Source organism: Primulina eburnea, chromosome 8, assembly GCF_022965805.1.
Source record: "Primulina eburnea isolate SZY01 chromosome 8, ASM2296580v1, whole genome shotgun sequence".
Lineage (NCBI taxonomy): Eukaryota > Viridiplantae > Streptophyta > Magnoliopsida > Lamiales > Gesneriaceae > Primulina > Primulina eburnea.
The window spans coordinates 6,561,368-6,633,456 of NC_133108.1; the positions used below are offsets into that span (position 1 = coordinate 6,561,368).

At 33.8% G+C, this 72,089-nt stretch overlaps 4 protein-coding genes and 1 pseudogene across 7 annotated transcripts; 2 read left to right on the forward strand and 3 right to left on the reverse strand.

Annotated features, from left to right (window-relative positions):
* Positions 1-1,203: 1,203 nt before the first annotated feature.
* Positions 1,204-2,651, reverse strand: LOC140837745 (protein DELAY OF GERMINATION 1-like). The gene has a single exon (XM_073203855.1). It carries the CDS (start codon positions 2,613-2,615, stop codon positions 1,872-1,874), a length of 744 nt encoding a protein of 247 aa, XP_073059956.1. The 5' UTR covers positions 2,616-2,651; the 3' UTR covers positions 1,204-1,871.
* A 10,440-nt stretch (positions 2,652-13,091) lies between these two features.
* Positions 13,092-14,722, reverse strand: LOC140837746 (uncharacterized). The gene is made up of 2 exons (XM_073203856.1): positions 14,582-14,722; positions 13,092-14,186 (listed from the first exon to the last, which is right to left on the reverse strand). Exon 2 carries the CDS (start codon positions 14,162-14,164, stop codon positions 13,340-13,342), a length of 825 nt encoding a protein of 274 aa, XP_073059957.1. The 5' UTR covers positions 14,165-14,186; positions 14,582-14,722; the 3' UTR covers positions 13,092-13,339.
* Positions 14,723-24,363: 9,641 nt separating this feature from the next.
* Positions 24,364-26,215, forward strand: LOC140838750 (protein DOG1-like 4; annotated as a pseudogene).
* Positions 25,882-31,693, reverse strand: LOC140838749 (protein MALE DISCOVERER 2-like). 2 transcript variants are annotated; one of them, XM_073205277.1, is made up of 14 exons: positions 31,524-31,693; positions 30,366-30,830; positions 30,137-30,269; positions 29,925-29,996; positions 29,520-29,663; positions 29,286-29,426; positions 28,965-29,060; positions 28,819-28,877; positions 28,271-28,738; positions 27,938-28,131; positions 27,682-27,814; positions 27,456-27,610; positions 27,145-27,336; positions 25,882-26,356 (listed from the first exon to the last, which is right to left on the reverse strand). In XM_073205277.1, exons 2-14 carry the CDS (start codon positions 30,463-30,465, stop codon positions 26,096-26,098), a joined length of 2,148 nt encoding a protein of 715 aa, XP_073061378.1. In that variant the 5' UTR covers positions 30,466-30,830; positions 31,524-31,693; the 3' UTR covers positions 25,882-26,095. The 2 variants fall into 2 exon arrangements, with proteins under 2 accessions (XP_073061378.1, XP_073061377.1); XM_073205276.1 differs by lacking the exon at positions 31,524-31,693 and adding an exon at positions 31,070-31,469.
* Positions 31,694-51,465: 19,772 nt separating this feature from the next.
* On the forward strand, positions 51,466-55,243 carry LOC140838751 (uncharacterized). Of its 3 annotated transcripts, XM_073205279.1 has the most exons (8): positions 51,466-51,721; positions 52,111-52,183; positions 53,096-53,452; positions 53,595-53,671; positions 53,792-53,828; positions 53,919-54,135; positions 54,236-54,608; positions 54,971-55,243. In XM_073205279.1, exons 3-8 carry the CDS (start codon positions 53,125-53,127, stop codon positions 55,136-55,138), a joined length of 1,200 nt encoding a protein of 399 aa, XP_073061380.1. In that variant the 5' UTR covers positions 51,466-51,721; positions 52,111-52,183; positions 53,096-53,124; the 3' UTR covers positions 55,139-55,243. The 3 variants fall into 3 exon arrangements, with proteins under 3 accessions (XP_073061380.1, XP_073061379.1, XP_073061381.1); XM_073205278.1 differs by lacking the exon at positions 52,111-52,183 and having other exon boundaries at positions 51,467-51,721; XM_073205280.1 differs by lacking the exon at positions 51,466-51,721 and having other exon boundaries at positions 51,761-52,183.
* Positions 55,244-72,089: the final 16,846 nt, after the last annotated feature.

Consider the following 72,089-nt stretch of genomic DNA (forward strand, 5'->3'; position numbering starts at 1 on the left):
CTTATAATAATTATCTCACATGCGATAAATCACCATCTTAATCATAATAAAATTATTGGTAAAAATTTGTGTGAGACGGTCTCACTGGTCGTATTTTGTGATATGGATCTCTTAGTTGGTCATCCATGAAAAAGTATTACTTTTTATGCTAAAAATATTACTTTTTATTATGAATATCGGTAGAGTTGACATGTCTGAGAGATAAACATTCGTGAGACCGTGATACAAGAGACTTATTCTAAATTATTTTATAAACTATAATAAAATAATCTAAAAACTTATCACCATATTAAAATGTCTTTGAGGCAGAGAGCTAGTCACAGGTTACGACGATCGATGCAATTATCAGGATATAAATTAAACAATAGCTTGTAAGTAATTAATGATCGGGAAATAAAAGAATTGTTGAGGAAAATATCCCAGAAAAAACAAAAAGAATAATTTAACATATCGTAAACATCCAATTTAGCTCACCACTTCGATTGCCTCAGAAACTGTACCTATTTAATTTCATCGGTAAATAAATCCCTTGTTTATTTTACTTTTTGTCCTTATAGAAACGGTTTTTATTTTGTAAAAATGCCAAACATCAATATCATCTCATTATTTTTTTTGAGTATCTAGGTTTCTTGTGAGACAGTCTCACGAATATTTATTTGTGAGACGAGTCAATCCTATCGATATTCACAATAAAAAAGTAATACTCTTAGCATAAAAAGTAATATTTTTCATGGATGACCCAAATAAAATATATGTCTCACAAAATACAACCTATGAGACCGTCTCACATAAGTTTTTGTCTCTTTTTTTTAAATATAAAAATCCAGAAAATGGTTTAAGAAAGAAAAAGGATGTTTTTGAATATGTCTTTTGTGAGATGATCTTACGAATCTTTCTATGTAATACATGTCAACTCTATCGATATTCACAATAAAAAATAATCTTAGCATAAAATTATATTTTTTCATAGATAACCCAAATAAGAGATCGACTCACACAAATTTTTGACTATTTTTCTTCTTCTTTTAAAACTTGTATTTACATTTATTAATAAACTCATAATATTCAATTTAATTTTTTTTTAGTCCCGGAAATAAATTTTTATTATTATATTATATTATAACACAATACAATATATTTTATTTTTTAAAAAAACTTTCCTCTTACTTTTAGAAAACATAAATATTAGAAAAATGTAATGTTATGATTGTTTTAATTAAAATCAAACATATATTCTACTGTCTTGAAACAATTTATGTTCTGTATATAAATCTGAAAAATATAAAAAATTAAATCACACACAAAAATATGTATTGTTTTGAAACAACTAGGGTAAACCTTGCTCATGGTTATCACTAGCTATCTGAGAGGCAAAGTCAATTACTGGTTATAAGGTAGGCACAAATGCATGCATGTTTCATTATTTTATTATAACATTTAATGTGGTTGGAATAATATTCTTTTTATATTTTAAACATGAAAAAAACTTGTCTGAGACGGTTTTACGGGTCGTATTTTGTGAAACTGATATCTTATTTGGGTCATCCATGAATAAGTATCACTTTTTATGCTAAGAGTATTACTTTTATTGTGAATATCAGTAGGATTGATCCGTCTCACAGATAAAGATTCGTGAGACCGTATCACAAGAGACCTACCCTTTAAACATTATATTAAATCAACATTCAAAAATATGAAGCCTATTAAAATATGTATGGAACATGTATTAAAATAAAGAAGAAGTGTTACTATGAGAATAAACACGAAACTAAAATCACGCCTGGGTTTAAACAAACTGAGAAATCAAACCTGATTTCACGATCTACTAACTTTTCACGGAAACAGACTTCTCATTAATTTTCTCGAGTTATTTAATTCCTACCATGATCAAGATCTCTCTTCTTACCCCAATCCTGCATGCATAGACGAAGCTTCTTCCCAGCAGCAAGAAAATCCACTCCCTGTCTCGGCGTGAGTATCCTGACTACCTCCCTCATAGTGTTGAGTCTCAAATGATCAGCTTCCTCCAATATACCCGCCATAGCGCTGCCATGCTTATCCAGCGCCTCGTCCACCTTGATATTGCACTGGCAGCCTGATTTCACAGCTATTGCCGCCAGCGGCTGGTCCAGAACATCTTCCTGCAAACTCGCCAGACGGCTCGATAGCTTTCTTTCTTCACCGATCGTGTTTCCTTGCAGCTTGTCCACCATGGATATTTGCCTGGCCGACAGCTCACCCAGGTTCCCGATTCTTGCGCCCCTGAGGAACTCGGCCAATTGGGATTCGATTTCCAGGCCGCATAACGCATAAATCAGGCGGATATAAGATGAGGGTCTGCAGCCGCCTATCCATAGGAGTGATCTCTCCAGAGAAGTACACCAGGTCGGAGCGAAATAGGGGGAGACGTCGGCTCGCGCCATGAGGCTTCGTTTGTGGTTGTAATCTTGGAAATTATCCATGATTTTCTCGATCAATTGGCTTAATTCAGCATTAGTAGCGCACTCGTTTGTGTTCTGGGCAATGACTTGATTGAGTTCCGAAAGTTCTTGTTCTTGGAGAGTCATCCATGCTTGGTAGAAGCAAGCTTCTTTGTTTTGATCACTTGTTGCCATTGATAAGATGGAGTTTAGTTCTGCAATTTGAGCTGATATATTAATTAAATCTGGATGCGCTTGTATCTTATTTATAAAGGAAATTTAAATCTGTTCGGTGTTTCAATTTTGAATTTGATCTATAAATTTTTTAAAATTTGATTTATTAATTTTTTTAAATTTTTTGACCTCAAACTTATTTTACCGGAGTATTAAAATAATTTCTAAATGTTGTTTGGACACAAAAAAAATTTCCAACAAAAAACAGAAATTTTACTAGCTAGAAAATAAAAACTAATATATCAAACCTAAAATTTAATGAACTAAAACCTAAAATTTTACAAATTGATATATAAAAAAATGATTTTCCCCTATTCATAAACCAAGTAGTTAAAGTCTTGTTCGCGAAGAAATCTAAAATCAGAAAGGTCACAAATGGAACAAATTTATGTTCTCACTACAAAGAAGACAGAATCTTCAATCAAACCTTTTCTGTGGAGATTTGAAACCCCCGTGCTAATCACTGAGATTGGACTGGAGTGGATAAAGGCAAAATGCCTTTTTCTTTCTTAAACCATTTTCTGGATTTTTATATTTCAAAAATAACCTGAAATTGTAATTATTTGAATTTGTGTTGGATGCGGAATTGTTAATTAAATACTACAATTAAATATGTGTTGATAATGTCTATTCCATCTTGCGCGAACCTGCTGCGGCATCATCTTCCCATCATAGATATGTGTTGGTTGTGTGGTTATGGTCATGATTCAACCGAGCACGCTCTGTTTTGGTGTCCCATTTGCAAAGAAGTGTTGGAATTATACAATATTTCATATTTTTTCCGAAATAGGTAAAAGACATAGATTTCTTGGATACCTTCATCCGTATGACAACAATGTTGAGCAAGGAAGATATGGAGGATTTTGTGATGCGCACCTGGGCTGTATGGCATGATAGATTGCGGCTTTTGCATGAGAATGTGCCTAGATGTGCTCAATTGGATGTGGAGTGGAGCGCCTCCCTTTTGAAGACTTCAAGGAAACTCGGGAATCCTTACTTACCGCACCTGCTCCGAAGCTATTACCCCAGCTCGAACGCTGGACGAGACAACCGGTTAACACCTTGAAACTTGAGGTAGACGCGTCGGTTAATTTTGACACTCGTGGTTATTCGATTGGGGGCATAGTGCGGATCATGATGGTAAAATATTGATTGTCTTCGGAAAAAAGAATCTCTAAGACACATTCGGTGGTTTTCACTGAGCCCCTTTCAATAAGAGATGGGATGAGGCTGTTGCAGGAACGTGGGATAGAAACCCATGTAATTACTACTGACTCTTTGCTGGCGGTGCAAGCACTCATCAACGTAGCAGAAGATTTAAGTTATTGTGGTGCACTGGCGTTGGATATTCGGAACTCATTGGACAGCCGCACTGATACCGATCTTAGACAGGTTGGTTGATCGGCGAATCAGGTGGCGCATTCACTTGCATTTTTTCCTTTTTCGTCCCCGGCTCCTTTTGTTTGGGAAAATGGGGTTTTTTCCGTTTTGGTTGATGAATCTTGTAACAGACGATTTATTTCTTTTTGAATAAAATTACAAGCGTCACCTTAAAAAAATATGTTTTGATAATGTCATCCCAACCGAGTCCCCGGACATTCTAAATAAAAATTCAAAAATAACAAGTTTCGTGATATATAAATTCTAAACTGTATATTATTCATAAATAATTATGTTCTTAGATTTCCAGTCAGATTCGAGTCCAATCCAATTTGACCCAAACCCAAAAACCTCCCACACTAATATGATTTTTTGGGTCGGGTTGACGAGTCGGTTTATTTTTGGCATGGCTACAAAAGTACGACAGATACATATTAGCAGTTCAATATCAAACTTAGCGAGAAAATAATGTATTTTATTGAGTGAATAAAATTACATTGTTACAACAAGAAAAAAATATGTAAATCATATTACACCTAAAAAAAAACCTATGAGTGACAGTGCATGGTCCATGATGGACCTTCCTAACGACCCATGATCAGTAGTGGTGCAGGGGTATGGACCGAGACATATGTTTGTTCAGCCTAATGGCCCATGATCGTTACAAAAAATGGAGTGTAACGATCATGTGTCATTAGGCTAAACTAACATGTGCCTCGACCCATATCCATGCACCACTACAGATCATAGGTCGTTGGGATGGTACATCATGGACTTTGGCTCATGTCCATGCAGCGTCACTCATAGAATATCCCACTCCTGAAAAGTAGTTTCTTTCGCCTTCTCCAACACTTGAACCTAGGATCTCCAGGCTTAAGTACCTAGATTCCTAAAGTGTTGGTACCAATTGGGCTACTAATCGAACTTTGCTCGACATGATGAGATCAATGTTAAGTTATTCTTCTCTGCCTAACTCATTTTGGGGTTATGCACTAGATACATCGGTATACATTTTGAATATCGTTCCATCTAAGTCAATCCCTAAAACTCTCCTAGAGTTGTGTAATGGTCACAAACCTAGTTTGATACACATCCGCATTTGGGGGTCTCCTGGACATGTGCTAAGGGAAAAGACTAGAAAATTGGAACCTCGTTCATAAGTGTGTATTTTTGTAGGCTATCCGAGGGGACATGATGAGGTCTGTTTTATAATGCTACTGAAAACAAAGTGTTTGTATCGACAAATGCTACTTTTCTTGAGCATCAATATATTACAGATTTCAAACCCAGAAGCAAAATAGCTCTGGATGAGTTGTTGGCTGATGAGATTAGTCCCATGCCAACAAAAGTTGTTGAACAAGAAAGGATGAAGACCAATAGTACTCAAGGTCCAACACCCCCGCCTCCACCACGCCATAGCTAAAGGGAAATAAATTGTTGGTTTCTAAAACCAAATTTAAAAACAAATTATATTTTGCAGAAGCTTGGCATAGATCGAATCGTATAAAACAACATTTTCCACCAAAATGTTGAACGATCAATACCTATTAAAATTTAATAAATAATCAACAAGAGATAGAATATACCTTTGTCGAATGAGGTTGAAATACTTTAAGTTAAGAAACAGTAATTCTCCCACGTCTACTACCCCGAACCAATGAACTGACGTGTGAGCATCACCAAAAACCTTTTGGTATATTTCTATATTGCTTCTTTCTTTTTTTCCCTCTCTGACCGGTACAATAATATATTTCACTATTTATAAATCTCAACCATTGAGAAAAATCAAGAAAAATATATTATTGTGTACATTATCTCTCAATTTTTTAAAATTTTTATCCCAAAATCATATCTTCTATATATGATATAAAAACAAATTTTTGTTTAAATTTAATATCACTTCCATCTTTTTATGGAATGATTCTCGTGATTGAAGTGGAGGAGGCATGATCTCCTCCCCTACTCAATCTATTATTATATTATATATGGAGAAGATCTCATCTCCATCATAATTCAAAATTATTTTCTCAAATATTTATCTAATAAATATTTCAAAGAAAAAATAATTGATATTAATAAATCAAAATTAAATATTTGGAATGTATATCTTTTTGTGGTCTCTGTCACAAATTATTTTTTGATAATTAATTCAAAATTACTTGATTGAGATGAGATAAAGGTATCACAAAAGGAAAAAACATTTTTCTTTACGATTTTCCAAATAAATTGAAATTGAGCAATGACTTAAAATTCAAAAATTTTAAGTTCGTAAATATATTATATATCATAAGTGTTCGAAGTATATTGGAGATGGAATGAGTAACTATGAACCTATAATTCAATCTCCAATAAAATTGATAGTAAATTAAACTCTTTAATTTACATATATTAATTTTATTAATTTCAAAGTTATTCAACTATAATTGCACTCTTGAAAAAATAGATACAAAATTACTCAACAAAAATGAATTGTCCATTGATATAGTCACTACATGTGAATCAATCCTCCATAAATTGTCCATTTAAGCCTAGGGGTGGGTACGGTACGGTATACCGTACCGAACTACGGTACCGTATACCGTACTGTAAATATCGGTATGGAAATTTTTCATACCGATATCGATATCGGAAATTCGGTATACCGCACATTCGGTATGAAAAAAGTTCATACCGGATACCGTACCGACATCGAAAATTTTGTCGGTATACCGACATTTTTTCGGTATATCGAACTTAAATTTTAAAAAAAATAATAAAAAAAAATTATTTTCGGCATTTCGGTATACCGAAAAAAATAATTCCGTACTGATACCGATACCGCAAATATACCGTACCGAAATTTTCGGTATCTCGTTTTTTCGGTAATTTCGATATTTTTTCGGTACGATTTTTCGGTATTTCAGTATTTCGATATTTTTTCCTACCTCTATTTAAGCCAGGCAATTTCCGCTCAACCTCTTTAATAATATCCTTTTCCTTAAGTCCCATTGATTCTCTAATGAATAATATGTTTATGATCTAATAATAAATTGAGCACTCTTATTATTTAAGTCCCGAATCAACACTTAAGGGAACCATTTATCTATCTTCTTTTATGAAAGAATTTATTTCGTCTTGTATATTAATATCCTCAGCCATTTATTTTATTGTATTTCTAATATACTAAGAACTTTGACACCATTTAATTTGTGTCATTACTCGATATGTCAAAAAATGCAATATCATAAATATGAGTTTATTAATTACTCAAAATTAAGATTGACTCATATATGGCAATCACTGATTAATATTGAATTCTCAATGTGATACGAAAATTTATAGAGATTCAAAATTAATCATGCTCCTATCCTATATAATCAAATTATATGAAGCGTTTTCATAATAATCTCATTAATAATAATCCGGATAAGATCATTCTAAAATGAACCATGCTAACAATTTTAAATTAAAGATCCCAACTTTAATTTCTAATTGTGGATATATTTTGATCATTATATTTTAAATATTATCCTCATGTATATAACACTTATATACAAATATTTAAAATCACATAATAATATTGAGATTTCAGATATTTATAAAACATCAAATGACATGCATGCAAAAACAATATTGAAATATTTCTCACATTAATTAAAATCATTTTTTTGGGCACAATAAGATTGAGCCTATGTATTTTCCAAAAATGTAACTTTATTCAGTTGTTCACATAATAATACATAGCTCAACTGGTACAAACACTTTAGGAATCATGTGAGGCCCAGGGCCGAAGAAGGCGGGGGCTGATCGCCGGTGCCATGGGATTGCACGGACAATGAGTGGCTCTTGGCAGGCTTCTAGGTGGAGGAAACATGAATGGACCGATCTTACGAGAGATTCAGAAACTGTTCAAGTATGGGACTCTGCAGTTGAGGATGACTTAAAAGATTTGATATGTACTATCTTTTCGGTAGCTCATCACATAAGAACTCCAAAATTTAGAGTGCTTGACTTGGGGCAATTTTGGGATGGGTGATCCCTTAGAAAGGGTGCGTGTGAGTGAGGATATAAACACGCTGGAAAGACTCATCTTGATATAATGTGGACATTATTCGAATATGGGGCGTCACAATCTTCGAAAATGATTACTGGTCTTTTGTAGCTAATGACTTTAGATAGCAGCTTGACATTTATGGTCATATGTATCGAGCAGCCTCTGACCATATACTTGACAGAGTCCTTCAAAAACTTCTTCTCAAGTATGTGCATCATTGAAATAAAACACTTGTACCCAAACCAATTTGGGTGTTGATCTTATTAACACTTTTGGACCCATATTTGAAGTAGCCCAATTGGCTTACTGGTGTGTATCCAAAAGGCGCAACCATGTACATAAACCTGTGAATTTGTGTGTTGTGTTATCTCTCTCATTGAATGTTGTTTAGACCTTTCATCATTCCCATTCAATATGTATATCTTTTGAAATGTCATGCAATTAAATTATCGACTAGGTTTTCTCTGTTCAAAATAATTCCTGGCTGGACTTGGCTTCTTGCAAGACTAATTCGAGCTGGTTAAGTAACCATGACCAGTTTAACCTTTTATTTATTTTATTCGTGTCCGATTAGACTTAGAACTCTCTGGTTCAATATAAACAAGACCTTTATGTTTATCCATGTTCTCAGAAGTTACAGCCTGACTGCTTTGGACTTCAGTTTATCATGTTCATATATCGTGTTGGACCGTACAAATATATCATTTTAGAATTGCATTTTTTGAGACACGATTGAGTATTTGCTTCAGAAGAACTACATTCATTGTTGAAAAATTCTAAGCCAGTTCTATCTCCGGGTGGTTTTTGCATCATATACATCTTCTCAATGCAAGCAGAAGAGTTGTTCCATGAATTGACCAATTGCATCAATCTGTTATTCTAATTTATAGTTACCTGGAACATCTTTACAAATCTTCATTCTCGATCACCGACAGATTGAGTTTCACCCTTGGACTATTAAGCTCTTTTGGCTGCATCCAGCTAGAGTCACTACACTTGTCTATTAGGCTTTTCATTTTGTTTTGTCTTCCTCGAATGATTGCGAAATTCCTTTAAATGAATATATCATGATATGAAATGCAGTACCAAGATCCTCACATGTAAATTCATATGAGCTAAATTCAAATTGCATATCATCGGAAGTCTCTAGATCAACATTTGTAGTCTCCAGCTCAACATCCACCATAAGGCACTATAATTTTTCTTCATCACTTACACTGAATGAGGTTTTCTGAGCATGAAGGATCATGTCTGAATTAGCCAACTTGCTTTTGTTATTCTCAACAACAAGAAACTTACCCTTCTCACATGGCTTTTTATCATCCTTCTTTGGTCTGTTACAGTCTGCAATAAAATGTCTTTTCATTCCGTAGTTAAAACAAGATTGATTATCATCAACTTGATCTTTTTTTACGATAAGCATTAAAGTTATACTGGTTCTTTCTCATAATTTTGAAAATTTCTTAACAAACAATGACATGAACTCATTGGTTATCTTGTCAACATATTTTTTGCTAGAGGACTCTTCACTATTTTGTTAGTGTAGGGGTTGTAGCAGCTAGAGCTTTAGTAGATTGAGGGATGGAAGGTTCATCTTCTGTCCAAATCCCCAACTTGAACTCATATGCCTTCAGATCTACAAATAATGCACGCAGCTCGATTTTGTTGAGGTTCTTGGATTTCATCATTGCTAGAGTCTTCACATCCCATTGTCTAGGAAATGCTCTCATCACTTTCAAATAAAGTTCACAATTAGAGTGTTCTTTACCAAGAAAGGTAAGCTAAATGAAAATGCTACTAAAGCATTCATCAATCCCGTTTAATGTCTCGTCAAGATTAATTTTTGCATTGTAGAACTTTTGGATCATCGCTGTCAGCTTGTTCTCTTTTGTTTGATTGTTTCCCTCTCACATTTGGGACAATTGGATTAGATTTTCTTATATCTCTTTAGCTATGGAACAATTTTAAATTTTACTGAAAATATTTTTTATCAAGAGTCTTATAAATGATATCCTTGGTCATGTTTTTCAGATTTGCTTTCTCCTTATCTGCAACGGTCCATTCTGACCGATGTTTTTCAACTAATTAAGGTGAACCCTCTTGTATGTCTATAAATGTGTTGGTTTTGAGAATCTTCATTGGGTCATCATTGATAATATGTAACTTGTCATCATCTTGTGCTGCTAGATGAGCCTACATGAGTATCTTCCAATCATCATAATCTTATTTAGAAAACATGGGATCTTGTTAAATGATGCAATTTGAATATATGAATATCAGATTTCAAGAAAAACTTGCTCTAATACCAATTGTTGGGATAAAAAAAAGAGTTTAGAATAGGGATGGTGAATAAATTCTTTCAAAATTTCTTGAAAACTCGAGGTAACCTTAATGAAGTATAGTCAGTGACAGAGATCCACGCTTTACCTCAAGGTTCTGGGGAAGTTTTCAAAAAGCGTTGGGAACGACATTGAGTCTGAGTACTGCTTATCATCCAGAGCCCGATGGTCAGTCTGAGAGGACTATTCAGACACTTGAGGACATGTTGCATGTTTATTAGTCTGTTTAGTAGTGGATCGGGTAAGGGCGCTACAAGATAACTTTGAACAGCTAGAGTTGGTGAGGTAGCACAGTTTGATCTTTGATGATCTGATATGAAAGGTAAGTGTGTGCTAGTGAGCAGCGTGATACTTGAAAGAGTAAGAATGCTCAAAATCTTGTACATTACAGATTGTAAAAGCTTCAGTCTCGTTGGTTCTTCAATTTTGAATATGCATACTTCAATTTTGAATCTGCATATTCATAATTGAACATCTCTCAGCGTCGAAAACTTTTCAACGATCATGCGTACTAACATCCAAAAGGGTGGCATTGTCAATTTCTTGTCATAGTAAATTGCATTTATTGCCCAGTTAATGTTTCTTTTCTTTTTATGGCCTCTGAAAAGTTGATTTATTTTTTGACATTTTGGGAATCATTTTTGTCAATCGAGATTTGACATCATATTGTGCATAATCTTTAAATGTACTTCAGCTGATAGATATGTCCAGGTAGGATCAGTCTGCGGCTTGATATACTAAAGTTGTCCAATTGGATTGCGTCTTGAACTTGACGCTGCTTGATAAACTCATCTCAGCGAGAATGCGACCTCACTTGGTTTCTCGACATCCAGCTAAAAACCTGTGAATACACGCAAATAATAGCTAGACGCTGAAACAACTCAAAACTCTTTGTAATCACCAAAATTTACGATGTTTGCAATCTAACCCTCATCAAATAATAAGTTCAGCCATATACATTCTCCAGTAGCTGACAATATATCATTGCCAATATTAATAAATCACAATATAATCATCTCATAGTTTCATAAATAATAAAAACATCTCATAACCATTCATCAAATTTCCAATTTAACGACATTTCAATAAATTTGTTTATCTGTAAATAAATTTATATATTTGCATAAAACATGAACATACATGCTCAGCTGAGCCAATGAAATACAACTACTAATGACCCACGTGACTCTTGCTGATATTATCTGATTTGTTTAACATAATATGATAGTAAAAAACTTAACATAACATCTATATATTTAGATTAGAAAGATCATTTATAAATTTCTATGCTATCAACAATAATGAACGAAGTTATAATTAATTCCTTATATCAATGAAGTAAATTACATGATAATAATAATAATAAACAACATGAGAGATATTGGATTGTATGAATAATCATTATATCAATGCGGTAAATTACATTACAATAATAAAAGGATATTGATTAGAGTACTAATTGAAACTAATTCCTATTTTGGCACTCAACGAAATTATAATTAAATAGTAGGAATATGTATTATGACTATTTCTGATTTTTTGTTTTCACTCTTTAGATGAGTAACATAATCTAATTCAATGCACTATAAGCTATCATCTCTGTTTATTATTTAGATTGTTGTTCATACATTAATATTTTGCTATTAATGTAAAAAATATATATTTTAAATTAGAATACATGATTTTAGTCACACTTGTTGAATGACGACTATATCAGTCATCCAATCATTCACTTCTATAGAATAAAAGAGAGAGCGAAGAAAAAGACCATGAACAAACGAAGTTTTGGAGAAGGTAGAATTCTGTCGAGATGACTTCAGGTTTTTCGTTACATTTTATTTAGCTTATTTCTATTACATGATGTTTCTTATGTTATGGTAAAGACATAATTTTCTAATAAAACATACCCATTTTCTAGAATTTTGTACCTTTGAGGCTTAAATGTTTTCAAAAGTTTAACCACGAATTTTGAAGATGTTGCCGATGTCGTGACCCAGGTTCGGGCTAAACAAATACTCTGAGTTCTTCACGACTATAGATTTCAGTTGGCTAGAATTAGCCCTCCTAGAACTAAGGTTGGAACATCTGTTGACCCAACGGATAAATTGTCTAAAAAATCAGAACGTTTTTCTATTGTATCAGAGTCGGAGCAACGAATATAACCCAACTGCAACAATGTCAAAGTAGAATTCAGAAATGTTCTTTCCACTTATATTCAAATCATAACCGTGCTCAAAGTCATACTTTTATTCAGAAAATACAAATTTGCTAAAAACATGATATATCATTTTAAAGCAACACGCTCATTTACCGATGAAAGCTTAAATAATTTCGATAGTTTTGAATCTGTTTGGAGTGAGAATTTCTTCAGCTGGATCTAGTCTGCTGCCACCAGCTGCTTGTACAATAATTTTCTAGCTTTTTGAATGTCTCTCTCAGGAAGTTCAGATATATATTTATAGGGGTGAAAAATCTGAGATATCAGCCATTAACATCATTATTTGTCTGTTGCACTCCGTTATTACTAATTACTTTGTTGTTACAAATATGAGTTATGTTACGGAAATTATAGGAAATCATAGCTTGGAGATAAACCAATTGTAGGAAATCATAGCTTGGAGATAAGTGCGAGGTTTTGGGTAACAATGTTGGAGAAAACAAACCAGCCACTAAAAGGCGTAATGGTTTTACCAACAAAACAAAGATTAACCTTTCTTAATCACATGTTTGTACAAGTTACACATGATCCTAAAGAGAACGCAACTTCTACCACAAGACCAAAAATATCCCCAGACAAATAGAAGAGGATAATGTAGTGTATGTTGGTAAAAATCTGTCATACACACGATCTCAAAGCCAAGAGTTCGAGTCACTTCAAGAGGATTTGAAAAATTGTATAGGATCACGTTGTGAGGATAAAAAAAAAACAAGAATCAACAGTCAGCTAGACTAGAATACTTGCTAGCTCTTCCACCATGTTTCTTCTTAACCTGTTTCCTATCTTTATATTTCACCTCTGCCTTTCCTCCTCCTCCCACAGTCCCTTTGCTTCCTCCACCTTTACTCCCCTTGCTGCCGCTGCCTCCCCCTCCTCCAACTTCAACTCCTACCGTCCCTTTGCCACCCATTTTCTGCCTGTTTTTCCCAGCTAGACCTTTCACCTTATGTTCATTCTTATGCCCCTGATTGCTGGCTGTAGAAAAATGCTCAGCGGATGAAGGAGGATCATACACATCCGGTGCCCACGAAACGCGGCATTCCCCAGTTTGCTTGCCTTCTTTCTCACGACTCCCTTTCAAGGCAGAAACAAGTTTCAAAGCAGCAGTTGGTGTGGCGTCTGGTTCATGTTTCGGCGATTCTCTCTTTAGATAGCCCATTTGTGCTAACAACGATTCTTCTAATATATTTTCATACTCTTCGTTGTCGCCATCATCATCATAATATTGCTTTTGGAGTTCCTTCTCTATCAATTTCTCAGGTTCCGATTTACTATAGCCCATCTGAGCCAACAGTTTTTCTTCTGAAAAATCATCACCATCTTCTTCGTCGTCTTCTTCCTCTTCATCATGCTGGCACTTCCCAATGTAATGTCCCTCATCAGGAACTTGCTTCACATCATTCAAATAATTCATCGTGCTACCATCATTAATCACTACCTTGCCGGATATATCATCGGTTAGCATACTAATCAGACAAGATTTGGGTGCATTCTCGCCTTCAGAGAGAGATTTTTCAGGAACATAGCTGTTTTCCATCATTTATCAACAGGATAATCAAAATCTACAAGAAAGGGATCAAAATTTGGGATTAGTCGACCTATAATTGCAGAGACACAAGAGTTCGCAATAAAGATACTAGCATCGCATCTGACAAATGCTTAACATCGGTACTTCAAAAGCAAAACATTTTTCCCACAAGAAAACAAGAAACCTCCGCGGCCAAAGGAACGCAAGCACCTAAGAACGTAAAGCGTTTGATTTAAAACAATCACGCTCGTTCAATTATGGAAACGAGGAGCTCAGAGGGATCGTAATCAATCAAGAAATACGATTCATCTGACGCATTACAAGGCAAAATCTTGACAATATGTTGAATTAAAGTTGCATAATGCGGTCCACAACTCCAGAGATATAAACGTATAATTTTAGCAAGAACAGCGAGCAAAGTGCGTTTACCGAATTTTCGAAACAAAACATGGAAATCACCGAAAGAAAATTTACATCGATCACAAATTTGTTAAACCCTAATTAAAATGGATGCAACCTCAATTGTGGGAAAGTTCGCGCGAGAAGGGCCTCGTTTCAAAATGTCCAAAATATTTGGGCTATATTTTTGTTGACGAGCTTGAATTTCTATTTGTGGGCTTGTTTAGGTTTGAAACCAGCCCAATATTTACTTATTCTCCTTTGAACGGATACTGGTGTAAAAACTGCCATGTTTGGTCAATGTATTTGCTTGCATCCTTACGATTTCGGTTTATATATTATTAAATTTTAATTTTGGTATAATGCAATTGATGTTTTGCTAATTTACTTTTTTTTTTTTACTTCATACTGATATGATACTATTTGACATTTATCTATTAGGTGTCGTATAAATACTATGGACTAGAACTTCCCATTTATTTTTTAAAAAAAAAACACAAGTAAAACTGAAATTTATCAAAGTAGAACATCGAAATTACAAAAGACAAAAATAAATATTAAATTACCATTTTCCCTTTTATTTATTACTTATTTTTGTTCTTTCTTTGGGGAAGAAATATAAAAATCACTGAGCACAAAATAATTCCTTGGTTAGTGTTTGTGCAGAAAATTGTGGGCGTTATAGGCACGTAATCGTACCAAGTTTGTAATTAAACTGACTTTTATGATCAAATATTGTGTGTCCTGATTCGACTGTTCGTTATAGTTCCTTAGGTAAGACTTCAAAGCTAAGAATTTGGCTGATGAATATTGTGAAAATTGCATAAAATATTCATGAACAACATCAAATTTAAATATGGTATTATGAACTTCAAAGCTAAGAATTTGGCTGATGAATATTGTGAAAATTGCATAAAATATTCATGAACAACATCAAATTTAAATATGGTATTATGAATTTGAAGATCAGTTTACAAGAAAACTAGAAGACTATGCTGAAAAAATTCAAAGAATTTAACTACTGAAATTGGAAATATGCGAACAATTAATTGAGAGAAAACTAGAAGACTATGCTGAAAAAATTCAAAGAATTTAACTACTGAAAATGGAAATATGCGAACAATTAATTGAGAAAATTTACAGAGCTTTGTTGTTGTAGTTTCTTGATGATGAGTTTGCAACATGCTTCTTCTGATCCTTGCTGCTGGTTTTTGTTCAACTCATCCGAGTAGTTCCAGTCACCTTCCACGATCATCAATCATGGATCGTGGATCAACTCATTCGATCGTGCAAACCAACTGACTTCTTTACGGGTTTGTGAAATTGGCTTCTCAAAGTTAATGAACTTCTATTGTTGGTTGGCTTTGCAGCAATTTGGACTATATGTAAGCCTATGTTCAATTTCCCAGTGATCCACAAATGAGGCTCATGGCAAATTTTTGATGGTTGAGAGGAGTTGTTGTACAAACATAGAGAGAAATTGATCACTGAGACATATGTTCCTCCATCTCAAAATATTAAATTAAAACGTGCAATTCCCAATCATCTTGTTTCTTCTAGTTTTTCTCAACCTAAGGTTCATCATTGCAACCTATTTGTGAGAATCCCTTGTTTTTCACAATCTCATTTTCAAATTCTTCATCTTACCCCAGAAACTTTGTTATCCTCAAAAAATTCCTTAACCCTACCCTCATTATCCTCACTCTCGACCATCGTTTGATTCACCGGCAATGCTATTGTGTCTCCATTACGATGGCTTTCAGTGTTTAAGCACTTTGACTTACATTGTACCTCCTTCCTTGACCTTAGCACCAACGATGTCTCCCATTGTTTCGGAAATATATTACCCACGTCTCTCACCGCGTTGTCTCCATCTTACCCATTGTTTACTCCGATGGTTCTGTGGTTGTCTGCCGTAATTTTGCTCTTATTCGTTCACCATCTATGCTCCCAATCACCGCAGCTCACCCCATCAACTGGGCAATCAAACTACTATTCTTGCTCAAGACAGTCACGCCTCAGCTTCTTCCTCTTTGGTACATAAACTTCCCACATATAGGTAGAATTAGGCATCTTCCATTGAAATGTATTGAATCATGTGTTTAAACTTGTTGTCTTGACTGCCATGTTGTGAATCTGTGAACAAAATTTGCTACATAGTCCATGATGACATAATTCCATTGATACGATTAGATGTGAAGTCTAGTACTTGTTCGGCCATTCGCCTTTTGGTTTATTGCAATTATGTTCGTGTTTTTTGTAGACTCACATTCACACAAAGCTATAATCATGGGTCAAATTTGGCCTGAAATTTGGCATTCCATGACCTTTTTTTGGTCATTTCATGTGATCCTCGTGCCATGTGGTTTTTGCTTTTGTTTTGAGGTCATTTTTGTGTAGATTTTGGAAACCACAAGGTATCTTGCTGGCTCGAAAGATAAAATATGCTCAATGGCTAGTTATTTGAGTGATGTTTCTTATTTAATTTGGCTTGTTAATCACTTTGTCTGAATTTTACAACTTATTATATGTTTATTGAAAGAAGGACTAGTTATCTTCATTCTTGATGTCTCTATTCCCAATTAGACCTTTGTTTCTCTATGGCTGCCACACTTATTTCTACTCCTACGTGTGTCTTTAATATTTATTTAGCTCTCGACAATAAGCAAAGTCCTTTTATTTACATTAACTCACATTTTCAAGTCTTCCTCAGATATCCTTGATAATTTTGATTTCATAAAAAAAAATTAAGTATGACTCTTCTTATAATCAAATCCTTTTGTCCAACCATTAACATATTGTTTCCCTTGTCATCTTTAAATTCCATTTATTTGTTCCTGAATCGCAAAGTAGCACCTCTCGTAGAGCACTCTAAATTCAAGTCTTTTTCGGTTCGTGAAACTCTGGTTGGTTGATTGACCTCACCCATGAGCCGTACAACTCTTGAATGAAGTCACGTACAGTTTCAAAATCTAAGACATGAGTTCCTTAGTGGATGCATAGGATACCCTGCCCTCGAGTATTAATCCTCGAATTCGGCACTAACATTCCTCGCATTCTTCTATTTTCATACATTTCAGGATGCATATTAGGATATGTCACAACAAAAACTTGACTGACCGTTTGTTTATCAATATTGAGGTTTTGGTGCCTTGTCCACGACTCATCTTCTCTCTTGTGGGGAAGAGTAAACCAGACCACAATCCACGAACTGCTTAGCATCAACGTATTTTAATTTGTCATCCACTGATGATTTATCTTCTTCCTCTCGGAATCCCTTCCACTCTCCCATCTCTACCATAAAATTTTTGTCATCACAGTAGTAAAATCATCAGTAATTCCTCTAAGTTCCATGTGTATGTTTTTCTCCAGAGAGATCATAATGTTTTCGATAATTTTCTGGTCAACAGAAGATGTAACTCCTTCTTTCACATCTTCCTACTTGAACTTGTGTACAAGTTTTTTTATTGATCTTCTGCCACCATCAGTATCTTCTACTTGCAGACGATGGTCCTTCTCCCGATACTGAGGAATTTTTTCATGCTTTCCAGTACACTTTGGAGGCATTCAGTCCCACCGTACGTGCCAAAATCTGTTTGCACAAAAAATTGTGGGACATGTCAGGAACGTGATCGTGCCAAGTTTGTGATTAATCTGACTTCTATGATCTAACGGTGTACGTCTCGACGACCATTCGTTGCAATTCAGTCGGTATGACTTCGGAGCTAAGAATTTGGCCGAGCAATATAGTGAAAATTGCAGAAATGGTCCATGAAAAACATCAAATTTATGCTATTATGAATTTGAGAAATATTTTTACAAGAAAACTAGATGACCATGCAGAAAAAACTCAAAGAATTCAACAACTGAAAATGGAAATAAGCGAACAATTAATTAAAAAAATTTGCAGAGCTATGTTGTTATAGCTTTTTGATGATGAGTTTGCGAGATGATTTTTCTGATCATTGCTGCTAGTTTTTGTTCAACTCCTCCGAACTGTTGCAATCACCTTCCATGATCATCAATTACGGATCGTGGATCAACTCTTTCAATTGTGCAAACCAACTGACTTCCTTACAAACTAGTAAAATTGAGTTATTACATTTCATAGACTTCAATTACTAAGGGCTTTGCAAAATTTGGGCTTTATAGAATTTGGGGTCAACAAATTGTTTCATATTTCAAATGTCGACCTTAAATTGGGAAGCATAATTAAAATAATTAATATATACTAAACTTGAAAATAATTACACGAAGATGAAATTAACTAGTCACAAATATCAAACATGAGTCATTTCAATACCCAACTATATGTATTTGTCTCTATCGTTGAGATGATCCTCACTTAATGAATGTAAAATTTTGATATATTTCATAACGTTTACTAGGTGATCATCACCTCAAAAATATTATAACATTATATAAACACAAACTGAGCATGCTGAGATCGTTGGTGGATGAAGCAAACACCAACATGTAGAGGTCGCATAGCTGACACGTTCTCTTTGATGTTTCATACACCACCACCTCCATGGCTATGCATTTCAATTTTTCTTTTGTGATTTATATACGAATTCCACTTCTAATTAAAATAAGTAAATATCTAACGATTTTCCAAATCTAAGCTGACTCCCAAGTAAGTTGAAGGTTAATATGGATCATACTATAACTGTAAAATTTAATATGAGATTAAATTGCAATTTAAACAAAAAAATTTAGAAAAACAAAAAACAAAAAATCACAATGGCACCAGAGATTCTTAATAAATAAATTAATAGTAGTATATTATTTATTTTAATTTTGTCCCTCATTTTATTTGATCAACTTGCTGTAATTTTACTCCGATGGTTTTCCGTGGTTGCATGTCGTAAGTTCCTCTGGTCCGTAACTCGCTTGCTCTTCTTTGTTCTACATATTTGCTTCTAATCATCGCAGCTCACCCCATCAATTGGGCAATCAGAAACACTATTCTTGCTCGAGACAATCACGCCTCAGCTTCTTCCTCTATGGTCGCAAACTTCCCACAAAAGGTAGAATTTGGACTCTTCCATTGAAATTGATTGAATCACGTGTTTAAACTTGTTGTCTTGACTTCTATGTGATGAATCTATGAACAAACTTTGCTACATTGTCCATGATAACATAATTCCATTGATCCAATTAAGATATGAAATTCATGACTTAGTTCAGCAATCGTCTTTTGTTGTATTTCAGTTCTGTATTTGTTTATTGTAGCCTCACATTCACACAACTTCTAATCATGGAACAAATTTTACCTAAACCGTGGCATTCCATGACCCTTGCTAGCCATTTCATGTGATTCTCGTGCCATGTGGTTTTTTCCTTTGTCTTTAGGTAATTTCTATGTCGACTTTGGAAACCACAAAGGGTCTTGCTAGTGTCAAAGATAAAAGCTGCTTAATGGCTAGTTATTTGCGTGATGTTTCTTATTCAATAACTATTATTAGGCTTGCTGAATCATCTCGTCTGAATGTTTACACGTGATTCTCCGTTTATTGTGGTAATGACTAGTGATCCTGATTCTCGGTGTCTAAGCAGAACTTTGTTTGTCCTATGGATGTCACACTTATTTATGCTCCTAGGTATTTCGTTAATATTTATTTAGCTCTCAACAATAAATAAATTCCTTTCATTGACATTAACTCACATTTGTAGGTTTTCATCAGATATCCGTAATGATTTCGATTTTGTAGAATTTTTTAACCCAAGTAATGACTCTTCTTATAATCAAATCCATTTTTCGACCATTAACATATTGTTTTCCTTGTCATCTTTAAAGTTCAGCTCTTTGCTCTTGAATGGCAAATTAACACCTCATGTGTCCTTTTCGGTTTTTGAAACTCTGGTTGGTTGATTGGCCTCATCCCTGGGCCATACAACTCTTGAATGATGTCACGTACAGTTTCAAAATCTAATACATGAGTTTGCCTTAATGGATGTGGAGGATACTCTGCCCCCAAGTATTAATTCTCTAATTCGGCATTGACATTCCTTGCATTCTTCTGTCTTCATACATTTCAAGCTGCATAATAGGAGATGTCACAACAAAAACTTGATTGATCATTTGTTTACCATTATTAAGGTTTGGCTGCATTGTCCACGACTCATCCTCTCTCTTGTGGGGAGGACTATACTTGTCTTCCCTAGGAGAGACCAAAATCAATTATTTCTCTAAACGACGAGCTTTGCCTGCTTGAGAATTCTTCGATCCTTGGCCCTGATCCACGAACTGCTTAGCATCAGTGTATTTGAGTTTGTCATCCACTGATGATTTTTTCTTGGGAAATCTCTTCCACTCTCTCATCTTTGCAATAAAAGTTTTTCATGGCAGTAGTAAAAGCATCAGTCATTCCTCCGAGTTCACTGTGTATGTTTTTCTCCTGAGACATCATAATGTTCTCGGAAATTTCCTAGTCAACAGAAGATGAACTTGTGTACAAGTTGTTCGACTGATCTTCCGCCACCATCAGTATCTTCAACTTGTGAACGATGTTTCGTCTCTTGAGAATGGGGAATTTCTTCATGCTTTTTTGTATGCTTTGGATGCATCATGTCCTACCGAGTGTGCCAAAATCTGTTTGCACAGAAATTTGTGCGACATGTCAGGCACGTGATCGTGCCAAGTTTGTGATTAATCTGACTTCTATGATCAAAACTTTTGTGTCCCTATTCGACCATTCATTATAATTTTCTCGGTATGACTTCAAAACTAATTAAGAATTCGGTCGAGAAATATAGTAAAAGTTGCAGAAATGATCCATGAACAACATCAAATTTAATTATGTTATTATGAATTTAAGAAACCTTTTTACAAGAAAACTAGAAGACTATGCTGAAAAAACTCAAAGAATTCAACAACTGAAAATGGAAATAAGTGAACAATTAATTGAGAAAATTTGCAAAGGTTTGTTTTTGTAGCTTTTTGATGATAAGTTTGTGATAGGCTTCTTCTGATCCTTGTTGATGGTTTTTTTTCAACTCTTCCGAGTAGTTCTAGTCACCTTCCACGATCATCAATCATAGATCGTGGATCAACTCTTTCGATCGTGCAAACCAACTGACTTCTTTACGAGCTTGTGAAATTGATGTTCATCAACTATATCTACTTGTATCCGCCATTGAGGTGATACTCATATAGTGAATATACAATTTTGATATGTTTCATTACGTTTATTAGGTGTCACCTCAATAGTAAACACAAAGAAAAATACGGTTAATAAACAACATATTAAAATTATATAAACAGAAACAATGCATGTAATTGAGATCATTGGTGGATGAAGCAAAGACCAGCACGTATGGGTCGCATAGCTGACACATTCTCTCTCATCTGGTTTCATACACTATTACCACCATAGCTATGCATTTCAATTATTCTTTTTGTGATTTATATACGAATTCCACTTTTAATTAAAATAAATATATATCTAACGATTTTCCAAATCTAAGCCGATTTTTAACTAAGTTGAAAGTTAATATGATCCTACTATAACTATAAAAGTTCATATGTGATTAATTTACAATTTGAAATAATAAAAATTAGAAAACAAAAACAAAAAATAACAATGATACCAGATATTCTTAATAAATTAATTTTTTATTATACACTAGTGAATGAGTGTGTGCGTGCAAATTATATTAATAAATGCATCATATAAACTAGATTATGTATGTATAAAATAATGCTTATTATATATAAATTATTATCATGATCGATCGAGTTGATTTATAAAATTTTATTATAATTTTAAATTTTTATTTAGAAAAAGATTTATTTGTAGCGAGAAAAATTGTGAAGTTCAAATTTTTATTTTAAAAGACATGAAATTAACAAGAAACAACATCTGCTATATATACAAATTATTTATCCTTAAAATTTAAAATATCATTTGTAGGCAAAAGGGATATTTCTTTGTCATATTTTTTCTACATGTACTTAAACAGTCTGTTAAACTATATATGTATTTTAGATAAATTTTTTGGTTTGTCGTAAAAACTCAACACTTAATTTATTATATCCTAATTAAAAAATTTGTCATTAAACATTCAAATTATTAAAAAATATTTATACATTCACACACAATTGAAAATTTTATGTGTGTTAATTAGTATGATACAGAATTTAATAAACCATTTAAAGATAATTATAATTATATTTTTAATAATATGATATTTATATAAAATTTAATTGCAATTATATTATTAAATTTATAAATAAATGATAAAAACTACTGTTAACCAAAAGTAAGATTTAAGTAAATCAGTTAGAGATGATTATTATACTTGTACAAAAATTCATGGGAAACGGTCTTACAGTCAATTTTGGGAGATAATATTCTATATGGGTCGGGTCACTTATGAAATATTTTACTTTTTATGTCAAAAGTATTGCTTTTTATTGTAAATATAGACAAAGTTTACCCGTATCATGAATAAAGATCTGTAAGACCTTCTTACAAGATACATATGCCAAGATCTCTTTGTTAGTTGGGGAAAGAATCAACACAAATCTCATTTTTTGGAGATCACAATATGATGAAAGTTGTAAGCTATGTTCGGTGGGGAGTTACTGTCTATCAGTTGGCCTCTATGGTAAAATCAGACAGGGGCATGAGAGACGGTGTTTTACGCTGCTGTAGATGTCAGCGGATCGAGTTCGCTGGTCTCTAACATAAACTTAGCCGATACAAAGCTATATGATAGTACCCAATTTTTTTCGATTCGATGATTCGATCTATGATTTATCATTCATGGACTCAATAGTGCATTTTATTTTTTTGCATTGGGCTCGTTCAATTAATGTGTCAGTATTTTTTCTTGACAGTGACACAAAAATAAGATAAAAAAAAATGGCTCTACATGATCACAACCAGCTACAGTTAAAGTTTTATTAAATAACTTTTCCACGTAATAGAACCTCTTCAATGAATATAAGATTTTCATGAAATTGATCTTTAGCTGTCATCCAAACACGAAAACCGCCTTTTAATAATTGATGCAAAATTTACATCAAAATATGATGATATGTTGGGGTGTCGAATATTATATATTATGTTGTCATACAAATAGTATCATGAAATTGTATCTTATCCAGATTTAGTATCTATATTAATATAGGTGACGTGATAAATATTGAAATATTAATCTTTATGCAAAATTATTATATAATTATTATGATAAGAATCTCTATTTTAACGGAATCTCTATTTTACTGGAATAGAACTGTTTTAAAAATATTAACGATTCATATAACATATTAACACACACAACACATATAATACAATATAATTTAAAGAATTGATATTTACTTTCTATTTTATGTTATCTACACTTTATTTATTATATAAAATATATTCAAATTTATTCATAAATGAAATACAAATAATAAAAAATGAAATATAAATATCAACATCTCATAATTTATTATATACTTATCATAGGCACAGAACAATCAGTGCCATGACATTTTAAATTATAGTATCTTATTCATTAATTTATCACATTATTTTTAGTTAAATAATAAAACAAATTAAATATAAAAAATACCAAAATTCACTAGTTATTATTATCTGTCTTCGGCTGTTCGAATTAATGACAAGTTACTCCGACACACGTTTATGGCAAATCACGCAACTCTTCGTGTTTGTGAAGGGACGTTGGTTTAATTAATTAGTGAGCGTCAGCCATGCACAAGCCACGCCAACCTGCAAAGCTACTCATTTGCGTCGTGGCTTAATTCTCCACGCTACATCTGGTTACACTATTCCCCGAACAACGCACCTATATAATTTGTGTAAAGATACATATACACTTGAACCGAAACGATAAAACTTTCCTAGATTCTACTCCGTATTGTATTGTCTACGTGCGTCGTCTTAATCAGAAGATGAGTATCCAGGTTGCCAATAAGTTCTCAGATTACTACGAGAAATGGATGCGCCAACTTGAAGATGATCTAAAAATTCTTCTTCTGGTGTCGAGGGACCGTCATCAAGAAACAGGTTATGAAGCTATAGTGAATAAATTTACGGCACACCACAAGGAACTCTACATGATCAAATGGGCGTTGGCTCACGAAGATGTACTGGCTTTCTTCAATCCAGTTTGGTTGAGCCCACTGGAGAATGCATATCTATGGATCACCGGGTGGAAGCCTTCGATGGCTTTTCGATTAGTCGACACTCTACGTAAGGCGGAGCGGCAGTCTGCGGGGAGTTTACGTGGGATGACGGATGATCAGGTGAAGATGATCGAGGCTTTGAGGTTAAGATCGGGGTGGAGGAAGAGAGGGTGGAAAGGGAGATGGAGAGGCAGCAGGTGTCGGTGGCAGACAGGAAGATGGTGGAGCTGGTGAAGCTGGAGATTCAGGCCAAGAAGAATGGTGGCGCGGAGGCAGTGGAAAAGGTGAATGAGTTGGTTGAGTTAGCGCTGAAAGGGATGCTGGAGGGGCTGGAAAAGGTGATGAAAATGGCGGATTGCGTGCGGCTGAAGACACTGAAAGGGGTTTTGGACGTGTTGACCCCGAGACAGTGCGTAGATCTTTTGGCTGCTATGTCCATGCTTCAGATCCAGACGAGGAAATGGGGGATCAAGAAGGAGAGTTTAGTTATGTGCAATGATAGGTGGTAGGTGGACTCAATAAGCATAGGTTAGTGCTCTACTGTTGCTATGGAATATTTAGCTTTCAAGTTTAATATAATGTTAATCCAATAAAGCTGTGACAATATTATATATAGTTTTATTCGATAACTAACTAGCAAAACTATATATTCTAAAAATTTAATTTTTTATGCACATATTATAACATTTGAGTACGACAGAGACAATACTTTGGGTCATGACATTTTTTAACCTACCTCAAACCTTTCTTTATTTTAATTAATTATTAAATTCAATAAAAGTACGCAAAATATTGTGTCTTCGACATATTACAATAATATTCCTTTGGAAATTTGTACGTCGCACACACTCTATGTCGAGTAGACGTTTCCCAGTTGAAATTAGGAGTAAAACCGTTTTCACCAGTTTCAAAATCTGCATGGATTCTCTTTTGCATTTCCACGAGCTCACTGCACAATTCTCAATTCTCAATTCTCAATTCTATATGACTCAAAAAGTGTTCAAATCAATTTATATAATTAAATTCACTATTTTAATTGATAGATAGATATATATCTTTAATATTTAATAAATAACAAAGTATACAGCGTAAAATATCACAATCAGCGATATATTTGAGTTGGATAATACAACTACACGACACACGAACGTTTCTGGAAATATAAGAATAAAAGAAACAGTGCCTGAAATAATTTGAAGATTCCAAAGAAGTAGTATAAATGGACATTTATAACCATTTCTGTCAAAGAAAAACTAATATGAATCGCAAAGAATAATCGTAGGAATGGAATATTTTTCTTTAACAGACCCTTATCTGAAGCAACCAAGAGATAAGACACTGTAAATTGTAGATATATACACACACAAATGAATGTTGTAAATTAAAATAATCCATGTGTGAAATCAAGCTGCTTCTGCAGATAAAATCTCAAGCTCAGCCCACCAAAGAGGAGAAAGCCTTGGAGTTGCTGCTTCCGGTGATATATCGATTGCTTTCCGCAGTTTCTGAATCAGTTCTTTCATGCAAGGTCGTTTCCTCGAATCTTGTTGGATGCAGCTTTGTATTACTTCGCACACGACATCGAGCTCCTCATCTTTGAACGCCTTCAGGGTTGGGTCGATCAAGTAGCTGATTGTTTTCTTGTCGTTCAAGTATTGAGCAGCCTGAAAACATTTTTATGCAAAATATTGAAGTTAAAGAAATATAAGAACATAAGAGATCAGATTATTGTTACTATGTATTACTTATGATATATTTTTAAGAAAAAATGGTAATTTTAGTCTTGTTGAAACTTGACGTGTTTTCGGTTTTAGTCATATAATATGTTAAAGTTAAGTTTTCATACAATAATTTGGTTTTTTATTGTTTAGTCTTTTTTTTCCCGAAACTACTGAAGGTTTACTTTGTGCTGATGACATGTGCGAGAATAATAAATAAAAATTAGAGAAAAAAATTTGTTGTTTCCGATAATTTTTGTTTATGTATATTTTAATGTGCTTAATATGTTTTTATTCTTGTCACATGAGACTCGTTGGAGACAATCAATGTCAAATAAGCAAATATCTGACGGACTTCATGGTTTCTGATAAAAAAAAAAAACCAAAGTAAAATAAAATTAGAGTTAGTGAATAAAACCAAACTTTCACAAATTGCAGGATCAAAAACCAAATTAGACCACCTTACTAAAATTGCAATTTTCCCTACTTTTAATATCGTTTAATGATGATTTATTTTAGGATAAATATTCCTACCATTTTAGTCTCTACATATTTTCATCTATATGAAGGGTTGAGATTGTTTGTATTGATATTAAAAATCCAACAAAACTGCATATGGGAAGAGATATATATAGAAATGCAGTTGGAATTTAGTGGAGGGGATGATTTCAGGGAGGCTCTAGATCTGCATGGAGTTGGAGAAGAGACACTAACAGAGTTATACAGATACTAACCCAGTTTTCAAGATGTCCTTGCTCTTCAGAGTGAGGGAGCTTCCCAGATATTATTTCGAGCAATAAGATTCCAAAACTTTGCATGTTTTTTCCCACATCGGCAGGTGGTGGCAGTCGGGAATGCTCCGTTCCATTTTCGGCATGGTTCATCGACTTGGCTACAAGTTCTGCCCAGAAACTGATATCGGCAATCTGCCACAATTAGATTTTCTTTTCTGGTTAAGAAACAAATTGGTTTCACGTTCAATTGCTGCTTGCTTGTACTATCTCAAGAATAATGCATATGATTTGAAAATAATGAAGAAACATACTTTAGCTGCATAATCATCTGTCAAAAGTATTTCACTCGAATTCAGGTTGTAATGAACTATTGGTGGTTTGAGGTCGTGCATGTACTGAAGGCAATACGCAGTCCCCATGATTACTCGCATCCTCGTATTCCAGTCGAGGTGTTCTACTTCTTCAACTGATTAAAGAAAGTACAAGTTCAGAACTGCTTGTAATAAGGTAAATACATTTGCAGAAGACTAGTATTACCATGCAGATGCTCGAAAAGCCTGCCATTTGGAGCATACTCGAAGACCATCATTCTAGTAAAGGGTTCATCCTCCTCACAGTACCCGATTAGATTAACGAAATTCTTGTGGTTCACTCGTGACAAGCTATCGATCTTGTAGTCATGGCGAAACAAATTAAAAAAGCACCGAATAATTTAGGACAGTAATGAATTGAAGATGATAGTCACAGTTTAACATTGATAACTGTCGCATTAATGCAATAAAATGTAAATGACCTTCTTTCTGAATGCCAATTCTGAACGCTTCGACCAGTCTTTTAAAGATTGTATAACAGTCGAAACAACAGCAATTTCCACCCCACTGGAGAGTGTACCCTTATATACTATTGCGCTGCCTTCATAAGTAATAATGATGTTGCTGAAATCTTCACATGCAGTTTCAAGCTCAGCTCTGTTCAGCTTAGGGACCCCTAAAATGAAGAAAATTAACTTGAATACACACTGAAGTTAATAGAAATAACGGATTTTAAACAGTGGTTATCACTTCCAACTATCATACATAAAAGTACAGAATCTTAAAATCAGCAAATCTAAACTGGATAAGCATACCTGTAATGAAAGCTTTCTGCAATTGCCCACTCAATCCAGTCTTCCAAGGACCGATATTTCTTGCTGCTCGGCTTTTGCAGATGAAAAATAAGGCCACAACCACCATGAGCAAAAAAACAGCGCATGAAATTCCAATCAGAAGCTTAAATGAAGTCTCGGATTTTCCATCAGTGGAAGACTTTTTGTTGGTTGATTGACTAACAGCACTAGGATTGATTGGGTCGGAGGGCGCGTGTTCTTGAGGTACAGTGGGTGAGGATGCGGGAGGAGGAGAAAGTTTCTTCCTATTTGGAATAGCTGGAAACGACCCACTACTTCTGCTCGGAAGAGTAATGTCTGGGTCCAAAAAGGCTGGCGTTTCAATATTGGGTGGAATAGCAGCAAGATTACTTGGCTGTTCGGCTAGTCTTCGACGTATATTATTTACCTGACTCTTGAAATTATGGACTATACCTGACTTATATGAACCTAGAAAACAAAAGAACAAATATGAACATGTTTCATTGGGGAATTGCTAATGCCGAGCAAGAAAAAACACTGTCACTCACTTGTTAGATCGTCACAACTGTCATCAGCATGATCGAGCCGCTCGCTTCTGAACTTGAACCTTGATAAATGGTAATACTTCTCCGTTAATAAGATGTAAAGGAATTAAGAAAAACTAGCATAATGATCACAAAAGATGACTGCTTACAGTGGGAACTGATTGAGGTAATGTATAATGGCCCCTTTAATTTGTAGCTGGAAGGAATCTGATTCATGCAAGTGTTTTGCAAAACTCTGCCACATGCTGCTCAACATGTGCACCAAAATGTTATCAAGAAAACATTCAAAAGATTCCTAAAAAAACATTCAAAAGAATGGGATCCATAAATTGGATTGGAATCACATATGAGTTAATAGTATAGTTATCATTCTATTTATACATCAGAAATACAGTTCGAAAACAGGGGACAATACATCACATAACTAACGATGATATGTTAGGGTGACAATGCTGTAGTAAATATCTCACCAGAGCCCGATTTTTCTGTTAATACATCCAATTCCAGAAGCATCAATTGTAAGGTTTTCGTCAAATTGTACATCAGTAAGCAAACTAAGCTTCCCAATCTCCACAGGAATGCTTCCTTCAAATTTATTATCACATAACAACCTAGAACAATGAAGTGAAGTTTCCCGAAAACTTGAGATAATTAATTATGTTGAGGAGGTTGAAGATGAAATGAAATCAAAAGATTATGCTTACAAGCTTCTTAGTGAATGTAACCCTCCTAATTCTGCAGGAATGGTTCCAGTCAAGTTGTTATGCCTCAAGTCCAAAATTTCGAGATCCATAAGCCTTCCAAACTCATGCGGGATCGTGCCAGAGAAACGGTTCTTGGATAGGCCACTGGTGACTCAGTTGGAAGAAATTAACCAAGGATATTGACAGAGTTTGAAAGAAAATTTTTATAGAAATGTAATGCACAACATATTGATCTACTAAAATCATAGAAACATGCATGACCAATTCAAGATTAAAAAATGTCAAGTTAACAGGTAACTTAGTCTGTAAGAAGCAACAGAGATTAAATGAAGTCACCATAGTTCACACATGCAAATATGAACTCAAAGATTGGAATAACAGTATAGAAACAGAATCAAAACTCACAGAAATCTTAAATTAGTAAGACTTCCAAGCTCTGGTCCCAACACGCCCTTCAAGTCATGCCCATTGAGATCTCTATGCAACAAGTAATCTTAATGAATTAAAGAACGTACAAGAACTTCAATTAACATCAAAAAATTTCACCATAATGTGACTAAATTCCCTTAGACTCTCACTTCATTATCATGAAAGTTTAGAATACATCAATGACTCACAATGTAAACACTTTCCCATCGAGACAATAAACGCCTGACCACATGCACGGGTCACAGTCATCAGGATTCCAATTTGTCAAAATTCCAAACGGGTCAAACTCCACCTTTGCTCGAAATTGCAACAATGCTAATCCTGAATTTCCGTTTATCCAAGTAAACAAAGTCAAAACAAGCAACAAACTCAAAACCAGCTACTACAGTGAATTCAATATGAATAATCCTTTATTACCTTCAGAATTGAGGGACCAACATCCATGAATTTCCAAAAGAAGAACAAAAAACGCTAAAGATATCAATTGAGTCCCATAAACAGTCCAACTAACATCCATCTCTCGTCGAACATTCGTCACAGTGGCGGAGGCGGTTTGGATTTACACCAACAGCCAGGACTCTAGACACGATGCGACACAATATCGCCAGCTTTATGGTGCAAATAACCCTCCGAGCAATATACGATTACTCGGACAAACTACCAACAATACAGCACAGAATTCAGATACGTATGCACACAGATTCCCTAGCAGACACAAACAACATAACAAATAAAAGAATCTCTATTAGCCCTCTTGAACCAATCAACCGAATTGGGGTCTCTCATCTTCAACTATCTTGTAGTTTTCTCTAAAGCACTTCCGCTTTCATGAAGAATTGCAGAATCTGCCCGAACGAACTATCTCCAAGAATTAAATCTCAGCTGGGGAATGCCAAAAAAAAATTGTCAAATATTACAAAATATTGGTTCTTAACAAGAGTTTTTTTTTTTTTTTGACAATGAAAACAAGAGTATTCCACAACCCTTTACGAAAAAACAGAAAGCAACAAAGGCCTAAAGTACAAAAGTAAATAAGAGCCAGAAAAGAATAACCTTTGGAATAAGCAATCTCTTGAGAAAGCAAAACATGAAACATAAAGCAATGCAAGGTAAAAACTCACCAATATGATAAGGAGGGACAAAAGGACGGTCAGTTATGATACAGTTAGACAGATTGTTTCCAAGAAAATGCAGAGAGCTGGAAAAAGGGTCACACACGGTGGTAATAACGTTGAAAAATTATATGAAAAATTTGCTCTTTGGGATTCAAAATGGCAGCTTGGAAACCGTTTACAGATTAAAAAATGGTTAATAACTGATAAACGTTAAAATGCAGAAGAGTTCCTAATAGAATTTTTTGCCTGCCCTTTTGAGGATGATCTCAGAGGTGGAAACTCTCTTCGACCATCTCTCTCTGAAAGAAGGGAAAGAGGGGGAAAAAACTCTCGGGGGCCTTCTTTGCGCCTCTTTCTCTTGTTTTTTTCCTTTATTTTTTCTATTATTTTTTATGGCGCATAAAACAAAGATCGCTAGTCTTATTTTGACAAAAGAAGGAAAAATATTTCAAAGACATACTAAAACAATATGTTAACCCCCCACCCCAAGTTGGGGGAAACGAGGATTTGGCAACGGTACGCCGCCGGCGAGGTGTGCCTGCGGGGTTCCTGAAATGGGGTGGCCCGAAGCCTCCGATCCGTACTAAACGGGCGCTCTTTCACATTCGTTGACTGGGTCCCACTCTTTCGCTGCTTCGTGCATGCCTGTTATCTATCATTAATTTTTTAGATATCATAAAAGATAAAAATTTACATGAGACGGTCTCATATATCGTATTTTATAATACGAATCTCTTATTTGATTCATCTATGAAAAAATATTATTTTTTATGCTAAAAATATTACTTTATTGTGAATATCAATAGGTTGACCCGTCTCACATATAAAGATTCGTGAGACCGTCTCACAAGAAACCTACTGCTAATAAAATGATGTTCTTCCCCCTTAAATTAAATCATTGCCCGTCTTCTACCGTAGTTTTTCATATATAGAAATACGATGAAACTTCAAACTTGGTACTCTAAGCTGTAGGGAGCAATTCTCAAGTTTTTGCTCTCACGTATGTTTATTTTCCTGTTTTTTTATTTTACTTCCAGTTGAACATGAACTCAAGATATATATATATATATATATATATATATATATATATATATATATATATATATATATATATCTTGTTATTGTATTTAAAAAATATAAAAAAATTAAACAACAATCAGTCATTCCATTGTCTTTCATTTATATCAATTTTTTTAGCACCTATTCGAATTCAATGATCCATCTCCGTTCATGCTTGAATAATCTTAAAATCTCAAATATTTTGATATTACTGCAAATCAAATTCAATCTTGAATTAAATATTACAGTTAAGTGACTCTAATTTCAAATTATAAAATAATAATTATTACATATATGAATAATTATGATAACTAAAAGATTGAGTCGATTTATAAAATTTTGTTATTATTTTTAATTATTATTTGCATAAGAATAATGTAATTATATTAAATATATGATTTATAGAGATAATATGTGAATTTTTGAATTTTTAAAGTGTATTAGATATTCTAGTTATGAATAAATTAAATGAAAAAAAATTGTTTATATAAATAAATATGATATTTTGGTAAAAATTAATTCTCGGACCCGTATGTATATAACATAGATTCGGGTCGTGTGATTATTACCAGATCGGATTCACTTCAAACAAATGAAATTGTTGGGCCTGGCTAAAGATATTTGGGCTGATACATTTTTTATTTGGGCCATAACCTGTTGGCTAAGTGTCATTCTCACACATTTGTGACAAATATTTCAGAAGGATCTTTCCAAAGATATGTCAATATTCTGGTTTATGAAAAAAAACTTGATAATTAATTTAAATAATTAGGGTATATTTTGTATTTTTTTCAGCATTTACGAAGATTTTTTTAAAAACATGAATTGCTTGAATTTTTTTTTAAATATAATTATCATAGTGATCAAGTAGTGTAAATTATTTTGTCTGGTAATTGATTTTTAAAAATTGTAAGAATAGTTAAATGTTGTAAAATAATAATATGTCATATAAAAATATAATAAAATACTTGGTATTTTTTTAGAGAGACAAAAATTGAAGTGAAAACATGACCATATTGTGAGATATAAAAATAAATTTTAGAAAAAAACCGACAAAAATATTGTTGTTTCTCATTTTAATCTTGTAATTTATTGATTATATTTTTTTTAACTCTACTCCCATACATGATAATAAATGTCTACCATTAAATGTACCATAAGAAAATGTGCCGGGGTAGCATCAAACTTACCCATATGCTACATGATGTAGGAAAAATATTATCATAAAATTGACTGAAATTTTTTATGACTACAAGCCCATTTATTATATTTTCAATAAAAAAAAAATTGTCATGGTTCTCTCGGATTGGGATCAATTGTCTCTTCTTTCGTTCCTCGTTCGAAAACAATTGGATCATGACAAAATTATCAATGTTTGTATTTCTATTCAACATGAGTAATCCACCCTTTCTTTTCATTTCTTTTTTTTTTTTTTCAATCGCGTTTGATGATTGTTTATTGTGAATCCATTTGACATATATGCCTAACATTCTGTATAAGTGAGTTTTTTTATTTGTACATATATTTAAGAGAGACACATTCAATCCCTGTTTGTTTATTAGTTTTTACTTCTTCTCAGTTTTTACGAGTACTTAAACAAGATTTTTATTGCTTGGAACATGGAGTGTGTTTCTATGGCTTCATACTCTATTTCAATCAATGATGGTTTTGGTTTACTATTGGAAGATTTGTCAAATTCGACCCAACTTTATGATAGAACCTAAAACAAGCAAACAACACCCAACCTGTGAACCAAAGCGCAATAATTTTACGAAAGTGCTCGACTCGTGCACTTGGACTGCTGTATAGTTTTAAATTTTGAATTTACTGTTACGACTTACTATAACTTTAGATAAAGTGACAGACATTATGAAACGTCCACTACTCATTTTTCTTAAAAAGTACTAATTTTTTTCCTTCTAATTCATTCAGCCGAAATACTAAGAATTTAAAATATGAATATTTTGCACTGTTTAAAATAAACCAACCAACTATTACTTGAAAATCCAAATAAAGTAATTAAAAGTATAAAGTCGTAAAACATCAACAACCTAAACGAACACATAAAGTCGTAAAACATCAACAATCTAAACGAACATTATTTCAGAAAATAATATAACTCTAACATCCTCTCAAAAACCTCTCAAAAGTATCATAAGTCATAAAAATATTTAAGTAATCATGAATCATAAACTTATTTTATTTGCGAAAAACTAACGACGATCATCGGGTTGTATGTACCTTCAGTCCAGCAAGATCAACCATCAAAACCTCCATTATTATCAAGCTCACCTGCATCGATCACACCTAGTGAATCTATTGACTCAGTAAATCTTAACCATGATAGCAAGTAATACATATACATTCACAAGCAACAGTGAAATTACCTTTAATAAAGTAGCTTTTCATGAACATAAACTTTAATGTTTTTCTTTCAACATATCATATTATATTTCATTTCATCATATATGTATACGTTTTCTTTTTTATTGAATTTAGATCCTCAATTATGACTTTCACATTACATGTAGGTCGATGGATCCGTCTACGTATTACACGGTACTGGGCGACGACGACATCAACGACACTCTCACCCGTCAACTGAGCCTTGACCTTACATATCATCGTATCATCGTATTAGTCACAATCAATTAACCTCCAACTTTTCATATTTTCATCACTTATAAAAATTCATATGCATGTAAATCATTTTTCTGTTAAACCAATCATGCAACATATCTTTTAGTATTAACGTTTCATTAATAAAATTCCATAAATATTTTAATATTTATTATAGCATTCAGGGTATCGATGTCTAAAAAATTTCAGATGTAAAATGGCCGTTTTGCTACTGAAATCCATACTTTCCAACTTTGTCCTTAGACCTTAAAACGATGACCCAAATCATTCCAAACTTAACATATCACCTTAAAATAACCCATAAATATTTTTTAGACATAAATTAAGCCCTTCGATCAATTTCCCTATTTGTTTTTAAAACTTAAACGTACATCTCAATTTTGACTCGTATTGACTTGCATCTTAACCAAAACTTACCAAATTTGAATTAAAGCTTACTAACACCTAACTAAACCATATACAATCCAAGTCAAGCCCATCAAACCGTCGGACCAGCCTAGATCATTTACTGGACCCTTGCTCCGATTTTCGAAAAACCCTGGCCTTCTACCCTTGAAACCTTCTGCCCTAGCCCATCTCCTCCACGACCATACCCTAGACCACCACCCTAAGACTATGACCGTGCCCATAGCAAGCCCCTGGACCGAACCTAACAACCCTAACACACCTAGCCTCAAAATCGCAACTCCCCAAGCCATACGCGGCCCCAAGTTCACGCGATCACCTAGCCCTTCGAATCTAACATCGTGCAGCCCTCTTTGAACCACCCTACATCCCTTTGTGGTCTCCTGGACACACCCTAACAGCAACTGTAAGCCGTGGCCATCAAGGATGAATTAGCCAAAACCCTAGTCCCCATAGAACAGAATTTTCGTTCAACCTAGTTTCCCTCCTTTTCCATCCTTCAACCATGCTCCTAAGGGTCTTTAATCACATGGAAAAACATCCTTTCAAGTTCTCCTACCATGACAGCCCCTTTGTGCATCATTAGAAAGAGTTCTAAAAAAGTAAAACTCTAGTTTTATGCATATAAAGCCATAAAAACGAAAATATAAGGTAGTGTTTTATGTTTATCATGAAAGAGTGCATCAAAAATATAATGTAGTGTGATAGATGAGAAAAAAGAGATTAAGGCGTGCCTTTGCGTTTATTACGCACGAAATAACTTGGTGATGCGAGGACGTCGACGAAGAGAAGACCCTATGATGGTTTTTCTTCAAAACCGTGACCTTCCCCTTCAATATTTCTCGTGTGTGCTTTGTCTTGGCTGGTAGGAGTCCTTGTGTGTGTTGTGTGCATGAGTTGTGTGGTTTTGGTTGGGGTTTAGGGCTTTAAAATTTGATGTATAACAAGTGGTGTAAGTTTAGGTCCATTAACATTATATACTGGGCCCATTAGTTAATATTTAAAATATTTTGCTCAAGAAAGTTCGTAAAAATATTAGCCGAGTTTTTAAAAAGTCTCTATTTTTATGGAAAATCGAATACTTGTTTAAAATACGACTCGGCGTATAAAAACACCTCATTTTCGAAAATTTCATTTAAAACACACCACATATTAAACAATTAAAATTAATTATTTAATAAAAATATTTTCTCTAATATGGTCTCTGGTCCTCGATCGCGTTTCGAATAACCTATAAAACACAGTTTTATGCATTCTAACAGAAAATCCTATTTTAAACATCTGATCGTGCACATCATTATTAATTCATGTCATTAAAACCATTTAATTAATCATTTTCTATTTTTCCTAGATTTCAATGCTGTTGGATTACATTATGTATTTTTGAACCTCATATTAAATCTACGTAACAACATAACATTTTTTTCCAAAATTGCCCCAGTACTTGATGAAGATAGGATTTGATAAATTAATCATTAACTAAAAATCAAAACCTATATTTTTACAGTTAGTACTTATATAATTAATAATCTTTTTCATTTAATAATTTAATTTTCGGAAAGCATATATCATATTAAAAATATATTATTATTTTTTACATATAATATAAAATAAGCGTAGTTCAGATATTTTTTTTTTCTTTTTTATGAATAGCTTGGTAATTACATATATTGACCTGTCAAGTTCCGATGACGAGCCAATTACAAGGCCTATAGTGAACATTTAATATAGAGTAGAGATATTATTATCTTACCCTATTAAAATAGAGAGGTAATTAAGCATATTTTATCAATTGTTTGACTTCAGCCTGTTCAGACGGTCAACAACAATAATTTACTAATAATTTGATTTTAAGACAATGATTGCTTGACTGAAAGCTTGAAATTTTAATCATACATGCTAATTAAAAATATGTTTTTATATACGACGTATAAACTTCTATTTTCTAACCTTGTTTATTTTATACCTTCTACCTAGTGATCTCCAATGTATATTCAACAATGAAAAAAGTAAGTAGTTTTGTTTTATTTAGACATCCTATTTTAATATATAGTATTATAAACATGAGTTATATGTAACAATAAAAATTGAAATGATATATATGAGAATGAAATTTAAAAATATCATACAAATGTAATAATATTATTAAATATTAGTTTTAATCTATCAGTAAAATTATATTTCAATTACCATTTATCATTTCTATATTCGCATTCAACTGAAAATTATTAGTTTATATATTTATGGTTAAGATTGAGACTAGAACTTAGCTTAACGTTAAAGCTAGTTTAAAGGGCATGATTATCTATTTCTATATATATACAACTCTCAATGAATTAATATAACGAATGTTAGGCATTTAACACACATCCTCACGGCCTGAAATGAATTACTAGAGCCGTTGAGCGTGAAGTTTACAAAACATTATGAGGTACCTCATAAGGTAGTTCAATACATAATGTTGGACTTATACTCTGATACCATGTTAAGATTCAGATTTAGATTCAACCTCAAAAGCTAGCACATGAGAGAAATGTCCAAGTTCATGTATACAACTCTCAATGATTTAATGCAACCGGTGTGAGACATTTAACGCACTCCCCTTACGCCCAGGAATTGACATCTAGAGCGTGAATTATAAGATATTATCCGGTGACCATAGAACAGTTCAACATATAACAATGGGTTTATGTTCTGATATCATGTTATGATTGAGACTTGTATTTAATTCAATCTCAAAAGCTAGCTCAATAAGAGAGAATAGTCTAAATCTATATATACAACTATCAAAAACTTAATTTAACGGACGTGAAATATTAATATTTTTTAATCTTATTATACATCATCGATCTAGGCCGGTTATCATGAGCCAGAGTTCGCTGGTTCGAATTCATGTTTCATAAGTGAACTAGTGCGAATAGGAGGGGACCAAAATTAAAGTGGTACTTCTTTCAAAATTAATAATAAATAAATATATAGATACAGAGGTACGTCTCTTTGCAAATAAAAGGCATCGAATGAATATATATATACTGAAATAATTTTTAAAATACATCAAATTCATAGCCATTTATTCATCATCTTTAATAACCGATCCTATAATTATTTAATATATTTTATGTATGCAAAAACATTTTAGTCAAAATTTAATTTCAATCCAATTAGTTGAGTTTCCTACTTTAATTATTTTCTTGGCCAGAATGCCAACATAGCTACGTCGAATGTTACTAATATGATATTGAACATTGTTGTAAAGGCGTTGTGAACTGCTAACATGAACATTGCTCGCATATTTGGTACCACTCAGTATTACAATGAAAAAATAACTAAAAACGAACAAAAACACTAATTTATTGAAATAAGACCAAATTTTATTTTCTCAAGGGACCAAATCAAACCATGTTTATAATGATTTTTATAACTTTTCATATTATATGTGTACGAAGGAGTGATTTGGTAAATAATGTTTTTTTTTTAAAAAAAAAATTCAACATTCAATTAATTTCACTATCATGTTTTACAAAAGAACTGATATACATAAAAAGAAAGTCCGTGAATGAAATAATAATGCCATTATAAAGTCCTTTGGTGATACCTTGGGCCCTCATATCATTCTCGGACTCGGTTCGCATATAGATCGAAAAGATAAGAAAAGTCGAGATAAGAACCAACCCGGGGGAAGGAGTGCTCTTTTATAAGTCATCCTTGGGTTCGCAACTACCAGGGAAGCTGATCACAAACAAGCCCGAGCTCTCATCTTAATCCAACCTCTCAGCCTAGCTTGAACATTATAAGGAGACTTAGTGAATCAGGGACTTTGTCTATATTGGAAAAATTGTTTAATATAAAAGTACAAAAATATTAATATCGTGTATAACATATTTAGATGTGTGCAAGTGTTGTAACACTTATTCATAACATGCAACATAATATATTAGATAAACATACATATAAATTTTAATTAAGAAAATAAGACATAATAAATAATGCACAAGTATATAAACATTTGTGTTGTGCCTCAGGCAAAACAATTCACTAGAAAACTTATAAGTTTACAAAAATAAATACTAGTGAACAAATAAAATCTAACTGCCTTAACAAGTGAGGGAGCAAATTACATCCAAATATATTTCAAATCATACAATCATAATTACGGATGCAACAAATGTGAATCCAAAGTTCCCAAATAAACGACACAATAATCAAAACAGTGATTAGGTGTTGTAATCAAATGTTCTTGATTCTTCATGATAGCACTTCAATATGTCTAGGCTTGAGCTCTTTATTAATTCACTGATATAATTCCTAGCTCTTCTTGTGACATTTCACTGCTCTCTTTCAACTCCAAAAACCACATAAGTGCAACATCAATGATATTTTATTTATATACTTCATTTGCTCTAGAGTTTATTCTTTGTATAAAGTACTACACAAATACGGAAACAAGAATTATAAATATCAATATTCTAGAAATATTATCATAGATATCAATATTCTAAAAGAATCTTAATCTATAAAAAGCAAACTGCATATGTTAATAACACAATATTATCAACAAGAAAAAAATTAATTAAGGAATAAAATATTTCTCTCAATCTTCCCTTTTTTACCTTTCTGGACAAAACATCCAAAAATGATATTATCTTTCTCATACGTATTATCTTCGCCTGTATAATAACTCTCCCTGAGTTATATAGTTATCTCCACCTAAATTCAAACATATTAGTGCAGTATTGTCAAATATGTATTGAAACACGTAAACAAAAACACTCAGAAAAAATTTCATGAATAGAACAATATAACTAAGCAAACATGACTAAAATCTCAGAGATAAAACAATAAAAAAACAAACAAACTACGGAGTGTTTCCAACAGTATCTCCATTATGATTATCATCAAGGTCAACATAAGACACATCCATTTTTGCATTTGTTGCATCTTCTACTTCCTTTTTTTGTTCAGAAAAGGAATGGATTATTAGTTCCAACAACAATTCATACTCAGTCACTTGGCTTCAAAAAGTATCCCCATTATGATTATCATCAAGATCGACATTAGACACATTCATTTTTGCATTTGTTGCATCTTCTACTTCTTTTTTTTGTTCGGAAAAAGAATGGATTATTAGTTCCAACAACAATTCATACTCAGTCACTTGAGCTTTAAAAAATTCAATAACCTCATTTTCGATCTGAAATTTATTGTCGACCAAAATCTATTTGGGTTTTAATATGGGAGGTAGAGAGCATAACATGCTCAAAAGGCTTTTCCCTAGAAAAAAATTTAGTTTCAATTGGTTTAATTTGGTTCAAGATGAAGAAGCACCCATGTTGCCAACATCCTGGGCACAATCAGAAGTAGACCATGGAAGATGTATTTTTCTGTTCCCTTTGAAATATGTATGTGTTAACTTCAGTTGGTCACCCTCATAAGAAAGTTCTTCGTCTATATCCGTCACAAATCATGTAACCACTGTAGTGTTGGTGGAGAGAGTCCAGTTTCTGATTGTGGTATGGTGCAAAACATAATAGATTGAAGTCAAATTTGCAGCATACATCCTTTTGGAATGATCGGGAAATGCCTTGATTAGTCCTCGAGTGAGAACATCAGCAATGACATTGAACTGTGGTACAATAGTAGGGTTGTTATAGAAGACATATATCATTGCATGATTAAAATTGAAAATCCTATCATGGACGAACACCCTGCCAAACTTCACTGATCTTTCATCTCCAACACTGGAATGGATGTTGCAGTAAAATTATCTTCTGGCATAAGGAGTCATAGAGCTCACAGTAACAAATATTACTTGATCTTTGAAGAAAGCAGTCAGATTATGCTGTCCATAGGCCTCCACATCAATATTGTTTTTCATCAATAATTTTCTATTGATATACAGATGTGACAAAACTAAAGCAGCTTCAGAGTAGAACTTTGTTGAGAAGGACTTGCTCACATCATAGTCCACAAAATCAATGTTGTCTTTGGCATCGACCATATCAGTCTCAACATCCGTAGCAACATCAACAACATCAATGACATCATCAATAGAATCAATTTCTTCACCATCATTGTCTTGTGACTTATCATCAGCAATATGTTCCTCAGACTCAAAATCAGATTCATAAGAGGAACTATCAGAAGGGCCAGAGCTATTGTCATCAAATTCTTGTAATGTCTCCTCATTGGGATCTTTATCATCAGAGGTGTTTTTCTTTGCCATTTTTTGTTCTTTTAAGCGTACAAAAAACTCAGCCAAAAATTGTTCATCTTTAGTAGAATCAACATGATCACTAGATCATAGAACATTCTCATCATTCAAGCCATCTCTAGAAGAGAAATAGAGGTCCAATCGGTTTGCGGAGGAGGAAAACCCTTTAAATTTCTTGGATAAGACACATTCAGGGTCATACCCTGCTTGTCTCTTTGATCTTCTTATAGGTGGACGAGGAGGAAAAACTCTATGCAAAGCCTCATTATCGGTGGGTTGGGGCAATGGTTTCAATCGAAATAGGATCCTCTTCGACAACAACCAATTAGAGGTTATCAATAGTAGGTGTTTCTGTGGGTGGTGTTGTCATGCTTGGTGGAAAATCCAAATTTATGTCATTTGCTGCAGATATCAAGGGGATCGTAACTACTTCCTACCATTTGAGAAAAAGACAAGTGATTATAGATGAGAATAGCAGAGGGTTCGAATCATAGAATGAAATTGCAAGAATCAGATAAAAAACTCATGCGGACGAACAATGAGAATAAATGGAGTATGAGTCGACAGATGAGTTAATCAGTAGTAGTAAATTTGTTCAATTATGGTAATAATTAAAAGTTATGGCTTCCAACGATAACTTTATCCCAAAACAAACTAATTCCCCAATCAAAATGTACTATCTCATCTAACGGTAAAACAAATCTGAGCTTGTGCAATATTTCCATTCAAGAAAACATCCAGGTTTAACGCCACATCGATTTAACCTATTTACCATTAAAAATCAAGATAAATCAAAATAAAGAATATTAAGGTTTTCTTCAAATGTTATAGGTTAAAAACCAATAGCCCACTAAGTAAGATAAAATCACATAACAATCAGAATTCATATCTTAATTGTGACTCAATTATGATAAAATAAGGAACTTTGAGACAATGATAAAAATTATATTATGTATGTACTTAGTTGTTGACAACACCTCCTGGCAACACTCCTAATTTTGAGCCAAACTTTCATGAACTTTATTTTGATTCAAAAATGGTAGCTCTCATACTAGAATAACGGTCTTCATTTGACTCCTCTATGGAGTATTTTCCATCTGTGATTTGATTTAGAAGTGGTAGCTCTCACACTAGAAGAACGGTCTTCATTGGACACTTTTAGATAGCTTTTTCCATTTTTTATAAAATATTTTTTGTCCTATTTTCTTCTCTTTTTCGTCTTTCTCATTTTTGTTCAAATTTCCCAAGTCACTTTTTCACATTGGACAATATCATAGAATACACGAACATCCTCAACTATATGATGACTTAGATTGAGCATAAACCACACTCCAGTACTTGATTAGGAGTTTGCACAACAAGTGAGAGCACACCAGGAAATAACCATCAATGTATAACCTTAACACGAAATATGATGAATGATATATAAAATATGTCTAGCATCGTATAAAATTACATGCATGTAAAGTGTTGCAATACTCAGAACAACACGCGTGAGTGATCATTATGCACTCAAGCCGAGAGACTTCCGAGGTTGGAGAATCTCTCGAAATCTAAAGTTTTTGTAAAAAAATCAGCGAGGTGGTTCTCAGTTCCAACAAATTACATTCGAATTATTCCATTCCCAACAAAAACTCGAATAAAATTATGTATAATGTCAAAGTGTTTTGTTCTATAGCGTTGTACTAGATTTTTTGAAATATCAATAGTACTTCAGTTATCACAGTAAACAATCAAGGTTTCACTATGAAACCATAATCCTCAGCCATTTGATTCATCAACACAAGTTGTGAACAACAACTACCAGCTGTAACATATTCAGATTCAGCATTAGACAAAGACACACAATTTTGTTTTCTACTGTACCATGACACCAAATTATTTCCTAGATAGAGACACCCTTTATTTGTAATCTTCATATCATCTAGGTCACAAGCCCAGTCAGCATCACTGAATCCCACTAAATCGGTATTTTTTCTTCGGTGTACCACAAACCTATTTCAACATTCCCTGCAAGATATCTCATAATTCATTTGATAGCCTTTAGGTGAGTCATATTAGGATTAAATTTATATCTAGCACATAAACATTTACTGAATATTATATCAGGGAGACCACCACTCAAGTAAAAAGGCTACCAAGGATGTTACGTACATGGTGTTTTCAACACCTTTGGAACTATCATCTTTAGAAAGATTTTCACTAGACCACGTATGAGTTTTCATTAGCTTAGTGTTCTCATTTGAAATTTTTTTGACTACATTCTTCACATACTTGGATTGACACAGAAAGATATTACTATCATGCAGTTGTTTAATTTGAAACCAAAGAAAGAAGTTTAATTCTCCTATCGTGCTCATCTCAAATGTCAAAACACGCATTTAACTAATCATCAACAAGATTTTGTAAAGAAACACAAAAAATAATGTCATCCACATAAACTTAACAAATCAGAATATCATGCTTTAACATTTGAATAAAAAATGTTTTATTAACCTCACCTCGTTTGAAGCCAATGTTGCAAATATTTTTCCAACCTACTATAATGTAGAGAGCCTTCTTTAGCTTTGAACATGGTCCAAGTAATGTGGATCCTCAAATATTTTGGTTGATTTACATAATTTTCTTCATTCAAGAATCCATTCATAAACCCACTCTTCACATCTAGTGATATAATTTAATTCCCATATGTCAGACAGACTCAATTTGGGCATCAAGAGCAAACGTTTAATCAAAATTCACCCCTTCAACCTGTGTATATCCTTAACCTTGAGTAACCAACCATACTTTGTTTCTAACAACATTATCTAATTCATCAATCTTGTTCTTAAAAATCTATTTAGTTCTAATTATATTAACATTTTCAGTTCTTAGCACTAAATCTCACACATCATTGCACACAAACTGCTCAAGTATTTATGCATAGCATTGACATAAAATTCATCTTTTAATACATCATTAATATTTTTTGGTTCAATGTGTGACACAAAGCAAGAGTGACTTACTTGAAAGTACATGAAACTCATGAATACTAAACCAATCAATTTTTATAGTCCATTTTTTCATTTATTCTAGTTTGCATGGCTCTATATACTTCTTCAATGACTTGATGACGGACGATTCTTCTGAGTTTTTCTGGGAATATCTTTTCCATAATTGTATCATCATCTTGTTCATCCTCCACTGTTTCTGTCTCAGTCAGATGCAGTGTTGTGATGAGTGTTGCAACATCTGGCTCAATGTATTTTTTGACCATTGACTCAGATGCATCCAGTAGTCCATCTACTTAATCCTCGATTATCTTATCTGCCATATCTGCAAGATCATTAAACACAGTATTAATGAATTCTATAGTCATTCTATTTCTTAAATTAAATATTTGATATGCACGAATGTTGGTAGAATATCTAATAAACAAACATTTGTCACTTTTTAAAATAAACTTATAAACATGATCTCGGTCATTCAACACATAACATACACATCCAAAGATACGAAAATACTTGAGATTTGTCCTCTTTCCCATGATAATCTCATAGGAAGTCATAGTGGAACCACTCCTTAAATAACATGATTTTATATATGACATATTGTGTTTAAGGCTTCAGCCTAAAAACGTTTGAAATATTTTTAGAACTCAACATGACTCGAGCCATCTATTGCAAGGTTCGATTTTTTTCTCTCGGCTATTCCATTCTAATAGGGAATCTTTGGGGTTGAAAATTAATTAGTTATGTCCTTATTATCACACAAAGATTCAAAATATGAATTCTCAAACTCCTTACCATGGTCGGTTCTGATCTTACCAACCCTCAAATTATGCATATTTAATCCTTGATGTAATTTCTTAAAAGTATCAAATATGTCTGTTTTCTTTCTAAGAAAACTTACCCGTTTAAAACGTGAGAAATCATTAACACAAACAAAGGAATACTTCTTATCACCTAGGCTTTCCACTTCTATTCGACGTATAAGATCCATGTGTAAAATTTCAAAACACCGTCTTGTCCCAAAGTATTGCAACACTTCGTGTGGACAACGGGTCAGCTTATATTTCTATCATGATCCACAAACATATGCAGTTCCTGAGCTTAAAGTGGGCATAGCTCGTACATCATAATGCTCACTAAGGTTCTTCAATGTTTTTAAGTTTGCATGTCCCAACTTTTGATGCCACAAGTCTAATTCACTTACTTTGGTATGTCGGCAACCATGATCTTCACCCAATTAATAGCAATTATTAGCATATCTTGTAAGTGACATGACACAGACATTAGCTTTGTAAAAAAAAATTACAATTATTTTTATCAAACTTAACATGCAAGTCATCATCACAAATTTCGCTAATGCTTATTAAGTTTGAGTCGAGTCCCTCAATATAGAGCGCATTATGAAGTTTATCCACATTCAAAGTCCTTTTACCAACAATGCTCCTTTTTGCACCACTTCCATAAGTCACACATCTACTTCTTAATTCAATATAGTCAACGTGGTGGTTCTTAGACCCTATCATGTGGCACAAGCTCCCGCTGTCGAAATACCAAATACCTGAATTTTAGTTTTCAAGGATGTTTAAATAAGAGTGCATCGAATTTCAGCCTTAGATAAACAAACTTTCTTTACTGAAGGTTTCTTGTTGACAGCGTTGCGCATGGTGTTGGGTATCACCTTGTGAAACATCTGGTTTGCTTCTCAGCTCATATAATAATCTATCAGCTCGAAGCAAAAATGTTTGATGTGGCATGGCTTACAACATTAATGAAAAATGAAACATCGTTTTCTTTGCTTGGCCTTTGAGCAGAATTTTGCTTCTTGGTTAAGAAACTTTGACAGAAGGAGTGTCTCTTGACAAATTTGAAGTATCGTTGCTTTCATTCACCAAAACAGTAGGTTGTTACCTAGAATGGAAGATTCTACTCACTCAAACACACTATTTTGAATCCTAGACTAGCCTTTGAAGACTGTTGACACATTCATTCGCATAGTGACTTAATCCAAAACATTCTCTGCACTGAACCGATTCTAATATTTTGACATCTTGTTGAATCATCAATTCATTCATTGGTCTAAATTGCCCATGAATAAGTGCAAACCTTTTATTTTTCTTAGGAACAACAAAAGGTGGCAGTTTCGGTGGTTGAACAAATTTCTTCTTGTCTCTCATCCTTTTTAGATAATCATCAAATTTCTTTGTAATTAACAAGATGGAATCTTCACATAAATCAGACTCGTTAACTTCCTGAGACAGTTGAATTAAGTCATTGAAAGAGTCATCAGAAACTTGCAACAATCTTCCCTTTGTACTTATTCTGTAAACCAGATTCATCTCAAAAGTGATGAAAGCTTATCAAATCCTCCGAACTAAGCGTGAAAGTATCTTTAACTTTATCAATAGCGCATATCTTGATATTGAAACATTCTGGAAGAGTTCTTAAGCCCTTGCTGACCAGTATTTCATTGACATTGAGTTGTCAAGACTGAAGCCTTCATTTTCAATATCACGCAGCCTATGATCGTATTCAACGATTATCTCATTTTATTCTATCCTCAAGCTTTAAAATTTAGATGTTAGCATCCTTAGATTGGTTCTGCACACACTCTCAAATTCTTTATAGCGTTTTTGAATAATTTCTCATGCATATTTGACAGAGATGTAATTGGTGATCAAATTAAACATGTTCATGTCGACTGAAGTTAAAATTTCATTGAGTGCTTTTGAGTTGAAATTCGAAGTTTGAACTTCATCAGTTGTCTGTGCACTCTCTAGTTTGATGCGACTGTCACCATATGTATCCACAGTTCTTGGAGGAGACAAACCATGTAAAATATGTTGTCATTCTCTTTCTTTGATGGATTCAATGTAAAACCTCATATTAACTTTCCATTGTACTTTTACATGTTTAAACAAAAATACACATAATCTCACTTAGTAAATGTCAAGTGTCGTTCTTGATGCCAGTTGAAAGAATTGTTTAACATAAAAGTGCAAAAATAATAATATTGTGTGTATCAGATTTATGTGTTACGTACATGTGTTGTAACACATATTCACAACATGCAGTGGAATATATTAATTAAGCACATAAATAAACTTTAATAAATAAAACAAGATATAATAAATCATGCACAAGCATACCTTAGGCCAAAACGATTCACTTGAAAACTTATCAGTTTCCAAAAATAAATACTAGTGAACAAATAAAAGCCAACACCCTTAACAAGTGAGGGAGCAAAGTGGATCTAAACATATATTTCAAACTACATAATCAAAACAAGGAGACAAACATGAAGCCGAAGTTCTCGAATAAACAACACACCAATCAAAAAAATAATTAGGTATTGTGATTGAATGTTCTCAACACTTCACGACAACACTTTAATACGCATTGTCTTGAACTCTTTATTAATTCACCGATGTAATTCATTGTTTCTTCCTGCAGCGTTTCACTTCTCTCCTTCAAATCCAAAAACCACACACATGCAACATCAATGATATGTTATTTATAAACTTCATTTTGCTTGAGAGTTTATTCTTTGTATAGAGTCCACACAAATATAGAAACAAAAATTTTATTAGGAAATAAACTCTTTTGAACAATAATATAATATCTAGAGATCTTATCATAAATATCAATATTCTAGAAAATCTTATCATAAATAGCAATATTCTAGAAAATATTATTAGTATAAAAAGACAAAACTCAATATGTTAATATCACAATATTATCAACAAAGAAAAATTAATTAAAGAATAAAATATTCCTTTAGGAGATCACTGCCCAAGCACTTCGGAACATGTGTCAATCCTGGGCCGCAAGTATGGAGGACCATATTTTGAAATCATTAACATATCATTCAGCGCATGTAGGGGTGATGTGACAAGATCATAAGCAATATGAGTTATCAATTGTAACAGTGTCAGGGGACATGACATGTGTAATCATCCTCTCATATGAAGTAGCAGGACATTAAAACAAGATCATTATTGACTTCTCACCTATAAATAATCAGGTTTACTTGATCATAAAACAATCAATTCACTTATCATGTTTGCACAAGTACTCAATATACAATCTCTATATTGCATTTCCTTTGTGAAAAACTTTTGACTGACTTGATTGTTGGGGTGCCCAGTCCGAAAAACTTTTTGGTGCCTCACTAACGTTCTTTGTTCTTAAATTGTGCATAGTCTTCAGCCCGAGTACCATCTGTCCGAATTACCCGCCTATAATCAGCCTTCTTTTTCCAATGTGTGCCATGTGGCAGCTGTCCCTGCTCGATAGCAATGTTTAATCTTATATATCCATCTGTCCCTGCTTGGTAAGCTTGGTAGCATAGCGAGTTTCGGCTACCAGTGGTGCTTCAAGAGCATAAGAGAAGTTCTTATATATAGTTATAGATTACATTAACAACCGTAATTGCATTAGTTTCAATTTTCCATCTTGCCATGATCCTAACAGCTTCTTGAACAGCATACATTTCTTCCGAGTGAGTTTTACATCACTTATTAAAAATATTTAATTAAAAGTTATTTAAACTTTGTTTGTAATTTTTTTTGTTGATATAGATTAGTATACACTGTACATGCAAGATATTCATGTTTTATTGAGCTAGTTCAAATTTATATTATTATATATCTGTAATTGAATATGGTCATTGACTCGTTCTATTTACCTACCATAAATAAATTGCATGAGAACTTTATTGTATTTATATATATATATATATATATATATATATATATATATATATATATATATATATATATATATATATATATATATATATATATATATATATATAATATTGTATATATGCTTAGCTAGGTTGCACGTCAACATCCGGGGAAAAAATAATATGCTGTTTAAAATAATAATAATTCCTCAAAGAATCCGATGACCTCAATTCAGGGAATGTCAACTATCCATGCAAAATAGAAGACAAGAAATAATCTTTTTTATATATTCTTGTAGGGTTTCACATTTCTCATTTAAAAAAAAATTTTGCCTATAAAATTATTATAATTGCCAATTTAAAATTTATTAGTGGCTTAAGTCCAATAGTCATACTGTACAGAAAATTCTCATTAAAATAAAATTCTCTGCGTGCCATCCGAAAATTCAGTATATTAAATCCGTGGTTATGTGAATATGAACATATTTATAACTATTTATCAATGTAGAGCCATTTGCGGATGTCCTTTTATGCCACCTACTTCTTTGAAAATATACGGCTCTTCTTTCCAAGAACATGAAAATATTGATTGAAATTAATTAAATTTCTTAATCCATATTTTATTTACAAGTTACTTTGAACAGGACTTCGACAATATCAAGAAAGTGTTTAGGAGTCGTCTTTTGTCCATTAACTTGAAAGTAGGTCTCTTGTGAGACGGTCTCACGAATCTTTATCTGTGAGACGGGTTAATTCTACCGATATTCACAATAAAAAGTAATACTTTTAGCACAAAAAGTAATACTTTTTCATGGATGACAGTTAATGGGGAAAAAGTAATCTTCCTTTAATTTTAATATTGCCAAATTTTCAGCAATACAGTCATACAAACGAAATGACTGTATCAAATCCTATGACTGTCATAACACCTAAATTTTACTCATATACGATAAATTGTCCCATGAACAAAATCTTAACTGGGATCGGTCGACTCGGATTTCTAGATCGATCGAGTTACATAATTGTGTGTCTATATATTTATATATATAGACACACAATTATGTATATATATTGTCGTGAAAACAGTATTATTGAAAGAAAGTTGCCGAACGATCAAGGACAAAATTGCTTATCATGGTAGAGTAACGTAAAGAATTTAACTTTAGTGATTTGAATGCAAAAATTCCCACCAAAATTGACTTTGTATATTTTTTTTTATTATCAAAGTCCATCAGAAATGAAATGCACTCCTACTCAACGCCAAAAATTCTATTACTCCATGTAATTATATCGAGTATATTTTTTTAAACCTTTTTTTTGTCCTATCAGATTGGATTTATCTGATATTCGAATTCACTTTTTTTATAGTACAAGTATGATATTGTTCTAGACTACAAAGATATAATGTAATTACCTGCATTACTGAAGAAACTTGAATGTGGACCCGAAACTTGCTTATCTCGGACAAAGAAAATATAAATAAAAAACTAAATCTACCTAAAAAAATTAGAAAAACTACCCGAAGTCAACGAGACTCGAACCAGAGAACAAAAATCTCAGAACATCAACCTTAACCAGGATTAGCCATCTTCTTGGTACTTTTGGAGACATAATCTCCTATTTTTACTTAATAAACTGGTAGGGTGACCCGCCTAATTGAACACGAATTAACAACATTTGAATAAGCACATGATAAATTAATAAAACAAATCATTTGGGATGGATAATCAAATTTACGCGACATCTGCAAATAAAATGATATGAGCAACCCTTTAATGAAAGAATAATGCCTTTTAAATTAATGTAAGTTTAGTACATTTTAAAGATATATTAATTAAATCATTTCATTAGCTAACAACTAAATTCTGGAGTCTCCCATTAATTTATTATGAACTAAGAAAGTCTTTGTTTAGGTGGTATAAGTTGTCCGAAAGGAACCCTTTTTTCAATGTTATTTCAGGATAATTTTTTAATAACGCATAACTTAAGTCGGAAGAGTCTGTGGCAGAGGTCAAATTATATAATTAAGATAAACAGTATTATATATATGTATGATACTTTAATATTAAGAAGGTAAAGAAATTTTGGGAAGCCTACAGGACTCAACATTCGGCTAAAAAAGCTGCCCGCAGAGAAGTATATTTAAAGATCCAATTTTTGGTCAAAATAAATGAATAATTGTATATACATAATTATCATACTTTAATTACAGTTTAGTAGCACAAATTTTACCGGGACAACTGTCAAAGGAAAGGGTTTTAAAGGGGAAAAAGAGAGAGGAAAGTTTGGGAAGTCACATGATTTTCAACAGCCAATGGGGCCAGGCTCATCTGTATCTATAATTCAAGAATTATTGCATTATTACGAAAAAGAACAAGTGGATTGCCCGACCGCCTTGAATTTCTATATTTTCTAATTAAGAAAGTGCAACCAACTGCATGAAAGTCTTGGTAAAAATCTGATCCTGACGAATAATCGCATTGGGATTTAATTCCTCTGTTGAATGAATGAAAAAAATACCCTCTCAAAATCAATCAAGACACACAAAATTAAGAGAAAGCCTTCTTTTCTTCCTCCTCTCCCCTTAGCTTCTTTTTTTATCCTCCCATCTTCTTCATCCCTGCAGTTTGCAAGACTTGATCATGGTGATTACTCGGAAGGGATGCAAGGTGAGAAACGACGATTCGTTTTCGATATATATGATCCAAGGGCTTTCAAATGTATTCTTTCGCGGTTTGTATCTGTGATCAAAGCTAGCCGTCACTACTTTATCCAATTCTTACAAGATCCGATTTATATATATTCTTCATTTTTTTTATAGTTTTAGTTTCACCCCCATCACGCGCGGCCCTTGATCACTTCTATCTTTCCTTTGAAATAAATTTGAATGAACCGTATAGCATCTTGAAACTTGAAACTTCTCTTTTTGCCATCTTTTTGAGAAGTATTGATTGAGATGGTCTTGATTGATCAGTGGTTTTTTGATGTTCTAAACCGGCACATATCGAATCCAATCGAACTTCAAAATAACCAGATGAATTAAAGTTTTTTTATCAAGGATCGGAAAATTATTTCAAGGATCAGATCTTTTAGATTCAGTTTTTTATGATCGTTGCATGTCTACTCTCCAGGTACACATTTTTTTTTCCTTTTCTTAGGGTTTATGTGTTGCTACACTTGGACATGCCACTCTTTATTTCTTACTAACTTTTCTTTTTGCAAAAAAAAAAATCTGCAAAAAGAGTCTGATTTGGAAAGATGATCCACTTGGATATGTTTAGTTTACAATATAAAGATTTCCTTTTTTTTCCCTGCGGGTAAAGCTTCTTTTTTTTCCTTTTCAAAAAACACATAGCTTCAATCAGTTAATATTTTTATCATTGAACTTTCATATTGTTTTCTTTATTGATATTTATCAAGTACGGGAAGGGAAGAAAATTTTGAGGATCAAATTTTTTTATATATTTACTTATTTTTATGTACTCGTTTTTAATTATTAAATGATTAACAATTATTTGAAATTTTAGTATTTCCGAGTTTTGAGTTCTTTAAATTGAAACCACCTCGATTATACATTTAAATATCGGATGATAAAGTTTATATAAAGAATTATAAATATATGAGCACCAAATTTTGTGCCTTCAGCAGTTAATTTATACAGTTAGGATGCATCAATGCTAAAATCCCACAGCCCAGCAGTTGAAATTAATAATGTGTATCTGTATTAGTTATTATATATTAACGATAGCATGTGTATGTTACATATACATACCCACACACAGAAATATATATGTGTGTGTATACAAATATGGTTACGTTCTTGCTAATTTGTGACGTCCCCATAATGAAAGTGAAACTTTAATGATCCATAAAGCTTATTTTTCTTAAAAATCTTGAACTTTGATTATTTTGCAATATGATGTAAACCCTTCTCTTTTCTGATGATTTCAGGTTTGATAATTCATCTTCCATGATCAAATTCTTTTAGCAAACAAAGTATATTAACCATGGTTCACAACAAAATTTCTATTTTTAATTTTTAGGTGTAAGCAATAAGCAAAGTCATTAATTAATGGCTGAAGAAAAGATGAACACGGGATCAAGAGATGATAATATGGAAATGGAACAAAACATGACGTTATCATCTGATTCATCAGAAAATATTTCGTCCATCGATTTAAATGAAGAAGCTGGAAGCAACACGATTGATCAAGCTATCGAGTTTTCCAGCAACGGTGATCAAGAGATCAAACATGAAGATAGCTTGAAATCAGCAGAAGGGGATGAGAAGAAGAGTACGGTTAGGCAGTATATTCGATCCAAAATGCCTAGACTACGGTGGACTCCTGATCTTCATCTCTCATTCATCCATGCTATTGAGAGGCTTGGAGGGCAGGAAAGTAAGTCTATGTACTTTGCTGCCCTAACATGAGTTTGTTGGCGATTACTTATTCTAATAAATTCAGTTAATCATTTTTTTAGAGGTTTTCTTCATGCGGTGAATTTTCTTGTGAACATGAATTAGCTAGCCTTGTCTTTCAGGGGCCACACCTAAATCAGTGCTTCAATTGATGAACGTGAGAGGACTCAGCATCTCTCATGTCAAAAGTCACTTACAGGTCATTTAAACTATTAAGTATAAATTAATATGTTAGCTTTAGTTATGTATCTTACAAAGAGGGTTTTTTTTTTTTTTTTTTTTTTACATTTCTCTGATTAATTTACTTGGATCATTTCAGATGTATCGGGGCAAGAAACTAGATGAATCAGGGAAAGGTAATTATAATCTTCCCAGAAATATCTAGCTTAAGTTTCTACTTTTCCTAGCTAGGGCTTTGCTAGTAATTAGTTCCATGTGACATGCAGTGATAGGTCAACCAAATAGATTTTACAGTATTCCAGGAAGAAGATACCACCTTTCTGGAACAACATTCGGAAAATTCAGCCCTCTTCATCACTTGAGATTGGAGAATGGTGGCATTGTTCTTTCCCATGATACGCCCGGTGAGGGAGATCGCCTGAGGAAATTTTCCCACAATTCACAATCCTACTATCCACTTGAAATCAAATCCCTCGCTTCCAGGTAATTGGAGTATAAATGCCATATCAAGAAAATTAAATAAAAACTATTTCTTGATTAAAACGCAGCCTGATGTAGTTCTTCTAATTGACAATTGGTGCAGATTCCAGCGCTGGTCTTCCGATAATCAAGAACCCAAAGTCAGGACTAATTCTGGAGTTATTTCGGAGGTAAATAATCAGGATAAGTCAATTCTTCAATCAACGGAAGAAAGGTACCGAACTGGTCCACTCAGGCCAAACAAATTTCTTGAAGATAGAAGGTGGCCTCAGCGAGAAGAGATCCTCAAAACCCAATATAAAGAGCAAAAGACCCCTAGCATTTGGGCTGGCACTGCTTCGCAAAATTTTAAACCGCAACCTAGCTGGAATTGCATTGACAGCAGCACTAGGATTTTCCAGCAGAAATCAAGCTTCGTATCTGAAAAGTCCAGGCTACCGCTTCGTAATCTTGATCATTCCTTCCCAATTAATGAGGTAATTCAATCATGCCTATGTTTAAAGATTCATATCCCACACTGTCTTTTAATCTATAGGAGATATATGAGAAGGTTTGCTATGCACTTATACTAGATAATGGATTCTTTTATCAATTTGTATTCATTATTTTCTTAAAATAATTGCTCTAGCTCTCGTTTTGCATGCGCAAATAAGCCTAGTCCACTGGCAAAATTATGGAGTGTAAGTTGGTTTTAAATAACATAATATTATAACAAAGTAACTCGACACGCATAATCTGTTTTCAAAAAGATAACACGAGAATTAAGTGCATGATTTTGTGATGAAATATAGTATATATGATTATGATAAATAAGCTACGTATAATTTTGTTTTTACAGACGAACGAGGAGAAGAGAAATAAGGGGACAGACAGGTTGCCTGCAGGATCAGATTTACAACTAAGTTTAAGCCTGAGTACAAATAATGGCAAGGATCAGAAGGCTTGCATGAAGGGAGGAGATTCAGATATTAACACAATGCTTTCTCTTGCTTTGACTCCTCATTGATCTTCAATAGAAATATAGAGAGAAGCACCTTAAAAAAATTTTCATGGATCATATTATTGTTGGATATATATCAGTATTAATGTACACACTCGACATATTAGAATATTGAGGGAAGGCCAAGTACTTAATGATCTGACTTTATATGCGTTAGAGCGTAGGAGCGAGATCTTCCAAGTACTTTGTCATTACAAAAACACATTTAGGAGTTGTTCATATTGTAATGTTACATACATATATGTACTTTTAGCTTAAAGAGTTTGATGATACCAAAAATTTCACGTATTTTGGGTTCGGTCTAGGGAACCGTATACAATACTCCTTGCTGAATTGACTTGGCCGAGCTCCCTGGTCAGGTATGAGTCGGGGAAAAATTAAGTGTGGATCTTCACAGAATAACAGAGGTTAGAGAGTACGGGTAGTCTTTCCGACATAGGCCCTCTGATGCTTAAGTACTGAGATCAAACTTAGGTGTGTGATAATAATAGTGATAGTGATAGCCATATATGAATGTGTAAAACCATAGAGCATTCCTCATATTTATAGAGTGAGAGAAGTTAGATACCTTGTACGGAATGAACTCTAGTTAGGCAAGTTTCCTAAACTACAATATTTGTGATTATCTTATCTTATTTTTAGTAATTTATAAATTTGAATAGTATATCCCAACCTTCTCGGGATTCTTTCCTTATCACAAGATTTATTCAACAGTTTTATATGGATAAGATTTTATTCACCGCCATATTTGTTTTGAGTTCGGGTCGGTGTACTTTCAGTTTGCTATACGACAAAAGCTGTCAGGAGCTCAACTCGTTAAACTGTGACGTCTCGAAAATTTGAGTTCCACATGAACCACGTGCGTGCAAGTTATTAAATTCCTCATTTATTTTATTAAATGGTTTTAATGCATGCTTAATTCATTGATTTGGGTTTTAATTCACGATTTAAGAATTTGCATAGTTTTAATATTTATGTCTAATTGATGCATGTTAAAATGCTTTTCGAGTTTCATGTTTCAGGCGATTATTCGAGGCGGGATCGAGAAAGAGACCGGTGACGATTGGGACAATTTAAAACATGGTATTTTATTCTAAGTTGAGGATGGGGCATTTTTAATAAGTTATTAAATTAAATATTTTAAAGTATTATTATGTAATTAGTGATTTAAGAGTTTAAAATTTTAAAAATTGATGTGTGATCATTTTATGGAAGAGTTTTGAGCAAATTATTAGGTGTTAACTTTTAATTAGTATTTAATTTAGTTAATTTAGCAGAAATTTCTCCTAAATTAAAAACACACACACTTTACACACACTCACACACTTATACGTTTTTACACACACTAAACACACACATTCAGATTTTCATATTTTTAAAAAGAGAGAAAAGCAAACCTAGGGTTCTAGGGAAAACTCAGCAGCCGCCCCCTCCCTTCAAAGATTTCAGTAATTCTCGCCACTTTTCTTCAAAGATTTTAGCGTCACGTTCGTCCCAGATCAATCCTCGCGCCATCCCCGCTTCGGTATCGTCGTTTCGGTAACGTTTATCATCAAAGGCACGTATATTCTGTTCTTTCTGCATCGATCTTGTCATATTATGTGTTGTGTTATTTTTATGCGTAAAAATTCATGTGTGACGTTCGTCGTTTGAGCGGAAAATGGTTTGGATCAGTTTTTAAATATTTTTAGATCTGAAATTTCGTAATTTTATGTTCTGTTGAAAACTGCGATTTTCAGTAGGGATTCTGAGAAAACTTTCAACGTGAAAAACGTAGAACTTTTTGATACCTTCGATTTGATATAAAATTCGAGTTATGTGGATAAAAATTGAGTGAGTTATGGTGTTTTTCGTGGGACTGCTCAAACTGCGTTTTCAAGAAAGTATGATGTTGATGCGTTCTTGAAGTTTTAATGTTGCAGGCTTCGTTGGGGATCGACGGGTGATCGCTGCTGCGTATAGGTATATTGATAATGATGTTGGGAGTATTTTTGAGGTTTCATTTCATGTCGATAGGCACTTGAATCAATTAGAAGTGGTGGGAAACGAATTGATGTCATTGGCTATATTTTGCGTCGTATGTGTCGTAGAGTGAACTTCGTTGCTTTGGGGCGTTTATACAAGTTTGGTTCATTGTTATGGAATGCTAGGATGGGTCTCGGGGTGTCGATTCATGGTACGTGCAATCGAGTCTAGGATGATAAACATTGCGTGTTCAGAATTTTCGTGAATTTCATATTTGCGTGGGTGCACGGACCCTTACCCGGACCTCTACACGGGGTCTGTGCCTTTGTTCTTCCGGAGTGCCTTTTTCCAGAGTCTACACGGTCCCTTACCCGGACCTTAGCACGGGGTCCGTGCCTCCCTTTTTCCTTCGCACACATTTTACCGAGCCTACACGGACCCGAGGCCGGACCTGGGCACGGGTTCCGTGTCCTTTATATTTTGGAGAAAATCTTATAGTATGCTTTGAGGTTTGACGTCATGGTTTAGTACAATGATTTACGAGGTCGAGTCATGGGAATTTTAGAACGTCCTAAGGAATTGAATGAACTGGTAAGTAAGTATGATTGATACGTCTAAGCTATGTAAGTAAGTATGCAGTTTCATGCTAGTACGTGCAGCAGCGACGGCCCCGATCGATGTCCAACGAATCCCTCAACGCCAAGTAATTATGTGACGTGCAAGAAAATATTTTAAGTTTTTGAGGTATGCTAAATGTCTTGTGACCAAATTATGAATGGGTTTGGAAGTCGGTGAACGTGGCCGAGGACCTCTCCGCCCCGTTAAATTATGAATGGGTTAGATCGTGGTTGGAAAGCGTTAAATTATGAACGGGGACCAACCAGCCCGTTAAATTATGAACGAGGATCTCATGTATGTGGCAGTGGATACGTCCCTGTCAGCCCAGTACTGTGGTTTGTCTAATCAGGCATTTATTATGTTACGGGTCACTTGCTTTGAAACATCCTCTACGCAAAATGATGAAGTTATGTATGTTCAAGTATGCAGTATGTTTATGAAAGTTTATGTTGATGGCACGTCTAGTTATGTACGTATGTATGTTCAAGTTTATTATGCAAGCTCAAGTTTCAAGTTATGTATGTCCTATTTTAAAGTTAAATGCGATTTTATTACGTAGTACTCGCTATTCCAATTTATACGTGTTGAGTCTTTAGACTCACTAGACTTGATCGATGCAGGTGAGTATGTTGATGAGGAGACAGGAGGTGGCGACCAAGGGGCAGGCTTGGACTGAGCGGGAGGCTAACCCGAGGACCGCAATGTTTAAGTTTATGCAAAAGTTAAATTACTCTGATTCTATGTTTGATGCGAGATGTTTTGAGAAAACTTTTTTTTTAACAAAATCTTTATTGGGAATGGATGATGTAGTGACGACCGTATTGATTTTATTTTCGTATTTAAGAAAATTTTAATTTTTCCGCAAATTTTGAGTAGCAAAAGTACGGTTCGTTACAGTTGGTATCAGAGCGGTGTTCTTGTAAAGGGTTATGCCTACTGCCAGTCGCAAGAAGCTCACGAAGTCACACCTCAAGTCAGTAAGTTTTAAGATTTTAAATTATTTCATGCATTAAGCATTCAAGTCATGATTTCAGCATGTGCATGTTTTAATGTAATCACCTGTATGTTTACTTGACATACGTTTCAGAGTACATGTTTATCTGTCGTTATGATTTGAGAATGGATCTTGAAAGTTTTATTTCGTGTTACGACATGAATATGAAATTATATGACTTTCATGCATGCTGGTTTTGTGGTATTGGACATGCTTGAGTATTCGACTACTGGTTACGAATTGTTATTAATGATTTGAGCATATTGATTTTTGGTTAGTAGTACTGATGTTATAATTGTGGGTCATAAGTTGAACTTGACAATTATGAATGCTTTTGAGACTTGTAGATTTTCTAAGAAATTACTGATGGTTCGTGGTTGCTAGCTGAGTTGCTTTTTGAGAACTCCATGTAAGGATTAATTATTTGAGACTACGACGATATTTGGAAATATACAAGAATAGAATTTATTTAGGATGCATGCTCCCCCTAGTTGGATTTAAGTATTTAATTGCACGAATTGAGAATTTCAAGGACCTAGTGGTAATGACCAATAGTTTCAGGACCTAAGTGCAAATATAAAAATCCTAAGGGACTAGTTTCGAATTTATCGTTTGGGATTAAATTCCGAGTTTCGAGGATTTTAAGGTTTAATGAGACTAAAATCGAAGATTTTATTGGGGACCGGAAATGCAAAATTAGAAGAGTTGTAGGGACAAAATTACAATTTTTGAGAACTTGAAGGACCAAATTACAAATTTCAAAATTTTTGAGGATTAAGTTCGAACTTTTGAGGAACACTTGAGTAAGATCAGTAGCTTTTCGAGGTTATGAAATTGACTTTGGGTTTAATAAGCTTAAAATTATTGAATTTTATGTTACGTGAAATCTATAAGATGGAATTAGGAACGCCAAGGACTTATGGGTAATTGTAGGATTTTCAAAATTATGGACAAGGTTGAGTAATTATCAAGGAAATTAGGAATTTATTTTGCAATTGTTAAGAGATTGGAGCAATTAGTTTAGCGGTAATTGAGAATTGGATGTTTTAAATGATAGGAATTTTCGGTGATTTAGGTTAGAAGGATATTTAGAACCTTTATATATATGAGTTATAATGTTATAAGGAATGGTAATCAAGGACATTGTTGGACGAATCAATCTCGGACTTGAAAATTTAAGCATTAGTGAAATAACGTTGTGGTAAATTAAGAATTTAATGTGATGATGATTTAAGGTAAAGTTGAGCAGTTAGTTAAGTTATAAGAGTAGACATTGAGATAACGGATTGTTGGGAACTGAAGTTTGAGATGTCATAAGTTTTAGTTATGATCTTAACAGTTAGGACTATACTTTTATTGGAATTTTATTTTTTCTAGAAAGTTGGGTATGATTGACGGTTAGGTTACTCGATAGATTCATGTAAGGATTGAGGTAGACGCCTTGTCTTGAGAAAATTTTGTAATCCATTAAGCAACTTGGGAATAAGTGAAGGTGTGTGTTTGGAATTATGTTATCCAAAACTATTTGGGTTGCGTAAGTTTGAATTGCAAATGTACGGATATGGGTGGTGTTCATACGGAGGTTTTGGGTGAAATAAAAACAAAAGGGAATTAGTGGTGTTCAACATAAGTTATCAATAAATGAATATTAAGATTTTTATTGAGTAAGAAATCTACAAGCTTGATATGGGGATTCTAGAATTCTATGGGTTATAAGTGGAGTTGATTCATTAGAGTTAGTCCATTATTAATAAAGGAAGCTTATTAAGTTTTATACGCTAGAATTAATTGAGTATTGGGGATACGTCTAAGTGGGACATTCGTTCCAATGAGGAAGGCTCAAGTGTCTTAGGCTTTAACTATATTGTAATCGTGAAGAAACTATTTTAAGCATGTGATTGATGCAAGAAAGGTTTTATTATTTAAGTAGAAGATCAACATTGTGTATGTTGAGTTTTATGGATTTTTGTTACTCGAAATTAAAGGTTGGCAACAATTTTATATTTGGGACGTACTTGTAAATAGCTAAGTTACGCAAGTTTGGTGCCGTAAGGAAAGATCCGATTCAAGGATTGTAGGACAATATTGTTATGGAGTTAAGATAAGGTTTAACTTTTAAGTGTATTGCCGAGGATAGAAGTTGATCAGTAACCTTTGGTGCTAAGAGTTCTTAAGTTGAACTACATAAATGCTAATGTAATAGGTCGTTGACATTACAGGTATATTATAAAGAAGGTAAGATACGATAAGTTTGAACCTCCATTTCTAATATTGGGAACGACGAGAAAAGTCAGAATTCGAGGTCGTAGTAAAGTAAACTAAGTTACCATAAGTCCTTTTAAGTTGTGATTCGCAAACGAGGTTTTTGGTAGGCAATTTAATTATGATTGAAGAGACGTAAGGACAACATAAGACTTAATTTTATTCGGAGTAGCGCAGCGATAGCGTGGATCGTTGGGATACTAGAATTAAGAATCTAACTTTTGGATTATCGAGGATAAGCGAATTTCGGGGACGAAATTCAAATTAAGGGGGATAGATTGTGACGTCTCGAAAATTTGAGTTCCACATGAACCACGTGCGTGCAAGTTATTAAATTCCTCATGTATTTTATTAAATGGTTTTAATGCATGCTTAATTCATTGATTTGGGTTTTAATTCACGATTTAAGAATTTGCATAGTTTTAATATTTATGTCTAATTGATGCATGTTAAAATGCTTTTCGAGTTTCATGTTTCAGGCGATTATTCGATGCGGGATCGAGGAAAAGACCGGTGACGATTTTAGGCAAATTTTATTGCGGTATTTTATTTTAAGTTAAGATGGGGCATTTTAAATGATTTATTTAGGTTTTAGCATTTTAAAGGCCTAATTTAATTATTAGGTAATTATATGATTTCAAATTTTAAAGTTGTAGCACTTGTGTATTTTATTAAATTTAGGGAGGTTAGTAATTTAAGGAGGGATTTCTATTTTTACTACCATGTAATTGCTCAACATTTAATCTAACATTTTAGTAGCAATTTAGTTAGCCTTTTAATTAGCATTGTTAATTTGGTAATTAAGCAATAATCATTCCCTAAATTACTACCTAACTCACGCACACACACTTATACACACACCTACACGTCTAACACACACCATACACATACACATTTTCTTTCCCCATTATTTTGGAGAGCAAACCTAGGGTTCTAGGGAAAACTCAGCAGCCACCCCCTCCCTTCAAAGATTTCAGTAATTCTCGCCACTTTTCTTCAAAGATTTTAGCGTCACGTTCGTCCCAGATCAATCCTCGCGCCATCCCCGCTTCGGTATCGTCGTTTCGGTAACGTTTATCATCAAAGGCACGTATATTCTGTTCTTTCTGCATCGATCTTGTCATATTATGTGTTGTGTTATTTTTATGCGTAAAAATTCATGTGTGACGTTCGTCGTTTGAGCGGAAAACGGTTTGGATCAGTTTTGAAATATTTTTAGATCTGAAATTTCGTAATTTTATGTTCTGTTGAAAACTGCGATTTTTCAGTCGGGATTCTGAGAAAACTTTCAACGTGAAAAACGTAGAACTTTTTGATACATTCGATTTGATATAAAATTCGAGTTATTTGGATAAAATTGAGTGAGTTATGGTGTTTTTCGTGGGACTGCTCAAACTGCGTTTTCAAGAAAGTATGATGTTGATGCGTTCTTGAAGTTTTAATGTTGCAGGCTTCGTTGGGGATCGACGGGTGATCGCTGCTGCATATAGGTATATTGATAATGATGTTGGGAGTATTTTTGAGGTTTCATTTCATGTCGATAGGCACTTGAATCAATTAGAAGTCGTAGGAAACGAATTGATGTCATTGGCTATATTTTGCGTCGTATGTGTCGTAGGGTGAACTTCGTTGCTTTGGGGCGTTTATACAAGTTTGGTTCATTGTTATGGAATGCTAGGATGGGTCTCGGGGTGTCGATTCATGGTACGTGCAATCGAGTCTAGGATGATAAGCATTGCAGTGTTCAGAATTTTCGTGAATTTCAGATTTGCGTGGGTGCACGGACCCTTACCCGGACCTCTACACTGGGGTCCGTGCCTTTGTTCTTCCGGAGTGCCTTTTTCCAGAGTCTACACGGTCCCTTACCCGGACCTTAGCACGGGGTCCGTGCCTCCCCTTTTCCTTCGCAAACATTTTACCGAGCCTACACGGACCCGAGGCCGGACCTGGGCACGGGTTCCGTGTCCTTTATATTTTGGAGAAAATCTTATAGTATGCTTTGAGGTTTGACGTCATGGTTTAGTACAATGATTTACGAGGTCGAGTCATGGGAATTTTAGAACGTCCTTAAGGAATTGAATGAACTGGTAAGTAAGTATGATTGATACGTCTAAGCTATGTAAGTAAGTATGCAGTTTCATGCTAGTACTGTGCAGCAGCGACTGGCCCCGATCGAAGTCCAACGAATCCCTCAACGCCAAGTAAGTATGTGACGTGCAAGAAAATATTTTAAGTTTTTGAGGTATGCTAAATGCCTTGTGACCAAATTATGAATGGGTTTGGAAGTCGGTGAACGTGGCCGAGGACCTCTCCGCCCCGTTAAATTATGAACGGGTTATATCGTGGTTGGAAAGCGTTAAATTATGAACGGGGACCAACCAGCCCGTTAAATTATGAACGGGGATCTCATGTATGTGGCAGTGGATACGTCCATGTCAGCCCAGTACTGTGGTTTGTCTAATCAGGCATTTATTATGTTACGGGTCACTTGCTTTGAAACATCCTCTACGCAAAATGATGAAGTTATGTATGTTCAAGTATGCAGTATGTTTATGAAAGTTTATGTTGATGGCACGTCTAGTTATGTACGTATGTATGTTCAAGTTTATTATGCAAGCTCAAGTTTCAAGTTATGTATGTCCTATTTTAAAGTTAAATGCGATTTTATTACGTAGTACTCGCTATTCCAGTTTATATATGTTGAGTCTTTAGACTCACTAGACTTGATCGATGCAGGTGAGTATATTGATGAAGAGACAGGAGGTGGCGACCAAGGGGCAGGCTTGGACTGAGCGGGAGGCTAACCCGAGGACCGCAATGTTTAAGTTTATGCAAAAGTTAAATTACTCTGATTCTATGTTTGATGCGAGATGTTTTGAGAAAACTTTTCTTTTAACAAAATCTTTATTGGGAATGGATGATGTAGTGACGACCGTATTGATTTTATTTTCGTATTTAAGAAAATTTTAATTTTTCCGCAAATTTTGAGTAGCAAAAGTACGGTTCGTTACATAAACTATGTTAGGAGCTCGGCTCATGAGTAAACTCTGCTAGGAGTTCGGATGCTCGAGCATTTCCATCTTGAGACTTTTTTCCGAAGTAGAGAATAGCCTAGACTATGTACAAGGTGTTAGGATGTTTGGTTTACTTATATCAGTTGTGAGCCATACATTTCTGTATATGGGCTCGGGTTTATAATAGTTCAGTTGGGACTGAGTCGGTTGGCTATATTGAAGGTATTACATGTGCTTTACGTTTATTATCTATATTTATCGCAGATTCACATGGGTTCGGCTCAGCTATCCATGATTATGCTCAGCTATGTCTCTGTTTTTCCTTGGATCTGTTTTTCCCATGGTGTGGCTCTTCTGGTCTTACCACGATGTTGCTCTTCTGCTCTTCCCATGATGATGGACTTCGAAATCGGCTAGGCAGAGCTAATCTTTGAATAATCGACCAAGTTGTACTGAACTTTTAAACTAACCAGGCTGTACATGCTAGACTTTGAAATCGACCAGGATGTGCTGGACTTTAAAATCGGCTAGATAGAACTGGACTTTGAATAATCGATCAAACTGTTCTGAACTTTGAATAACTGGTCAGGGTATGCTGGACTTTAAAACCGGCCATACTGTGATGGACTTTGAAACCGTCCAGAGAAAGCTGAGATTTATAACCAGCCAAGCAGAGCTGGACTTTATGATGTCGAGCTGGTTAAGCTTTTTTTATTTTCCAAGTTCTGTGGGACTCAAGAAATGTGTCAGGATGTGCTTGGATTTTAAGAACAGAGCTGGTCGAGCTTTTGTAATTTTCCATGCTCAACTGGGCTTAAGTAATGTGCCAGACTGTGCTGGTTTGAAGTGTCGAGATGGTTGTAATTTTTCCAAGCTCCGTTGGACTTAAGTAATTTTTCCCAGCTCTGTGGGACTTAAGCAATTTGTCAGACTATGATGGGCTTTAGGGTGTCGAGCTGATCGGGCTTTGTAATTTTGTTAAGCTTCTTTGGACTTAAGTAAATTTTTCCAGCTCTATGGGAATTAAATAATTTTTCAGGCTATGATGGGCTTTAGGTTGTCGAGCTAGTTAAGCTTTGGAGTTTTGCTAAGCTCCGTTTGATTTAAGTAATCTTGCCCAGATCTGTGGTATTTAAGTAATTTTTCAGGCTGTGCTGGACTTTAGGTTGCCAAGTTGGTCTGGATTTTGTATAAGTTTTCTGCCTTGAGGCGTTCTTGTGATATGGTCAACAAGTATTGGGCTTATATTCTATGGTATTGAATAACTTTACTACATCAGATATTTAAGAGATATTGTTGAATATCTATCTGATCAATGTAATAAGTGTAATTCTGACCTAATTAAAATAACAAAATGTAGGTTAAGATAAATAATAGTAAGAAATAAATAAGGGGATAATTTAAAAAATTCAAGCAAATTAAAAGATATAACAAGAGTAACTAACTTGATAAGAGAAGAGCTCCCTAAGAGCAGCATATTTTGAGAATTATCAGGATCAGCTCTTCCAAATATGACAAAGATGGCTCTTCCATGGATGACCATGACGAGCACTTTCGAGGACTACCACAAAGAGTTATTCCTATGATGATTCTATTAGCCCTTCTGAAAATTACAGCGATCGACTCTTCCAAATATGGGCATGATGAGCTCTTTCAAGAAAGACCAGTATATACTCTTCCAAGAAGCCCAAAATATGCTTTTATGCAGAAGAGCAGGAAGTGCTCTAGCGAGAAAGACCAGAATGTGCTATAGCATGGAAAAGCAAGATTTGTTCTTCCGAGGAAGTCCAGAATGTGATCTTATGTAGATGACCATGATGTGGTCTTGCGTGAAAAATCAGGATGTGTTGTTCCGATGAAGTGTAGAATGTGCTCTTATGTAGAAGACCAACATGTGAGCTTCCGAGGAAGTCCATAATTTTCTCTTATGTAGGAGACCGGGATGAGCACTTTCGAGAAAGACAAGGATGCGCTTTTGCAATGAAGACCAGCAAGTTGTCTTGCGTGGAAGAGCATGATGTGCTCATATGTGTAAGACCAGGATATGCTCTTCCAAGTAAGTCCAGAATGTGCTATCGCGTGGAAGATTATGATGTACTCTTCCGGAGAAGTTTAGGATGTGCTCTTATGTGGAAGACCAGGATGTTATCTTCTGAGGAAAACTATGAAGTGCTCTTATGATAAAGATTATAATTGAATATTTTAATAATGACCATGATGAGATCTTTTGAGAATGAGTAGAATCAGCTCTTCCAAACATGACCAGAATCTTCTCTTACAAAGAAGACATGATGAGATATTTCAAAGATTAGCAGGATCGGCTCTTACAAAGATAAATATGATGAATTTTTACAAAGATTACAAAAATTAGCTCTTTCGAATATGACCAGGATCGGATCTTACAAAGATGACCAGGATCAGCTCCTACAAAGATGACCAAAACAGGCTCTTATGTGGAAAAGCAAAGGGGATGTTCGGAGGAAGACCGGAGCGAGCTCTTCCAATGATTACCAGAATCGACTCTTCCAAGGACTCGAATTGGATCTTCTAACGAGGACCATTATCTGCTTTTTCGAAGATGACAAAAATTATCTCTTCCAAGGATGACCAAGTATCAGCTCTTACAAAGATGACTATGAAGAGATTACAAAAATTAGCTCTTCTGGAGATGTCAAGGATCGGCTCTTACAAAGCTGACTAGAATATGCCCTTATGTGGATGAGCAGAAGGAGTTGTTCGGAGGAAGACCAGGTCGAGCTCTTCCGAGGATGACAAAAATTAGCTCTTCCAAGTATGACCAGGATTGACTCTTACAAAGATGACCATGATGAGCTCTTCCAAGGATTACAAAAATTAGCTCTTCTGAATAGGACCATGATTGGCTCTTACAAAGACTACCAAGATGAGCTCTTCCAAAGAACTCAAAAATTTGCTCTTATGTGGAAGAGCAGGATGAGTTGTTTGGCTGATTCGGTTCTCACGAGGCTATTATTCATGATATTCCTCTTCGTGGTGTTTATCCTCACGATTATCATTTTCTAGGTTTTCTTTGATGATGAACCATCTTTCCACTTTCTTTTTGATACCATCTTATCTTTTTTCTTCAAGTTCTCACAGACGAAGCCAATTAATGATATAAAATTTTTATGTACCTTGGGTTTGGTTTCGTGAGCCAAATAAAATACTCTTTGATGAATTGAGTTGGTCGAGCTCCCTCGAGATTTATAAATTTGAATGCTATATCCCAACTTCCTTAAGATTATTTCCTTACACAAGATTTACTCAATAGTTTTATATGGATAAGAATTTATTCACCACCATATTAGTTTTGAGTTCGGGTAGTGTACTTTCAGTTCGGCTAATCAACAAATGCTGTCAGGAGCTCGGCTAGGTAAACTCTTCTAGGAGCTCGGCTTGGTAAACTTTGATAGGAGCTCGGCTCGGTAAATTCTGATAGGAGTTCGGATGCTCACGCATTTCCATGTTGAGACTTGTTATTGAGTAAAGAATAACCTAGACATTGTGCAAGTTCTTAGGCACTTTAGTTTACTTGCATCCAGAGATGATAATGGGCCGAATTTTAGTAGTAAACCCGCCACGGCTGGTCGGGTTTAAACCCGCCTAAACGGGTCCCAATCGATTGCGGAGCGGATATCGAGTTTAGCTTGACCCAGTATAATTATAATTTTTCTTATATTTAATAATAAATATTTTAATCATAATTTTATTTTATAATTTTTTAATATGACACTTTTTATTACTTATTAATTGAATAAAAATTGATAATTTATTTTTAAGTAAAAAAATTGATAGATTTAACTTGTGATAGTTACTAAATATTACTAATATAATTTGAAAATAAATTTAATGATTAATTAATTTGGTACAAAGTAAAAATTTCTCGAACTCACAAAATATACTAAACTACACACTTTATAAAGTTTTCTTCACTCAATTGTTTTTTTTCTTCTCAATTTTTTGTTTTCTTCACAAATTGAGAGACCTATTTATAGAATTTTTTGGAAATAATCTAAAAATAAATATATCATTATATACATCATCACACACTAATTTTCAATCTTTACAACTCTTATTTTCAACATTCATTAATTTCAACTTTTATTTTCAACACTCTCCTTTGTGATGATGATCATGATACAATGATAGTCTTCATTGCGTGTTTTTATATTGTCTCGTTAAAAACCTTACTAGGAAAAACTCATTGAGATAAAAATCATAGTAAAGGAAAAAGAGTGCAGTCATGTAAACTATTCTCATGTTAACACGAACGATTCTTCAAAAATTTCGTAGCTTGTGCATCCAATATTATATATATTTTTTTTAAATATTGTCGTAGGAAGTGCTTTGTGAAGAGATATGATGAGTTTTCACTTGATTGAATGTAACAAATATCAATATCTTTATTCTTCTTAAACTCTTGCGTGAATGCATCATTATCTTCATATAGTGTCACAGACTTTTTGTCTAATGATAATCCCCGTAAGATTTGGATATGTTGGGTGATTGAGTTTAGCCACACACATTCACGATTTGTTTCATGTAGTGCAATAATTTCGACCTGATTTAATGAAGTTGCTACAAGTGTTTGTTTCTGTGTGCCAAGAAATTGCAGTGCCTCTACGAGTAAATATATATCTAGTTTGGGAACGTGCCTTGTGTGGATCAAATAAGAACCCAACATCAGCATAACCAAATTACGCATCCAGTTGTTGTTTTCTTACATATCTCTTTTTTCATTAAATGTTCATTTAGCCGATTATACCGCATTCGGCCGGATTGCTTTAACCCATATAATGATCTTTGCAATTTCACAGAATAACATTCTTTAGGTTTTGAACTTTGTGCTGAAGGATTTTCATATATATATATATATATATATATATATATATATATATATATATATATATATATATATATATTCAGATACCGCCAAACTAATTAAAAACCGAAACTTAATTGCATTCATAACAGATGAATGCGTTTTCTTCATAATCAATTCCAGGCCTTTGAGAAAAAATTTGTCAACAAGTCGAACTTTATATCTTACTATTTCATTTTTCTCATTTCGCATTCGAATAAAAACTCATTTGTACCCAACAGGTTTTACAACTTCAGGTGTAAGGACTATAGGTCCAAAAACGTGACGTTTATTTAGCGAATTCAATTCAACCTGGATGATGTCTTTCAATTTTATCCAATCCTGTCAATTTTTACATTCACCAAAAGATTTTGGTTCATAATTTTCATTGTCATTTATGATGTCAAATGCTACATTGTAAGAAAATATCTCATCATTTTCTTTTATATCTTTTTCGTTTTTTTCAGTATTAATATAATTGATAGAGATTTCACGATTCTCATTAGTTTGTGGTTCTAACAGAACATTTTCATCATCATGTATTTCTGTCGGAATATCATTCTCTATTATGTGATCATCGTGTTTCTCTATGCTTTTTTTCGATGATTTCTATCTTTGGAACCGATTGGCCTTTTACGCTTAATCGTTTTATGACATCATGAGTGTCTTCAATTTTTTTCTTTGGAAGTTCAATTCGAGTAGGGTATTTACAGCATGTATATATGATTTAGTTACCATTTTTGTGTCTGCAAATGCATCTTGTATTTGATTTGCTATTCATTGCAAATGCAAACTTTGTTGTACATCGTTTTCACATTGTTTAGTTCTTGGATCCAGATGTAACAATGATGATATATACCGTTTAATTTCTTTTTCGATGTGTTTTTTTTCTCCCCCTAACATTGGGAAGATTTTCTCATTAAAATGACAATCAGCAAAGCGTGTTGTAAACACGTCGCTTGTCTGAGGCTCAATATGTCGAATGATTGATGAGCTATCATAAACGATATAAATTCCGACCTTTCTTTGAGGTCCCATTTTTGTTTGTTGAGGCGGTGCAATAGACACATATACCATACATCCAAAAAAATACAGATGAAAAATGTTTGATTCATTACCAAAAGAAAGCTGCAATGAGGATTATTTATGATATGTACTCGGTCTGATGCGAATTAATGCAGCATCATGTAAAATGCGTGTCCCCATACAGAAACATATGGAGTATTGTTTTCATAATCATTGATATAGTAATCAGTTGTAGACGTTTAATCAATGATTCAGCTAATGCATTTTGTGTATGTACATGAGCAACGATTTGCTCAACAGTGTTCTCATTGACATACAATAATCTTTGAAAGTCTGGGAAGTAAATTCACCAGCATTATCAAGTCTAATTTTTTTATTGTATTATCGAGAAATTGATTCCGCAATTTTATTATTTGAGCAAATAATCTTGAAAATGCAACATTCCAAGTTAATAATAAACATACATGTGACCATCTGCTAGAGGCATCGATTAATACGATAAAATATCTAAATGGTCCACATGGTAGATGAATTGACCCACAGATATCACGTTGAATATATTCAAGAAACATGGGTGAATCAATTTGGATTTTAGCTGGTGATGATTGTATAATAAGCTTTCCAAGAGACGGATCTATTATCACACCTATTTGCATCAATTATGATCCATGCATTTATGTAGATTGGGCTTGGGTATGTCTAATGCCTGAAGTAAATATCACAAGTTGTTGATTTAGTAATGTGATATTACTAAATAATTAATGATTTTAAAGAATGAAATATGACATATCTTGGTCATATGAAGTCCAAATGATTTGAAATTTGGATATACCGTAGAAAACTCAAAGATATAGAAGTTTCATGTTTTGAGTTTTGGAAAATTTGATCGTTTGACTGGTCCTAAAGGATATACCGGTGTTAAAATGTTAAATATATTTATTATATTATATTATATTATTAATATAATATAATATAATATTAAAAAAATAAAAAAAAATAAAAATAAAGATTGATATGAATTCCACCGAACTGTTCGAATAAAACGAACAGAGATAATAATAAGAGAGAGAAAGAAGATCAGAGAGTTTTGAGAATTTCTTTTCGATCGTGTAATTTATCGGTTTATCTAATCGACGAATTGACTTCAATTTTGGAATCGTTGACACGAGGTCTTCGATTTGAGGTATAAATTTTATAGTTTTGGTGATGTTTGAAATTCGTCGATTTCTGAAATAAGTCCGATAGATTGTTAATTCATACTGAAATTGAAGATTGTTGAATAGTGTATGATTTTAACGAAGTAGAGATGATTATAGTTGTGTTATTTTGAATTATTCCTAATTTATTATAATTAGGGATTTGTAATCGTTGAATGGAGATTGGAGAGTTGTTTGTCAGTTGTTATTAATTCTGATTATATATTCGGAGTCTACGAAGTATAGGCTACACGTTGATATAAAGTTTTTCGTAATTTGACGGATGTTGTAAAATAGCCTATTATTTGAAGTTAATTAATTAGGGTGTATTTGATGGTAGTCTCTTGAATTAAATACACCAGAATATTAAATTTTTGAACGATAAGAATTTATAATCGAGTTTTATAATTTTATTGAATTCTATTTGATGTTGTATATTGAGGCTATTATGATTGTGTTGATACGGTGATAATGATCTGATAATTATTGTTGAATTATTTAGATACATCACAAGCCTCGAGATCAAAGAAATAGCCAGATTATTTATATACTCGATTATCAGGTACGTGTTGACGTACGAGCGTATGTTGTTATTGTTTAGTATTGATGAATACTATTGTGTTGAACGATGATAAATCACCGAAATTGGGTGATTTGATATTATATTTTTTGTTTATTATTGTTGATATTGTTGACTATCGTTGTTGGGAGATGTCTCGTTGATGTTGTCACGTTGATGTTGTTCGTTCAACGATATTGTTGTCGTCGGAGTTGGGGTGCGACGTATCGTTGATGTTATTCGTTCGACGATATTGCTGTCGCCGGTGTTGGGGTGCGACGTATCGTCGATGTTGTTGTTCGTTCGACGATATTGCTGTCGCCGGTGTTGGGGTACGACGTATCGTCGATGTTGTTGCCTTGTGATGTTGTTGAGATTGTTGTTGGCTGATTGTCCAGAAACGGTAAAGGGGGTATTTCTAATATGATTTCAGTTATAGTTTAT

Bases quoted from the DNA above. Each gene is read 5' to 3' on its own strand.
- LOC140838751 (XM_073205279.1), top strand. From the start codon at position 53,125: ATGGCTGAAGAAAAGATGAACACGGGATCAAGAGATGATAATATGGAA. The intron at 53,453-53,594 runs GTAAGTCTATGT...CTTGTCTTTCAG, and splicing joins GAGGCTTGGAGGGCAGGAAA to GGGCCACACCTAAATCAGTG. The intron at 54,136-54,235 runs GTAATTGGAGTA...CAATTGGTGCAG, and splicing joins ATCAAATCCCTCGCTTCCAG to ATTCCAGCGCTGGTCTTCCG.
- LOC140838749 (XM_073205277.1), bottom strand. From the start codon at position 30,465: ATGGATGTTAGTTGGACTGTTTATGGGACTCAATTGATATCTTTAGCG. The intron at 29,427-29,519 runs GTAAGCATAATC...TCATTGTTCTAG, and splicing joins TTACATTCACTAAGAAGCTT to GTTGTTATGTGATAATAAAT. The intron at 28,878-28,964 runs GTAAGCAGTCAT...CCATTTATCAAG, and splicing joins TACCTCAATCAGTTCCCACT to GTTCAAGTTCAGAAGCGAGC.
- LOC140837745 (XM_073203855.1), bottom strand. From the start codon at position 2,615: ATGGCAACAAGTGATCAAAACAAAGAAGCTTGCTTCTACCAAGCATGG.
- LOC140837746 (XM_073203856.1), bottom strand. From the start codon at position 14,164: ATGATGGAAAACAGCTATGTTCCTGAAAAATCTCTCTCTGAAGGCGAG.